General features: G+C 42.6%; 3 pseudogenes; 2 read left to right on the top strand and 1 right to left on the bottom strand.

Annotated features, from left to right (window-relative positions):
• The first annotated feature begins 543 nt into the window (after positions 1-543).
• LOC135533648 (sulfotransferase 2B1-like) lies at positions 544-4,975 on the top strand (annotated as a pseudogene).
• A 21,425-nt stretch (positions 4,976-26,400) lies between these two features.
• On the top strand, positions 26,401-33,498 carry LOC135533649 (dipeptidase 1-like; annotated as a pseudogene).
• Positions 33,499-34,043: 545 nt separating this feature from the next.
• Positions 34,044-57,799, bottom strand: LOC135533647 (putative solute carrier family 22 member 31; annotated as a pseudogene).
• Positions 57,800-60,280: the final 2,481 nt, after the last annotated feature.

Here is a 60,280-nt window from a genome sequence, read left to right as displayed (position 1 = left end):
CTCTGTCATTGCCAACAAAGGGTATATAACAAAGTATTGAGATAAACTTTTGTTATTGACCAAATACTTATTTTCCACCATAATTTGCATATAAATTCATAAAAAATCCTACAATGTGATTTTCTGGTTTTTTTCTCATTTTGTCTGTGATAGTTGAAGTGTACCCTATGATGAAAATTACAGGCCTCTCTCAACTTTTTAAATGTGAGAACTTGCACAATTGGTGGCTGACTAAATACTTTTGCCCCATCAGATATGATGCTCCACAGCTTAGCAGGCAATTAGTTTTGGGCTGTCTACAGGGATGACCTATGAACTTCTGAGAAGAGAACTGGTGAGTGCTTTAGCTGTAGAGTTAAAGGCCTCAAAATAAATGTTCAACTTTACTAAGGCTGGTGGTACGACAGGCCAACTATCATGACATACTGCTTGGCTATTTAAGGTCTGTAGGAAGCCAGATCATCTCATACTTCCCACCTCACAGAGAGTCAATCAGAAAACAGACAGAGAGAGACAGGCAGTTAGGTAGACAAGCAGATAGACATGGCCAGGGCTGGGCACATTCACACCCAGGACTCCTGAACTATGCCCTCCACTTCCAGTTTCAGGACAGGGACACTGTCATCGCCACCTACCCAAATCAGGTGAGACAGACAGCTCTGTCACACCACTGCTCGGGTGTCACAACACATTAGACATGCTGCAACACTCACAACTGCAGGACTTTTTTCCTCTTTCACACTTTGCAGTTGAAGCAAACGGTCAGTGTTTTATTAACTGTATATGCAGAGACTTCAGTAGGTTATTGTATTGTTACTGTTGGTTTAACTTGTCAATGATTAATTGCTTTCAAGATCCACTTCTCTCAGACCATCTGTCTTTATGGAAGTAGTGGTTTAGGGAGGATTCAATGAAGACAGAGGTATGAGGTGTACAGTTCTCTCTCTTAACTCTTCTTTCTTTCCCTCTGTGATCTCTGGTTAAAGGGACTAGCTGGATGCAGGAGATTGTCACTCTTTGTGAAAAACAGAGGGGACCACAACTCTCCAAAACTGTGCCCAACTGGGCAAGAGCCACCTGGCTGGGAACAGCATGGCAGTGCAAAGGTGCTGGAGGCCACTCAGGGGCACCGAATCATCACCACTCACCTGCCCTACAAAATGCTGGTTTCTGCACTCCAGGGCTCCAAAGCTAAGGTAGGATGTGGTTATGTTGAAGGACTATTCTCAAAGCTGTGAGACATTTCCTATTTTGTAAAGCAACTCTATGGAAATATTATATTGATAGTTAGTGACACTATCTCCACCCCATCTCTCAGGTCATCTATGTCGCCAGAAACCCCAAAGATGTTGCTGTGTCATATTACCACTTCCATAAAATGGCCAAGTTCCTCCCAGAACCCAATTCATTTGATGAGTTTCTGAAGTTTCCTGGAGGGATGAAGTGAGTTGACACTAATGATTTGTACCTCGAAATTCTGGGATTTAATCCTACTGTTAACAGTCAGATCTAATCCAACGTTTACCCTTTTTGCAGTGAGTTATGGGTCCTGGTTCGATCATGTGAAAGGCTGGACGAGTCAAGCAGGAGTCTTGGCAAATGTTCTTTATATCTCTTATGAGGACATGTGGCTGGTAGGATAACTCTTGTCTATCACTGTCTGCTATGTATTGTTGTTGTCATCAATTGCAAACATCCAATTTACATTCTCTCCTCCTCATTGCAGTTGAGTCACTCGCCCCATATTGTAGACGTGTCCATTTAAACGCATCAGAACACAACACTTGTATTACAGTCTCATGAGTCTCTGAGGTTGTGTAACTACAGAAATAGGCTATCCTTCAGACATGAAAATATTAGTCATAGATTATAAATAGACCTTTGTGAGATGCTAGTTTAAGTGACATTATGAAATACTACGTGAACATAGCTTTAGAAAAATAAATGCTTGCGTTGTAGAGATTCACAGATTTTTTATTTTTGTTTATTTGTTTTTACTTCACCTTTATTTATCCAGGTCGGCCAGTTGAGAACAAGTTCTCATTTACAACTCCGACCTGGCCAAGATAAAGTAAGGCAGTGTGACACAACAACAACACATTTACACATGGAATAAACAAACGTGCAGCCAATTTCACATTAGAAAAGTCTATATGCAGTGTGTGCAAATGGTGTGAGGAGGTAAGGCAATAAATGGCCATAGTAGTGAAGTAATACAATTTAGCAAATTAACACTGGAGTGATAGATGTGCAGATGATGATGTGGAAGTAGAACTACTGGTACAAAAGAGCAAAGTAAATAAAAACAATATGGTGATGAGGTAGGTAGATTAGATGGGCTATTTACAGCTGCAGCGATCGGTAAGCTGCTCAGATAGCTGATGCTTAAAGTTAGTGAGGGCGATATAAGTCTCAACTTCAGCAATTTCTGCTATTCGTTCCAGTCATTGGCAGCAGAGAACTGGAAGGAAAGGCGGCCAAAGGAGATGTTGGCTTTCGGGATGACCAGTGATATATACCTGCTGGAGCGTGCTACGGGTGGGTGTTGCTATGGTGACCAGTGAGCTGAGATAAGGCGGAGCTTTACCTAGCAAAGACTTATAGATGACCTGGAGCCAGTGGGTCTGGCGACCCAATATCTAGAGGGCCAGCCGACGAGCATACAGGTCGCGGTAGTGGGTGGTATATTGGGCTTTGGTGACAAAACAGATGGCACTGTGATAGACTGCATCCAGTTTGCTGAGTAGAGTTTTGGAGGCTATTTTGTAAATGACATCACCGAAGTCGAGGATCGGTAGGATAGTCAGTTTTACGAGGGTATGTTTGGCAGCATGAGTGAAGGAGGCTTTGTTGCAAAATAGGAAGCCGACTCTCGATTTAATTTTGGATTGGAGATGTTTAATATGAGTCTGGAAGGAGAGTTTACAGTCTAGCCAGACCCTAGAATATCTGGACAACTGTAAATACCTAGTCAGAACCGTCCAGAGTAGTGATGCTCGTTGGACAGCGGGTGCGGGGCTGCGATTGGTTGAAAATCATGCATTTAGATTTACTAGTGATTTAAGAGCAGTTGGAGGAGGGAGGAGGCTTCTGATGTTAACACGCTTGAAACATAGGCTTTTGCAGGTTACTGAAATCATCAAATGAGAGCGCATGGGGACACGCAGAGCCTGGGTTAACCTCCACATCACCCGAGGAACAAAGGAGGATTAGGATACGGCTAAAGGCTATCAAAACTGGTCGTCTAGTGCGTTGGGGACAGAGAATAAAAGGAGCAGATTTCTGGGCATGGTAGGATAGATTCAGGGCAGACAGGTATGGTAGGGTGAGGGTACAGTGGAGATAAACCTAGGCATTGAGTGACGATAAGAGAGGTTGCATCTCTGGACGCACTAGTTATGCTGGTTTGAGGTCACTGCATGTGTGGATGGTGGGGCCAGGAAACAGTTATCTGAGGCATGTTGAGTGGGACTGGGGGCTTCGCAGTGTACTACAGCAATAAAAATATCCTAAACAGTATACAAGGCATATTGACATTAGAAAGAGACCTAAAGCGAGGCATAAAGCAATCACAGGTGTTTATTGGGAGAGCTAGCAAAGACAACAACGGGTAAGACAACAGCTAATCAGCTAAGACAACAACAACAGGTAAAAAGTAGATAAATGGGCAGAGAGGGTCAGTTAACTGCACACAGGTCCTGAGTTCGAGTCTGGGCTGACAGATAAACAAAATGGAGTACCGTGATTAATAAAACAGTCCAGCAGGCATCAGCTATGTAGCCAAGTGATCATAGGGTTCACTTAACAGCAATAGATGAAATAGGGAAGCTTCGCTAGTGTCGTTACTACACAGTGTTGAAAAAATAAATAATACTTGAATAAAGTTATCAGGCCAGGGCTAGTAGAAGCGTCTCCTCCGACATCCGGCAAAGGTCAGTTGGGGGCACAGCGGATGGAATGCGTCGGCAGACCAGTCATGAAGGAACGGCGGGGTTCCATGTTGACAAAGAGTCCAGGCCAGTTGGCAAATGGGTATTGTCACTGGAGTAATTTTGTTTGCTAGCCGGGAGATCGCCTGGCTCTCGGCTAACTGATGCTTGCTTCATGACAAGGGCGTTAGCCATTATAGCCACCGGTAGCAGCTATATAGCAGCGATGATCCGATGCAAAGGCCGAGGGCTAATGGCTGGAATCCGGTAGTGTAGTGAATTCAGTCGTGTTAGTGAAGAGTCTGGGAGGCATCAGCTGTGTGGCCAAGTAATCATAGGGTCCACTGAGCAGGCCGGGGATGGGCCTGGCTCAAGGCTGGCTCCGGGCTGGGCTTACTCGGTGGCAGCTAGCTTGCTGCGATGATCTGGAGTAATGGTCCAGGTGGAGGAAAAACGTCCGATTTGCTCAAAATTGATAACGCGCTGTGCAGGCTGGAAATGGTGTTAAAAAGGCTAAAGAGTCTGGTGTCTGTGCTAAAAAGTAAAGGCCGCTTGCAGTAGCTAACAATGACTAAATTGCTAATTAGCTGTTTAGCTGCTGATTGAGGTTCTGGCTATAAGGTCTAAAAATAGCAGATCTGTATCACATTGGGTGAGGCGGGTTGCCGGAAGATAAATTGAATTTTAAAAAATGGAAAAAGATGTTGAAAATATTTGGAAATATATACAAAAAATGCCCAAAATAAAATATGTACACAGGAGAACGACAAACAACGTCTGCATTGCTACGCATCTTGGAGTTCCACCAACCAACTGTATCCAACCTAATGAGCGTTTGGTCTTAGTATGCCACAAATGTTGTTGATAGACTAGAAATAGAGGATCAATTCAGCCTTTTGTGAAAACCACCCTTTGTCCACATCTATAATAAGAGCATTGACTTTCCTCAGGACCTGCAAGGCTCGATGGAGAGGATCAGCTGATCAGGTGATGGGAAAAATGTGGAGAACGTTGAACAATATTATGGGTAGGAATTCAAACATCTCTGTCCCTTTTGTTGAATCAGAGGGTATATTTATTACAAAACCTACATTGTTGAATCAGAGGGTATATTTATTACAAAACCACATGACATCTCAAACTACTTTAATCTCATATTCTAATCAGAGGGTATATTTATTACAAAGACATCTCAAACTACTTTAATTCATATTCTACAGGCAAAGTGGACAAGTTGAGGAATGCTATGATTCCAACTGATGGCTCCATGTCATATACCCTAATAAAAGATTGTATCATGAAGGAGAGGCAATGCAGGTTCAAATTTCATCAAGTAGAAAGAGAAGAGAGGTAAAGATGTTGTTGTCTCTTTTGGATGACAAGTCACCTGGTACAGATATGATCTCTCATATTTTTAATAAGTGCTTGATGTATGGGGTGCGCCCAGAAGTCTGGAAAGAGTCAAAGGTTATTCCACTACCTAAGGATAAAAAATCTGCATTCACTGGTCCTAAAAGTTGTCCTATAAGCTTGCTGCCTGTGTTAAGTAAATTATTTCAAAAAATTGTATCTGTACAAATCAAGGATTATTTCTCATGTAATGATTTGATAACGGGTTCCCAGCATGCATACAAAGGGAATTCTACGACTATGGCTTTAGCACAAATTACAGATTGGTTAAAGAGTATAGATGATAGGAAGTTAGTTGGTGCAGTGTTGCTAGATTTCAGTGCTGCTTTTGAAGTAATTGATCATGAACTGTTACTCGGAAAACTCAAATGTTATGGTTTTAAGGATGCAGCTATCTATCCAGGAGAAGGAAAACGTGTTCATTAATGGTAGCTTTTCAAATAGTAAAGATATACATTGTGGTGTTCCTTAAGGAAGATGCCTAGCCCCGCTGCTCTACTCTATCTTTACCAATGATTTACCTTCAGTAATGAACAAAGCAAGAGTGGTCATGTATGTTGATGACTCTACAATGTATAGTGCAGCATCAGAATGTAATGAGCTAACAGATGTACTGAGTGGTGAACTAAGAATGGTGTCTGAGTGGCTTGATATGAACAAATTGGTGTTGAACATTTCTAAAACTAAAAGTATTGTATTTGGTTCAAGATATATGCTTGCTGATGACACCCAATTGAATTTGTCGATGAATAGAATACATGTAGAGCAAGTGAAAAAAACAAAACTACGAGGCGTGATGTTGGGCGCAGCTTTATCATGGTCAGAACACATAGATAATATTGTTATTAAGATGAGTAAGGGAATTTCTGTTACAAGAAAATGTAACATCTAGCGCTCTGAATCAGGTCATTCAATCCCTGGTCCTATCACACTTAGAGTAATGTCCAGTTATATGGTCAATCCATGGTCCTATCACACTTAGAGTAATGTCCAGTTATATGGTCAATCCATGGTCCTATCATACTTAGAGAAATGTCCAGTTTTATGGTCAATCCCTGGTCCTATCACAAAACACAGTACTTTTCTGTCCAATTAGTACATACTAGCAACAGACATAACCACCAAATCAGACAGACAAATTCAGCGCGGTAAAACAAATCAAGCCATGTACAAATCGCCTTAAATCTACAGTCTTATAGAGAGCTATAGCTGAATGAAACATTTACCAATCCATATTTCTTAGGCAAAAAGTAAATCCACTTTCAAGAAAAAAATAAAAGAACATCTAATGCGATAGACCATATGACTGGACAGCAAATAGAAAGTATCAACTGAATGTTAAATGTGTTTCCTGTCAGGTATTTTAATTATCTGTATTGTCTACTTGTTGAATGTTTGAAGTCTTGATTGTGGTTGTTTGTAATGTCTTGTTAATAGCTGTTGGACCCCAGGAAGATTAGCTAGCGTTATGGCCTTAGCTAATGGGAAATCCTAATAAAAATGACAGAGCTGTGGAGAGATTGGCCATAATAATGGAGGACTTGTTCTGTTTACAGGTATAATCGGTGACTGGAGAAACACTTTCACAGAGGAGCAGATTGGTCTTTTCGACACCATCTACAGCTACCAGATGAAAGACTGTCCCTTGACCTTCATGTGGGAGGGTCCTCCTGAGTCCTGTGGGGGAGGAGGAGGAGGACAGGCCTCTGGGAATCAGGATAGGGCCCTTACCCTCCACCACGCCGGAGATTGATGGATACCCTTCATACAAGTCCTGGAATTCTCTCACTTTTTGTGAATGTACATATAATGTACACAACCCAATATAGTAAAACTATATAATAAAATTTATATGCTAATATAACAAAAATATTGTGTGACCTATTTGTTGTAGTTGGGTTTTTCCACCTCTAAAAAAATCTAAATGTTACAGTTAACTCCCTGACTTGACACATTGGAAAACCTTCCAGTTTGTGGCAGTGCATCAACCAGAAGGGATGATATATTAACTCCAGAAAGGCTGACGTGTACATAAAAAGTTGTTTTTACATCAGTCACATAGCTTGACTCCGAACAACCTGGATTTCCCATATATAGCTCATCTACTTACTGTATGTCCATCAGTAAGATTCACAGCCCTGAGTTGTTAGGAAACTATGTGAATGATGCTAACATATGGGCATATATCATCATTAGACCTATCTAATCCCAAATGTGCTGCTCAACTAAAATAATGTGAAAGATGGTGAGTTGTGTTATGAAAGCGTTCAAGACAGTACTGTCTCACCGACCAGAGATTGCGGTCAAGTGTCTTTATCATAGCGCTCCGGTTGTCTCATTGATGCTGCTAAAATAGACAACCACATACAGTATGTCCACCTAATGCGTGTCATGTTATTCAGTCTGGGTTGGTTGTTGAAGTTGTCTTTGTGGGGGCTTGTGCGTCGTGGGTCTTGTGGTCAGTGATGTCAGGATTCACCACTGGATTCCATTACGAAGGCGTGTGCCAGAGCTGTTGCTGGGGGTCAGCATGAACTCTGTCCCCAAGTGACATGCATCAGCAACACAAGTATAAGAAGTGGTTTAGTCAAAGAGGAAGTGGTCTATTATTTCACTAGTGGTGAGTTCCAAGTCACATGTGTCCCAATCACTCTTGGGCCTGTCAAGCTGTCAGCTCATGGGAACATGATGAGGAAGTTATACGAACACTAACAAAGGTCAGATTCCAAGAACACAGGATGAGATGTTATCCTTTGTGCAAGCACTTCCAAGAGTTAATGAACAGTGAGCGTGGTGAAATTTGGGGAGCGCATCGTCAGTAGTGTACCTTTGGTTCCTAGGGTGTTTCGGCCTTTCACACTATACACCCTCCCCAAAGGCGGCCAGCGACAGGGTGATCAATCCTACGCTTGCGTCCCATTCCCAATTAGTCATAGGAGTTGCCTTGTTGTTGATAGCCAACATCCCATGGGACTATGCATGGCAGGGGCGTCCTCCTCCCTGAGTCAAGCATTGTTGACCGCATACCTCCTGGCCCTCTCACTTCGGGGCCCAGCTGGGGTCTTTCCTCTTCATCCAGAGCCACTGACTGCTGCCTTCTGCCGCCTCTGATACAGCTTTGATTGCCGAACGCTGGCTCTGGCCCTTAATTCCCAGGTCTCTAAGCAGTCTGGTTGTAGATGTTGCCACAAAACCTCTGCAGCCCACCTCCACTGGTCGGACTTCTGTGTTCCAGCCATGATGCCGTGCTTCGGCAGCTAGATCAGCATAGCGCAGATGTTTTCGCTCATAAGCCTCATCTACTGAGTTTTCCCAGGGTACTGTGAGCTCAATGATGAAGACCTTATTGAGTGAACGGGACCAGAGCACCATGTCAGGTCTTAGGGTGGTGGTTGCGATCTCCGGAGGAAACACAAGTTGCCGGCCAATGTCAGCTAGCATTTTCCAGTCGCGGGCCAAGCGCAGCTGGTCTCGCTCTAATGGTGTAGAGCCGCTCTTCGGTGGTTTAACCCCTTCGCGGACAAAGTTTGTCCGTAAGAAGTGTGATGCTGCTGTGGGTGGTAGGGAGTTGGTGGCAGCTCGCTTGTCCTCCAGGGCGGATGCAAGGTTTTTAAGGACTTGGTTGTGACGCCAAGTGTAGCGTCCTTGGGTGAGGCTTGTTTTACACCTGTGAGAATGTGCCTGAGGTTGGCTGGCATGGAACAGAGGGCACAGTCCGGATCTTCACCATACCATTGGTGAAGATTAACTGGTGTTGGAAGGACGTCATATGTTGCTCTGATTGAAAAGCTCAACCGCCTCGCTTCCATGGCCCACAGATCCTTCCAGCTGATCTTCCTCTTCTCCACACTGTCCCATCGAGTCCACTGTCCCTGTTTGGCAAGAGAGACTGCCTTGGCCCTCCTTGCAGCCTCCTCCTGATGGCGTACTTCCTGCACTACCATCTTCCGCCGCTCTGGTGCAGTGGCCTTACTCCAAGCAGCACGGCTAGTTAGCCCAAGGCCTCCTCTCCCTTGCTGAACATGACCCACAATGTCAGCATGTCTGAGGGCTGCTGTTGCCTCCTGGACTGCTTTTCCTGGCCTCCATTTGCGCCCAGTTGCCAAGGTCGGCGCGTTGTTGCTCACCACTGGGTCTCGAGATTCATTCAATGTCATCTGGAGCCTGGTTTTTGCACACTTGAATTCCTCTGTTAGACTGGTGAGGGGCAGCTTGAGGACACCATCTCCATAGAGGCCTATGGTGGTAAGGCATCGTGGAACTCCGAGCCACTTCTTTAAGTAGCCTGTGACTCCTCTTTCCATCTTCTCCACTGTTGAGATTGGAACCTCATACAGTGCTAAGGGCCACAACACCCGGGGTAGGAGACCAAACTGCAGACACCAGGCCTTTAACTTTCCAGGTAGCTGGGTGTTGTCGATGGACTGTAGGCTACTACTGATGTCTTTGCGCAGCTGTTGCACCTGGTCTTTGTCCTTCAGGCTTGCATCATACCACCTTCCAAGGCTTTTTACCGGCTGCTCAGACACTGTTGGGATTTGGTCATCTCCGATGAAGAATTTCAGGTCAGAGAGTACTCCCTTCACAATCGAGATGCTGCGTGACTTGGATGGTTTAATCTTCATACGGGCCCAGCTGATGTTCTCCTCGAGTTTTCTGAGCAGTCTCCTGGTGCATGGGACAGTGGTGGTCAATGTTGTAATGTCGTCCATGTAGGCTCTGAGTGGAGGGAGGCGGAAACCAGAGTCGACTCGCTGTCCACCAGCAACCCATTTTGAGGATCTGATGATAACCTCCATTGCCATTGTGAATGCCAACTTGGAGAAATGGTACATCCCGCCATTATACCTACATTCAGGCACTGCCATGAGGTGGTGAACTCTGAGGTGGTGAAGCAGAACTGCAGATCCTGGAAGTATGACTTCACCAGGTTTGTGATGGTGTCCGGTATGTGGAAAAATCTGAAGGCAGACCACAGGAGTTCATGGGGCACAGAGCCAAATGCATTGGCGAGGTCGAGGAAGACTACATGGAGGTCCCTTTTCTCCACCTTGGCCATTTGGATCTGGTGCCAGATCATGCTGGAATGTTCCAAGCAGCCAGAGAACCCTGATATTCCTGCCTTCTGTACAGATGTATCGCGATGTACGCATTCCTTTGCAGGTACTCGGCCATCCTCTGGGCAATGACCCTAAAGAAGATTTTACCCTCGACATTCAGTAAGGAGATTGGGCGGAATGGCTGATGTTCACTGCATCCTTCTCCTTAGGGATCAGGACCCCGCCTGCCCTACGCCACACTTTGGGTATTATCTTCTTCTGCCAAGCTGTTCTCATAAGCCTCCAGAGGAACCTCAGGACGTCTGGTGCGTTCTTATACACTTTGTACGGGGACTCCATTTGGCCCCGGGGCTGATGCTGTTCTTGCCCGTCGAACTGTGTTTTCCACCTCCTTCCATGTCGGAGGGCTGATCTCAATATGATGTTCCGGGGTTCAATGGGTGGGATATCTGATGGGATGGCCAGATGTTCATGTCGCTTTGAGTCAAAGTTTGTTGTTCTCAGGTGCTCCTCTAGGTCTTTCTTTGTTGTTTTTAGAGCTCCACTTTTTCCTTTGTGAAGAGAGACTTAAGGAACTTGAAGGATCTTTGTAGAATCGAGTTCTAGTTTGTTCTTTCTTCCTTCTGCGTTTCCGTAGGTTCTCTGCTCTACGGAGGGATGCCAACCGGGTTTTGATGTCAGCCTGAAGTGCCTCTATGCCCTCCTTTTCCACTTCCGAGGCCTTCTTCCACTGTTTCTTAAGCTGCCGCCTTTCTTGAACGAGGCGCTTGATTTCTTGTTGCCTCCTGGAAACTGGTGGGGTTGGAACCTTTCTCCCGCCTTTGCCTCTTCCACTCCAAATCTTTCTGTCCCGTACTCATAGATGATGTCCCCATCCTCTCCAACTTCTTCTCCACTGTGCCTCGAAGTCTCTCGAGGGTCAAAGTAAGGTCAGTATTCACTGTTTCCCACAACTTCTTGTCACTGGCGCCAGGCCACTTCACATACGGTCTGTGCCCTGGTAGTCTCCTCTCGACTGCAGGTCTGGGAGGCTGGGTGAGTTCCACTCCTGTTGTTGGTTCCCACCTCAGTTGCTACTTCGGTGCTTGAGTTTATGTCCTCCATGACAGTGGTACTGATGCACTGCAAACTATGGTTTGCGTCCAGTTGCTGTGCTTCATTCGACTGATTTGATCGCTTTCGCGAAAGTAATCAATGCGAGTTCTCTGTCTCTCTTTACCCAAACACCCCTTTTTCCCCTGGTGGATCCTCAGCCCATGGTGTGATGTAACTTTCCTCCAACCACAGACACATACCTGCATCTGTTTGTGCCCACTGTTGCAGCAGAACTTGTGACAGTTGCTGTGGTGTTCTCTTGTGCTGTGCTCTCATTACTCGTAGTCGTTTCCAGTCCAGTCGTTACCATGTTGTCAGCCAATGAGTCATCTTCCGCCCCCACTCGCAGACTCTAGGGGTATTCTCGTATGTTGACTTTCTGTAGCTAAAGCGGTGTTTCCAACATACTGCGAAGCATGGGAAACTACAGAAATGGGAAGCTACCCCATGACTGTCCCAGTGGGGTCTATTCCCTCCTGTCAGCCGTCTCTCCGTGCCGCCACAAGGACTTTCCCCTGTTGTCAGCTGATCTTTCCAACAGTCACTGGACAAGTCCAGATATTCAGATTCCAAGAACACAGGATGAGATGTTACTATCCTTTGTGCAAGCACTTCCAAGAGTTAATGAACAGTGAGCGTGGTGAAATTTGGGAGCGCATGCGTCAGTAGTGTACCTTTGGTTCCTAGGGTCTTTGACCTTTCACACTATACACCCTCCCAAAGGCGCAGCGACAGGGTGATCAATCCTAAGCTAAGGGCCCCATTCCCAATTAGTCATAGGAGCTGGGCCTTGTTGTTGATAGCCAACATCCCATGGGACTATGCATGGTGTAAGTCCTCCTCCCTGAGTCAAGCATTGTTGACGATACCTCCTGGCCCTCTCACTTCAAGCCCAGCTGGGGTCTTTTCCTCTTCATCCAGAGCCACTGACTGCTGCCTTCTGGGCCGCCTGATACAGCTTTGATTGCCGAACGCTGGCTCTGGCCCTTAATTCCCAGGTCTCTAAGCATAATAATCCTCCCGTAATCACAGTTTATATCAATGAGTGGCAGTGTGTCAAGCTGATCCAATGAGTGGCAGTGTGTCAAGCTGATCCAATGAGTGGCAGTGTGTCAAGCTGATCCAATGAGTGGCAGTGTGTCAAGCTGATCCAATGAGTGGCAGTGTGTCAATCTGATCCAATGAGTGTCCCCTCAGCAACTAATGACATCAATCTTCATCTGTTGCTCTCTCTAGACTGCTGCTTGATTAGTACTTACACGGTAAGACAAGTAGTGCTTCAGAGAGTACATACCTGGCAGGAATGTGTTTATCAGGGGAAGGGGCCAGAGCTAGAGCACTGCACCTGGCCACCCAAAGGGTGGCACGTGGTTGTGTTGCCAGACTGACTTCACTGTGGAAACCTGCTGCCACCGTCATACACCATCCAAATACAACTCTGAATCTATAGTTCAGAATAGATGGGTCTTTGGATGTATATACACTACACGTGGACTCCTGCTCAAACATTTTATTCCAAAATCATGGGCATTAATGTTGAGTTGGTCCCCCCTTTGCTGAAATAACAGCCTCCACTCTTCTGGGAAGGCTTTCCACTAGATATTGGAACATTGCTGCGGGGACTTGCATCCATTCAGCCACAAGAGCATTAGTGAGGTCAGGCACTGATGTTGGGCAATTAAGCCTGGTTCGCAGTCGGTGTTTGATGGGGTTGAGGTCAGGGCTCTGTGCGGGCCAGTCAAGTTCTTCCAACCTGATCTCGACAAACCATTTCTGTATGGACCTCACTTTGTGAACCAGAGCATTATCATGCAGAAAAATGAAAGGACCTTTCCCAAATCTGCTGCAACAAAGTTGCAAGCACAGAATAATCTAGAATTACATTACTGTATGCTTTAACGCTAAGATTTTCCTTCACTAGAATTAAGGGGCCCAGCCCAACCATGAAAAACAGTCCTAGACCATTATTCCTCCACCAAACTTACAGTTGACACTGCATTGGGGCAGGTAGCGTTTCCTCCTGGAATCCGCCAAATCCAGATTCGGCTCTGTCAGATCACAGATGTGGAAGCAGGATTCAGTTCTCCAGAGAACATGTTTCCACTGCCCAGAGTCCATGGTGATCTTAGGCTTGTGTGTGGCTGCTTGGCCATGGAAACCCATTTCAAGAAGCTCCCGACAAAACCGTTATTGTGCTGAAGTTGCTTCCAGAGGCAGTTTGGAACTCGGTAGAGAGTGTTACAACCGAGGACAGACGATTTTTACGCGCAATACGATTCAGCACTCGGTGGTCCCATTCTGTGAGCTTGTGTGGCCTACCACTTCGCGGCTGAGCCGTTGTTGCTCCCACTTCACAATAACAGCACTTACAGTTGACAGGGGAAGGTTTTGTTGTTGGAAAGGTGGCATCCTGGCGACAGTGCCACGTTAAAAGTAACTGAGCTTTTCATTAAAGCCATTCTACTGCCATGGATGTGTGCTCGATTTTATACACCTGTCAGCAACGGGTGTAGCTGAAATATCCGAATCCATCAATTCAAAGGTGTCCCCATACTTTTGTATATATATTGTATGTTGAATTTTCATTTACATAGATATATCTATAATGTTTTGGATCAATGAATGTAAAGACATTTAGCTATTCTTAATCTAAACACTACTCATATTTCAAATAACACCAAGACTGACTTTATAGCATCTACAGACTCATCATTGTAGTGTCACAAATTTCCCAATTTTAATCAATTATTTCTCATGAATAATTTTGGATTTAGACTTCAAAAGGTATTCAAAACATCCTTCCCCAAAGGGCCTTCATATGGTTTTATTTCAGGAAGATCCAAAACAACAAATATATTTGGTCCAACCTGTCATGGAATTGCACCCCAGCAAACAGGTAGAACTGAGTGAGGAGTAGGGGCAGCAAAGGGCTAAAATCATCACAATAGCCATCCTCACATTCACTTCATAGAAGTACCATAGCTATGCTAATGCACACTGTGCAGTGCATGTGTTATTCTAACAACTGTTAATTAAGTTATGCAGTGAAACAATGAATGGAAACAGGCTAAGAGGAGAAAAACTCTGTTGTGATAAGATGCTCTGGGAGTCCTCCTGTTGTCCAGAGAACACCTCAGTTTTACTAGGCTCCGACTGAGACACACACAGCGCTTTAGGGATCCTCTTCACACCCTCCATCTGTACACTGGGCTAAGAGGAGAGAGAATTGTCACTGCAAATATCTGTCCCAACCTTTGGTGAATATAGGTACTGGTCTGCTCTGAACTTTTACAGCTTTCACTGTATGAGACTCCACTGAGTCACTTTCTTCTTGATTAAGTAACAGAGAAATTGTTGTGTGGGAGTGAAGTCAGACAAATCTCAGCAGACCTTCAGATGTAAAAACATTTCAATGTGTAGCATGACAATAGTCTCTAGACAGATGGGTTGCATCCCACAATGTACTAATTTTCCTGCATACGCGTCTGTAGAAGTTCCAAGCGCGAGTTGTGACATGGAGGACAAGTTGAAATGGGATGCTCCACACCGGTGACGTCACTGCCATATCTGCTTGTTGCCCTAGCTAAACATGAGAACCACTCCCCGCCCACATTTTAAGACCTGCCTTAGCAAACCTCACGATTTGTTGGGAGAGTTGTCTGTCTGAAGAGGACTCTCCCAGAACCCTCCTTAGTTTAGCATGACTGATGGTTGTGTGACCAAAGTGTTTAGTCACTGTGCACTATACTGTTTATGCAATCCATTATAATTATTCATCATGGCTGAATCAAGAGCATATTTCTCACATCCAAGAGCCCTATATGCCCTACTGAGGTCCACATGTCACCCATGTCGTTATAGACCAGACCTGGCTCCAGCCATCTTAATATTGTCACGCCTGACCTTAGAGATCCTTTCATGTCTCTATTTTGGTTTGGTCAGGGTGTGAGTTGGGGTGGGCATTCTATGTTGTGTGTTCTATGTTTTCTATTTCTGTGTGTTTGAGCGGGTGTGGTTCTCAATCAGAGGCAGCTGTCTATCGTTGTTTCTGATTGAGAAACCATACTTAGGTAGCCTATTCCTCACCTGTGTTTTGTGGGTAGTTGTTTTCTGTTTTGTGTTTCTGCATCTGACAGGACTGTTTTGTTTTGAGTCATTCTCTTTTTAGTTTGTTTTGTGTTCAGTTTAAATAAAAATAACATGAGCACTTACCACGCTGCGCTTTGTCCACACCTTCTTCATACGACAACCGTTACAAATATCTACATGTTTTCACATGGATTCATGTCAGGGGAACTGTGTGACATGCTCTGGGGTGTTTAGGCAACATAATACCCACCCTCAACGTCCCCACTGTTCCCTGGGTGATGACCCTGCGTGTGTCAGAGACAGGAAGAGACTATCAAGAAAACTGTCACAAGCAAGAAATGTAATGTTGTATATCAAGCAAAGGAGAGAGCAATATATGACAGAAAATGAGTATGGAACAACATGAGAGACAAACAGAGAGCTCCCCCTCTACCCCTCTACCCCGGTCCAGCTGCCTCTCCTGTAAATAAGGCTGGGTGAGGACAAGAGAGAAGGCCATCGCAGGCTGCTGCCTAAAACGGGTGTGACAGACATTTAATTCCTGTCCCCTCTCATTTAGACCATCGTAATGCTCCATCATGTCAGAACATGGAAAGGCACTTAGCCACTGAGGGAACTGTGAAGAAAAGAAGCCAGGCCCAGTGCCTATAACCCACCAACCACCCACAAAGACAGAATACAGTCAATCCTGCTCAGAGACAGGCACAGGCTCCACAGATATAGACTAGAACTTATAGTATATTTACAACATACAGTACAAGACTAAATGCCAGCACACTATATGCAAGTGTAACAGTAAAACTTTAGACCGTCCCCGCACCCATACCGGGCGCGAACCAGGGACCCTCTGTACACATCAACAACAGTCACCCACGAAGCATCATTACGCATCGCTCCACAAAAGCCGCGGCCCTTGCAGTGCAAGGGGAACCACTACTTCAAGGTCTCAGAGCAAGTGAAGTCACCGATTAAAATGCTCTTTAGCGCGCACCACTGCTAACTAGCTAGCTGTTTCACATCCGTTACGCAAGCACACGACACAATACATGCACACTATACTCATGTGACGGTGTTGGGTACATAGTCTCAATGCTGATGACCCACAGACAGACAGACAGACACACATGCACAGTGTTTCTGTCCGGCTCACCCTGGTTGTAATGGGGCAGCTGTGTAGAGCCTGGCCTGGGCAGTAATGAGCGTTTCATTCATGAGTGGAGGGGGTGTCTTGGAAGAGCCACTGAGACAGCCAGGCTTCCTGTGCCATCTGGGACCAACGTCCCCAGTTCTTAAAGTTCCAAACCAGGCCTGCCTGTCTGTATCCCTGTCTGTTTGTCTGTTTGTCCAAATTATTATCATCATCATCACTCGGTTCTCACACATCAGAGCTTTTAGCCAGAGAAACATGTTTACATAAAATGACTATGCAACTTTTGAAAGCTTTCCATGGGGAACTCAATATGGAAAATATATAATTTACAATTGATTAAAAAACAGACCAGAAGTTCCTGTAAATTGCATCAAATTATTGAAAATGTTCCGGAAGAGGTAAGATGGAATATTTGAAAAATGTGAATTAGGTGAATTATGCATTTGAATCACTACAACATATCAGGAATAGTGATGAAGGGGAGACCATCAAACCACTCCCAACAGCAGCAGAATCATTAGTATTTTGATCTTCCCTAAAACGTCAACCTCATTGGCTATGCTACTCACTTCAGCATAGAAAGGGACTAGAGGTAAGTGTCGCGTATAAGTTGCCTTTCCTCTCTGTGCCTCTATCCAAATTGGTCCCAATTACAACATAATCTCATCCACTTCAGGAAGTTAAGCCTTGGCCTTTTTGTTCAATCAAACTCTGTCAGCCAGAACCTTGTTAAATCGGGAATGCATTACCAATTGACATCAAAGCCAATGAGCACTGCCTCTCAGACCCAAGAAGAAAAAATAAGAATAGCAGTTGAGTTTGTGCACAGTGGCTGCTGCTCAGTTGAAACAGAACCACAACGCTTCCTGCAAGAGATTCAGACCATCAAAAACATAATTTCATGCCTGATCTTCTCAGCCAATTGGCTTCAATATCGTATTTGAACTTCCCTCTTTTCTTATTATCTTCAGACCTTGTCTGGGCAGCATGTTGACATACAGGAACTAAGAAGACGTGAACTAAGTAACAACACTGAAATGCCGTCTACTGAGTCAATAATTAATCATGTCCTTCATCTGAATGTAAAATAGTTTCTCAAACATAATCAAGGGGCTGTATGCTGGTGTCCAACAGAGACAGCATCATTGCAGTCATACTGTTGTAAAGGTCTCAAATGCTACACTGAACCTCATAGTGCTTGTAATGTCAGTAGTCAGACAGAATTACACTTGGTGCAGTCAAAGGGTGAGATATGCCAATCTAGGGTCAGAAGGGAAAATCATTTGTATTCTGTTAATAATAGCTGAAGGATGTGCTAGTCCTTATTATATTATTCCGACAGGTACAGAGAAAACTAATAGCGAATTCTTGTTATTATTTGACGTGATTTGATTGTAATTCTTTTGCTGCTTAAATCTACCTTATCTATGTTTTGATCATGTAATGTTATATAACCTAATCTGCAAACTCAATCCGAATCTATGACAAAGGCAGAGAAACCACAGAAGGACAGATGAAACATGTCACACATACACGGTGCTGTCTGCAACACTGAATAGTAATCTATTTAAATCCAGTAACTTTCAGAGTGAAGGTTTGTTCAGCCCTTATGCACAGGCCAGGATATAAGCAAATCATATCATCTGCTTTTGGAGATAGTGATAACGCCCTGTCTCTATTAGTGACTTCATTCAATTATCCCCACTGTATGTGTGATATAAAACACTACATTCAACGGGAGGGGATTGAGGTTGCAGGGGGTTCGGACACATGGAAGAATTGTCAAAAAGGTGCAATATTTTCCGTTTTTTATTTAATTTTCACCAGTTAGAGTTTTCTGATGCCCTGTATGATAAAGTATTATCTTACATCATATCTCTCAGTGACTTGATCTCTGCATGCTGGTGTCTCTGGCATCCTGTCATACAATCCTCTCCATATAAAGCTCACTTTTCTACTTTCTTTATTCTGTCCACTGGGAAAACATTACCCCTCAGCTCCCACCTGAGTGAGGGGCTGTCATTCATACAACACCATTTAGTCTAGTAGTTTAGTCATGGGAGAGTTGGCCACAGTCAACACAACCAGTCAGAACTGTCCCAGCTTCTCAGGTGTGGATGGAGGACAATAACCATTGAAGGGCTTGAAGGGTTCGATAAGTCATTATGATTCCACATAACACCATTACCCTTACCAAAGAACACTCGACAAACACTCTTTACGTGTGTACTAGCGTTATCAAATGCGTGTTTGTATACCAGCCATATCTATAACAATTAAATATCGGACTAGTTCAATATGAATTTTCTGTGGAAGACGGGGTCGCTCTGGTAGAGTTCACAGGCTTCTGTGGATATACAGTATCTCTGATATTGTTGCATGTTGAAAAGGCACGTGTGGTCGGGCACTGTAAATATGTCAGCTGTGAATGTTTCCTGGTTGGCTTGGCAGATATTAGTTTCTCAGATACAGTTGAGGACATGAGACAAAGCCAAACAGCTGTTTGCACAGTGTCCTCTCCACAACGTCAGAGCGATTGAGAACAGATATTATTAATGGATTTTACTCTGAATGGCTGTTTGATTTTTATTTGTCAGTTCAACAACATGAAAGGCTTTCCGATAAGGCTCCTCCTAAAGCCACATTCTACTTGTCTAATAATGGTATGATAACTCAGGCCCTATGGGAAATAAAATATATTTTACTCACATACATGTTCTCAGAAACACACACACACAAACACGCACACAGAAACTCCTGGGGATGCAGATGAGAAGGGAAACAGGAAGACAGGAAATTAAAGTCAGCCTCCCAATCAGACCAAAGAACACATTGTGATCAACCAATATCAACATAAAAGTACAAAGCGCCTCACGTTTCAGAAACACGAGACAAATGTCTGGGGAATGAGCCCACCCCCCCTCCCTCCCTCCCTCCCTCCCTCCCTCCCTCCCTCCCTCCGTCTGTCTCTCAATTCAATTCAATTCAAGGGGCTTTATCGGCATGGGAAACGTGTTAACATTGCCAAAGTGAGTGAGGCAAGTGAGGTAGATATTATACAAAAGTGAAATAGACAATAAAATGAACAGTAAATGTTACACATACAGAAATGTCAAAACATTACAAATGTCATATTGTACATATATATACATTGGGGCAAAAAGTATTTAGTCAGTCACCAATTGTGCAAGTTCTCCCACTTAAAAATGAGAGACGCCTGTATTTTTCATCATAGGTACACTTCAAATATGACAGACAAAATGAGAGAAAAAAATCCAGAAAATCACATTGTAGGATTTTAATTAATTTATTTGCAAATTATGGTGTAAAATAAGTATTTGGTCAATAACAAAAGTTTATCTCAATACTTTGTTAAATACCCTTTGTTGGCAATGACAGAGGTCAAACGTTTTCTGTAAGTCTTCACAAGGTTTTCACACACTGTTGCTGGTATTTTGGCCCATTCCTCCATGCAGATCTCCTCTAGAGCAGTGATGTTTTGGGGCTGTTGCTGGGCAACACGGACTTTCAACTCCCTCCAGAGATTTTCTATGGTGTTGAGATCTGGAGACTGGCTAGGCCACTCCAGGACCTTGAAATGCTTCTTACGAAGCCACTCCTTCGTTGCCCGGTGGTGTGTTTGGGATCATTGTCATGCTGAAAGACCCAGCCACGTTTCATCTTCAATGCCCTTGCTGATGGAAGAAGGTTTTCACTCAAAATCTCACGATACATGGCCCCATTCATTCTTTCCTGTACACAGATCAGTCGTCCTGGTCCCTTTGCAGAAAAACAGCCCCAAAGCATGATGTTTCCACCCCCATGCTTCACAGTAGGTATGGTGTTCTTTGGATGCAACTCAGCATTCTTTGTCCTCCAAACGCGACGAGTTGAGTTTTCACCAAAAAGTTATATTTTGGTTTCATCTGACCATATGACATTCTCCCAATCTTCTTCTGGATTATCCAAATGCTCTCTAGCAAACTTCAGATGGGCCTGGACATGTATTGGCTTAAGCAGGAGGACACGTCTGGCACTGCAGGATTTGAGTCCCTGGTGACGTAGTGTGTTACTGATGGTAGGCTTTGTTACTTGGGTCCCAGCTCTCTGCAGGTAATTCACTAGGTCCCCCCGTGTGGTTCTGGGATTTTTGCTCACCGTTCTTGTGATCATTTTGACCCCACGGGGTGAAATCTTGCGTGGAGCCCCAGATCGAGGGAGATTATCAGTGGTCTTGTATGTCTTCCATTTCCTAATAATTGCTCCCACAGTTGATTTCTTCAAACCAAGCTGCTTACCTATTGCAGATTCAGTCTTCCCAGCCTGGTGCAGGTCTACAATTTTGTTTCTGGTGTCCTTTGACAGCTCTTTGGTCTTGGCCATAGTGGAGTTCGGAGTGTGACTGTTTGAGGTTGTAGACAGGTGTCTTTTATACCGCTAACAAGTTCAAACAGGTGCCATTAATACAGGTAACGAAGAGAAGAGGTTACAGGTCTGTGAGAGCCAGAAATCTTGCTTGTTTGTAGGTGACCAAATACTTATTTTCCACCACAATTTGCAAATAAATTCATAAAAAAATCCTACAATGTGATTTTCTGGATTTTCTTTCATTTTGTCTGTCATAGTTGAGGTGTACCTATGATGAAAATTACAGGCCTCTCTCATCTTTTTAAGTGGGAGAACTTGCAGAATTGGTGGCTGACTAAATACTTTTTGCCCCACTGTATACAGTGTTGTAACAATGTACAAATGGTTAAAGAACACAAGGGAAAATAAATACGCATAAATATGGGTTGTATTTACAATGGTGTTTGTTCTTCACTGGTTGCCCTTTTCTTGTGTCAACAGGTCACAAATCTTGCTGCTGTGATGGCACACTGTGGAATTTCCCCAGTAGATATGGGAGTTTATCAAAATTTGATTTGTTTTCGAATTCTTTGTGGATCTGTGTAATCTGAGAGAAATATGTATCTCTTATATGGTCATACGTTGGACAGGAGGTTAGAAAGTGCAGCTCAGTTTCCACCTCATTTTGTGGGCAGTGTGCACATAGCCTGTCTTCTCTTGAGAGCCAGGCCTGTCTATGACGGCCTTTCTCAATAGCAAGGCTATGCTCACTACGTCTGTACATAGTCAAAGCTTTCCTTAAGTTTGGGTCAGTCACAGTGGACAGGTAGCCAAATAGCATTCTAGTTTGCTCTGTTTTTTTTGTTCATTCTTTCCAATGTGTCAAGTAATTCTCTTTTTGTTTTCTCATGATTTGGTTGGGTCTAATTGTGCTGCTGTCCTGGGGCTCTGTGGGGTGTGTTTGTGTTTGTGAACAGAGCCCCAGGACCAGCTTGCTTAGGGGACTCTTCTCCAGGTTCATCTCTCTGTAGGTGATGGCTTTGTTATGGAAGGTTTGGGAATCGCTTCCTTTTAGGTGGTTGTAGAATTTAACAGCTCTTTTCTGGATTTTGATAATTAGTGGGTATCGGCCTAATTCTGCTCTGCATGCATTATTTGGTGTTTTACGTGGTACACAGAGGATATTTTTGCAGAATTCTGTATGCAGAGTCACAATTTGGTGTTTGTCCCAATTTGTGAAGTCTTGGTTAGTGAGCGGACCCCAGACCTCACAACCGTAAAGGGCAATGGGCCCTATGACTGACAAGTATTTTTAGCCAGATCCTAATTGGTATGTTGAAATTTATGTTCCTTTTGATGGCATAGAATGCCCTTCTTGCCTTGTCTCTCAGATCGTTCACAGCCTTGTGTGAAGTTACCTGTGGCGCTGATGTTTAGGCCAAGGTATGTATAGTTTTTTGTGTGCTCTAGGGCAACAGTGTCTAGATAGAATTTGTATTTGTAGTCCTGGCGACTGGACCTTTTTTGGAACACCATTATTTTGGTCTTACTGAGATTTACTGTCAGGGCCCAGGTCTGACAGAATCTGTGCAGAAGGTCTAGGTGCTGCTGTAGGTCCTCCTTGGTTGGTGACAGAAGCACCAGATCATCAGCAAACAGTAGACATTTGACTTCAGATTCTAGCAGGGTGAGGCCGGGTGCTGCAGACTTTTCTAGTGCCCGCACCAATTCGTTGATATATATGTTGAAGAGGGTGGGGTTAAAGCTGCATCCCTGTCTCACCCCACGACCCCGTGTGAAGAAATTTGTGTTTTTTGCCAATTTGAACCGCACACTTGTTGTTTGTGTACATGGATTTTATAATGTCGTATGTTTTACCCCCAACACCACTTTCCATCAATTTGTATAGCAGATCCTCATGCCAAATTGAGTCGAAGGCTTTTTTTTGAAATCAACAAAGCATGAGAAGACTTTGCCTTTGTTTTCGTTTGTTTGGTTGTCAATTAGGGTGTGCAGGGTGAATACATGGTCTGTTGTACGGTAATTTGGTAAAAGCCAATTTGACATTTGCTCAGTACATTGTTTTCGTTGAGGAAATGTACGAGTCTGCTGTTAATGATAATGCAGAGGATTTTCCCAAGGTTACTATTGACGCATATTCCACGGTAGTTATTGGGGTCAAATTTGTCTCCACTTTTGTGGTTTGGGGTGATCAGTCCTTGGTTCCAAATACTGAGGAAGATGCCAGAGCTAAGGATGATGTTAAAGAGTTTTAGTATAGCCAATTGGAATGTGTTGTCTGTATATTTGATCCTTTCATTAAGGATACCATCAACACCACAGGCCTTTTTGGGTTGGAGGGTTTTTATTTTGTCCTGTAACTTGTTCAAGGTAATTGGAGAATCCAGTGGGTTCTGGTAGTCTTTAATAGTTGATTCTAAATTTGTAATTGATCATGTATATGTTTTTGCTCTTTATTCTTTGCTATAGAGCCAAAAAGATTGGGGAAGTCTCTGTCTCTGTCTCGGTCTGTCTGTCTGTCTGACTGGGCAGAAAGTGTTAGCGATGGCTTTCTTAATTCAGAGTGGGGCTCCAGAAACATGGACATACACAGACCACTCTGCTCAACACGTAAGTGGGCCACAATCATCTGTGAACACAAGTGGTCTAGATGAGCACTTATACAGCCAAGGTTCCACAAGGAACTTGTTATTGGGTACAGATAAAGGATCTTAATTTGACCAGTTTCACAGTAGGAAAACAATCCTACAACAACAGGAAATGTGAATTATTGAATGGATTATAATTAATGGACATTTATGTAGGGGTTGATAAAGTTTTTGTTAGGACAAATCAAGTCTGACATTTTTCAGTGGAAATTACAAACTTTATAAGCCTTTTTCACCTCGAATACAGTAGAAGTTTGCATTTCCTTCTGTGCTGGACATTTCCTGCAAAAACAGGGTGGTTAAATTAAGATCCTACAGCTGTAGGGAGCTATAGTCAAATCCAGTGGCGATTTTTGTAAATCTTGTTGGGACAAACAAAAAATGTTGGGGAATGCATGCCAGCAAATCCACTACACAACACAACACAAAACTAAACAATATCAACATCAATAATGACATAATTCAACAAGAAGCCATTTGACAGGAAGAACATGATATTTACCTCTTAATGGAAAAAGAAGCCTTATCATATAAGATAAAAAAGAGCCTATAGACTGACTACAAGGGTTATGTACTAGCGTTCAGATATCCCACTGCTATATTGATATACAGAGACCAGATTCACTGCCTGTCATTTGAGAAAAGGATTAACGCTGAAAGCCAAATCATTTGATTTATTGAAAATTACAATTCAAAGCAGAACACATACAATTTGAGTTATGTACATTGCACCTAGTTAATTATCTAGGAGCTGTATGAATGAATTATCTTTCTCATCAAAGGTTAGAGAGCTACCATGAAGCAGAAGCTGTGCAGAGACAGCATAGCAAAGCAGCATAGTCTGGTTAAATTGTGGCCTAAGAGGGATAAAAGCAATAATGGCAAGAATGTTCCTCTATAATTATAATTTTCACTGAGGGTGCAGAGTTTAACCTTGTGTGAATTGAAGAATTGTGTGTTTACTCATGATCATAAAAAAAACGTTTATATTTTTACTGATGTTTATTTTGTCTTTTTACATATTTTGTCCTTTGGCAGATGCTCTTATCCAGAGCAATTAGGGTTAAGTGCCTTGCTAAACTGCACATTGACAAATGTTTCACCTAGTTGGCTCAGGGATTCAAACCAGCAACCTTTCTTTTACTGGCCCAACACTTAACCACTAGGCTACTGTACCTGTTGTCCTGTGTTGTAGAAATTCATCCTGAGAGAGTCTTTGTCATTTCTTCAAACTATCATCTTTATTTAACATTGATTCATTATTGCAATAATGAGACTAGTGAACCCAACAGTCTTGTCTTTTGGGCCCAGTAGCCTAACCTTTACAGACAATGCAGTTTCTATATATAATAGTTGGCACTAAAGATGCGTATCTGCCTCTGGTGTTGTTTCTCAGATGCAATAATGAATAGACACAATGAGGGTTTTGTTCTATACAATAGAATAGAATAAAACTTTATTGTCCATCCAGGATGGACATTTTTCTTTGGCATCACCTTCATTAAAAGAATCAAATACACACATTAATTCTCACACATTTAAACCAGTCAGTCCATCATGTTGCATGCACTAACAACATAGAGGACATTAATACATTCACTCGCAAACGACCACTGTCCCAACTGCACTAGACAGATAAGTACATATACCGATACAATTTACTTTGCATTTAGTTGTCCAACAGCACAAAGAACGAATTAATGTTTGAACCCGTTGTTCTGTTATTCTGAAGCACCGTTCAGAGGGAAGTCTCTCGACTGAGGGTGTAGAGGGTGGGAGGGGTCACCAACGACAGCCAGTGTCTTCTTTTTTGGTTGCCTTGTGGAACAGAATGTTCAAATATGCCTGTGGTCGACCAATTACTTTGCTGGCTGTGTTTACTATTCTGGTCAGTTTGCAATTGCTCCTCTACGCTCAGATTTCCATACCAGACTGTCATATTGAACACGAGGATGCTCTCCACCAAGCTGCTGTACACCCTCTCCAGAACATCCTGGCTGACCCCAAACCCCTTTAAGTTCCTGATTCAGAACAGGCGTTGGCTTGCTTTTACATTTTTTCAATTCCTATTCCTCCAGGCTCTCTTTATCTCAGTTACGCCCACCACATCTTATCTATGGAATGGTAGCTGTAGGTTGTTAGGCTCCTTTCCATTCACACAGACATTTCATAGAACAGAAATGTCTTACTATTGGTTAAGTATATAATCGTTAACTATTAATATCAAACAAATCAGGTAAATATGTCATTTTTCTATCATGCCTGTCATATGCAGGTATTGTGACTCAAATATAGATGCATTTCTATTTGTGGACATATAACAGTGACTCCACTCCGAGTAGAGAAGATGATTAACTCATCTTATTAAACTTGCACTGACTGACCCCTGATAAACTCCGACCCTCAGCACATATTGTTGATGAGGTGCTATCTACATATATTTAGAACACATGTTTAGAACATTTCTTATTTGAGTGGTCATGCCATCATCGGGCACTTTCCAACGTTAATTCACATCTATATCATTACTGGGGTTGTCTTGCTTATGGATTTCAAACTTAAGGGAGTTGTGCTGAATGTTACACATTAACCAATATGCTCAACTTCATGTGTTGACTTTACAACCAAAGAGATAATGACAGAGTAGGCATAATAAACTCTCTCAAACTCTCTCTGACCCTGGCCCACAAAGAGACACTTTGGGGACAGAGGAAGAGTTCAGAGGGAACACAGTGAACTGTGAAATCTGAAGAAGCACCAGACAGACCAAAGTCAAACTAACTTAGTGTAGGCTGAGAAATGTCAAAATACACTTTTTTGAGTTAGTAACAAACAGGGTTAGAGAGAAAACCATAGTGGCTGTAGTGAACCAGAGGCTGTTGGAGAGGACAAGTCCAGGTCAGGCTGGATCAGATTGTGTGTTAGCTAGGGTGTAGTTTGACAGAGTAAGAGATGTTGTCTGGAGGTAGTGTATGGGGGACTCTGCTGATACTGTCCTGTGCTCTCAAGCTCTCCTTGACACAGGATGAACACATGAACAACGCACTGAGGCTTATGTCAGAGACACCACTGATTGATGGGTAAGTGACTAACACATTTTTCTCTCCTCACAAGACCCTAGAATGGGTGATTTTGAATGTTTAAACCAAAATGAATCGTTTATGATACATGACATCGACATATTTGATTCACACTGTAATGTTAATGACACAGAAGACGTGCCAATGTAAGGTGTGTATTGTATGTGTAAAGACTGACGCTGGAGATGAGAAGCAGGTACGGGAGTTGAACATTTAATGAGGAACAGACAGGTAACAGGACTGGAACGGCGTCAGCACACGGGTAAACAAGGACGTATGACAATCAATGCAGAAGCGGGGAACAGAACAGGGGAACCAGACAGATATAGGGGAGGTAATGACAGAGGGGATTGAGTCCAGGTGATCGCTGATGTGTGTGACGGGGGAGGCAGGTATGCGTAATGATGGAGTGCGTCGTGCTCTGGAGCGAGCGGGAGCAGGCGTGACAGTATATGCTTCGCTAAGATTTTGGAGGCTGTTTTTTAACGTTTCAAGATGGTTCTGTCCTAATGTACAGTTAAATCATGGCTGTGTGTTAGCAGCACTGATTGCCCTGTATGAATAGTATCATGCGTTGATCTCTCTGACTCCACAGCCATAATGATCTGCCCTGGCAGTTGAGGATGAAGTTTAACAACCAGCTGAACAAAGTGGATCTGTACACCCTCAACAACACACACCAACATCCCCAAGATCAGGGAGGGACGACTGGCAGCACAGGTACACACACGCATGCACCCACACAAACTGACAAGGACGTACAAAAAGGTGTATGTGAGGGTGGTTGATAATAATACATGTATTAAATCAGGGACCCTAGCTTCAGCCGCGGGTCAATTTTTCTTCTTGAGTGGATGGTCGGGGGGCCAGAACAAAATTACAAATCATTTGTAGACTGCAAATTGACCACAAGAAGGCCGCCAGTTGGAGAACTCTGTATTACGTAATAAACTGATAAAACATTCTGTCCACTTGCAGTTCTGGGCAGCATATGTACCATGTGACACTCAGTACAAAGATGCAGCCAGACAAACTCTGGAGCAGATTGACGTCATCCACAGAATGTGCATGAAATACCCAGAAGCCTTCATGTTTGCTTCCAGCAGCAAAGGTGAGAGTCATCTACAAAAAAAGTGTAATCAAAAGTTATACAGTAAGGGCTTTACTCAATATGTAAAGTGAAAGTGTCATAGATTCCACAATGTACATCTAAAGGTCATTTCCAATTGAGCCAACATATGCAGCATTTAGCGTGAATGCAGTCTCCGCCAACACGGGAACATTGCCTTTAAATTTCAATCACACTGTAGAGCTGAACATCCGTGATACGGATTGAATGGAGCCATACATTTGGTTACGAGAATGAAACCCCTTTGGAACACTCAACTGTGAAATACCATAGATAACAGTTGCATTCACCCACCTGTATCATCAAGTATTTATTTTACCACAGATATCGTGGATGCCTTTAGTCAGAACAGGACAGCCAGTCTGATCGGGGTGGAAGGAGGACACTCTTTGGACAGCAGCCTGGGAACTCTGCGTACCATGTACCACCTGGGGTGCGCTACCTCACCCTCACCCACAGCTGCAACACACCATGGTGAGTAGGCTCTGCTACCCTGCTGACGACAGGGCCACCCTGGTCTGGGGACTAGGTGCCATAGATTATACTTAGTAAGTGACATGGTGCTCAACATTGTTTTTGTCGTACTTCATAGTTGAGATTCCTAAGCATATCAACCCTTTACACACCATATGATGCTCTCTCAAAGAGCACATACAGCTAAGATAGAAATGACACGAATGTAAATGAATGAGACACAACAGGTAACAGCTGAAACTGCTTATTAATAGACAACAAATAAAATACTATTTCACTAAATTCTGTGGTGGGGAAAATACGGGATTCCTGTCGCCACCTGTTTCAGAGGTGTCATATTCTGGGGGGGAGGGGGGGGGGCGTCTAAACAGATGGGCCTGCTAATCAAACCATGGCCATGGACAGACTGCAGAGCCTAGTGAATCCCTCAGCCCCTCACTGATTCATACAATGTTAGCAGGATATAGGAGAGTGGAAGGGAAAGATCACTTCCAGAAGCTGGCCTGGTGTTTTACTGTGGTTGTGTGTGTGTTTTCCCCCTCAGGGCAGATAATTGGCTCGTGGATTCGGGAGCCGAGCCATCGCAGCACAATGGACTGTCTGAGTTTGGCAAGGTTGGTCTATCACACTGAGCCACACACTGAGCCACACACACACACACACACACACACACACACTGAGCCACACACACACACACACACACACTGGAATTACCCCACTCATAACAAAGGTCAAATCTATGATACTATTTGGTGCGGCTTTTAATACTTCTGCTTCTGTCAAAAACATAGGCAATATTCCAAGTAAATATTTTTGTCAAATGAGCAGTTCCTCAAAAACTATTGGGTTACCGACAAATACTCATTTTCCTCTAGTTTGCCTTTAGATGTTCATTTATGTTATAGCAGTATGATATCACTTGTATAAAACACACTGGATGAAAACAAGTTCATTCTCTTGATCCTAGCTGCAAACCATATCATTAGGTTTGATAGGCTGAATGAATCACATAGAATTGTCTCTATAACACCAGTAGGGTGACACAGTAAGAGGGTCATTTCCCCCAGTCCTGGCAGAAACATTCATTTTTTTTCTCCACCCGACAGCAACTGATATTTGAGATGAACCGCATTGGGATGTTGATTGACTTGGCCCACGTGTCAGAGAACGTGATGAACCAGGTTCTAGACCTGTCCAAAGCCCCAGTCATCTTCAGTCACTCCTCTGCCTACGCTGTGTGCCCACACAAGAGGAACGTGCCTGACGACGTCCTGAAGAAGGTGGTGAGTGAAGGGGGAGAGGGGCAAGGGGATAGTGGATTACAGAATATATATGAGGGACTTGGTCATTCCTTCTCCTTCGACCTCATCCCTTCCCCGAGGAGGGTGGTGAGTCAGGGGACAAGGGTGAGAGATGAGGGGATAGAGTATTGGGAGTCGGGTAGTGAGAGGAGAAGGACTAGGAGAGCAGGTAGAGTGATGGGATTGGAGGGTGAGGTGTATAAAGGAATTGGACCTGAGATTGAGTGGTGAGTGGACTTGATCGGATGAGGGGTATGTGACGGGGGATAAGGGGAAGAACATGGATTGAGGAAACAGACAGGGAACTGAAAAGGGGTTTAAGAGTGAAAAGGAGGTGTCTGGGAATATAGGCAGAGGGGAGGATGAGAAAGGGCTTAGAGGAAGGTTGAGGCAAAGACGAGTAAGCAATAAGACTGAACAAAAAAACGTGGTAATGTCTACAGTGATATTAAAACTACAAAGATATCAAAAGGAAGTTAGAAAAGCCATCAGATCTTTCCAATATCTTGGAAAACAGACACAAACTAAAAAGTTTTATTACACTATTAAACCCAGCTCACGTCAGAAGCATTTATTGTGAAATACCTCATGCTGACAATAGCTTACAAACAAGTACGGGAAACGTTTGAGCTATTCAGTGGTAAGGGCCCATAAAACTACAGATGAAGGAACATTGTATTTCTATATAGCACCATAAAATGTTAACAACAGAACATAAAAGCCCAACTGACTACACCAACATGGTAGCCCAGTTCTTCATTGTAATGGTTAGTGACTTGAGTTTATAGTTCTGACTTATTATACAGTTTATATGTCTGTGTCCTTTTTTCTCACCAGCAAGACAAAAGAGGAATTGTCATGGTGAACTTTTACAACGACTATGTCACATGCAGCAATACAGCCAACCTATCACAGGTGGCAGGTGAGTAGCTGAGTCAGGGTCATCATATTTATCATTACTTTTTACTCTCCACCAATCACTCACTCACTCACCCAACCTTGTCTCTCAAATTTTTATTATACAGTTTCTTCAGAAAGTATTCATACCCCTTGACCTATTCCTCATTTTGTGTTAGTCTGAATTCAAAAAATTATAATTCTCACCCATCTACACACCATACCTCATAACGACGAAGTGAAAACATGTTTTTATACATTTTTGCAAATGTATAAAAAAATACACTGAAATATCACATTTACATAAATATTCAGACACTTCACTCAGTACTTTGTTGAAGCACCTTTGGCAGCGATTACAGCCTTGAGTCTTGACGCTACAAGCTTGGGACAGCTTGGGGAGTTTCTCACATTCTTCTCTGCAGATCCTCTCAAGCTCTGTGCGTCACTGCACAGCTATTTTTAGGTCTCTCCAGAGATGTTCGATCGGGTTCAAGTCTGGGCTCTGGCTGAGCCATTCAAGGACATTGAGACTTGTGGTGAGACTCCTGCGTTGTCTTGCCTGTGTGCTTAGGGTTGTTGTCCTGTTGGAAGGTGAACCTTCGCCCCTGTCTGAGGTCCTGAGCGCTCTGGAGCAGATTTTCATCAAGGATCTCTCTGTACTTTGCTCCGTTCATCTTTGACTCGATCTTGACTAGTCTCCCAGTCCCTGCCGCTGAAAAACATCTCCACAGCATGATGCTGCTACCCCCATGCTTCACCGTAGGGATGGTACCAGGTTTCCTCCAGATGTGACACTTGGAATTCATGCCAAAGAGTTCAATCTTGGTTTCATCTGACCAGAGAATCTTGTTTTTCATGGTCTGAATCTTTAGGTGCCTTTTGGCAAATTCCAAGTGGGCTTTCGTGTGGCCACTCTACCATAAAGACCTGATTGGTGGAGTGCTGCAGAGATGGTTCTTTTTCTGGTATGGTTCTCCCATCTTCACAGAGGAACTCTGGAGCTCTGTCAGAGTGACCATCAGGTTCTTGGCCACCTCCCTGACCAAGGCCCTTCTCCCCCAATTGTTCAGTTTGGCCAGCTCTAGAAAGAGTCTTTGTGGTTCCAAACTTCTTTCAGTTAAGAATGTTGGAGGCCACTCTATTCTTGGGGACCTTCATAGCTGCATAAATGTTTTGGTACCCTTCGCCAGATCTGTGCCTCAACACAATCCTGTCTCGGAGCACTACGGACAATTCCTTTGACCTTATGGCTTGGTTTTTACTCTGACATGCACTGTCAAATAGACAGGTGTGTGCCCTTCCAAATGATGTCCAATCAATTGAATTTACTACAGGTGGACTCCAATCCAGTTGTAGAAACATCTCAAGGATGATCAATGGAAACAGGATGCACATGAGCTCAATTTTGAGTCTGACAGCAAAGAGTCTGAATCAGTTTTAGAATAAGGCTGTAACGTAAAAAGAAATTGGAAAAAGGGAAGGGGTCTGAATACTTTCCGACTGCCCTGCATATTCACCTTTCTTTTCATGTTCAATCTAGATCACTTTGACCACATAAAGAATGTGGCTGGACACAGTATCATTGGTTTTGGTGGGGATTATGATGGAGTGGGCAGGTGAGTCGAGTGAATTGACCTAGGAGTTATTCACCTAGTTACAATAAAACACCAATGAACTTGATTGAGCAAAGTGTATTATCTTAAAGGTGCTAATTGTAATATACCAGTAAAAAAGTGTAAAGTCATGTCTGAGTAGATATAGTAGTATTAATGAAAAAATATATCAAAAGTCATGTCTGAGTAGTAGTAGTAAAATATTTTATAAACTCATTCTGCTGGGGGAGGAGTTCAGAAGAATTGCATAATATTGGCTTCAGTTTGACACACACACCCCTCTCTACCTGTGCTGTCTGTCAGGGTACCGGGGGCTGGAGGACGTGTCTAAGTACCCTGCTCTGGTGGCAGAGCTGCTGAGGAGAGGATGGACAGATGCTGAGGTGAAAGCTGCTCTGGGAGACAACCTGCTCAGAGTGTTCAGAGAGGTGGAGCGTGTGAGTACGACAGTAAAAGTTACACACTGACCTCTACAGCTCAGCACCACTCACAACACCACTGTTTCCACAAGATTGACATCAACACACAAGCCTCCATAGATCTATTTAAAAAAAGGGCTGATGCAATACAGAATACACTGCATACACAGAGATTACAGGCATATTTCATGCACTATTTGGTCCAGTGCTTTGTTACCCTCCCTGACTCTGAACTCCTATCTTCCAGGTACGAGACAGCCTGAAGGGTACGGCCCCAGATGATCTGCCCATCCCTTATGAAGAAGTGAAAAACGACTGCAGGACCAGCTACGGCTACCCTGTCCCCAACCCAGACAGTGCTGGAACGATTCTCTCCCTCAGCCCTCTGGCCCTGGTACTAACACTGACTCTGAGTAGCCTGCTCTCCTGGTCTCTATAAGCCCCCTCTACATAGACCATGCTGGGTGTGATGTTATGTCTATGGCAGTAGGCTGCCCAAGGCATAGCTGGACCTTACCAATTGAGTTCTGTGGTCACTTCATCTTTCACAAGTTCTATTGGTGATGTCGTCCATGAACTGTGTTTGAAGGATTTGTACAATGAAATGTTAACATTAGTAAACCAGTAAATTCTTCTGAAACGGTGTTATACACATCACTGTTGCCCTTATACCAAGTAAATCCATGACCAGGCAACTTTACATTTTAGAGTTGAAATTGAACGGTTAAATGTGGCCCTCAATAAACAAATAATCAGGAAAATTGTGGAAGCACAAGTATTTTCGGGGGATATTAATAAACATCTAATAACTCGACCATGCTGTCGTACACCTTACATTTACATTACATTTAAGTCATTTGGCAGACGCTCTTATCCAGAGCGACTTACAAATTGGTGAATTCACCTTATGACATCCAGTGGAACAGCCACTTTACAATAGTGCATCTAAATCATTTAAGGGGGGGGGGAGAAGGATTACTTACACCTTCCACTGCATCACTGCCTTTTTTCACTTCAGTGTTGTACCATTGAGCCATGTGACACAGGAAATACTAAACGGACTTTCAGAGGGGAGTTTATGGTTGAGAGACAACAGTGAGCATCCCAAATAATTGATAGGCTGTTCCAGATGTCATGTTCTGAAGCCCTGACTGAGACAACTGCTGTACCTCTGTCTCCCTTTCCCTGTTCTCATACAGCCCTAGGGTCACGGAACACTGTCCATTGAGCTTCATTTTGACTTCATTTTGACATTCACAAAACAAACTCAAGGGCAGGTTAGAACAGTGTTTCACTCAACAAAACAGTGTCTATGATCCCTTCTGGCTCCATCATTTTGAGAACGCTGTACAAACAGACATTGTGAACTTGGTAATGGTGTGTTTGGACTTACTCCAAGCCATCTTGTTTTATTTACACTGAAATACGTTTCCAATTCTTCAAAATACAAAAATCTGACTTTGTTGATAAAAACACGACACAAAGTTGAAAGACAAGTGGTGGATTTTGTACATTCAATACATTTATAAGAGAACAGCACCATCTTGTGGTAAGCATTGTATCAGACATATGAAGCACAGGGCAGCACTCAAAACATTTTCAGTTTCCGGCCATTTAAACATACTGTTTAACAGATTTCATTTTTGAAAAGTGAGGCGAGCAAGCAAATAAAAGTTAAAAATAGAAGTGGATCAGCTTCAGAAAAATACTATAGCAACCTTAGTTCAACACCCAGTGACCTCGTTAAGATCCCATTGATGTCAAAAGCAGAATAGCCTTGTTGAAAATGTCCTGACCGGGTCTGTTCATTTACCATAATCTGAAAGGAAGTTATGCATCTCTTTACTTGATGCTCGAGGTGAGTGTTATTCTATTTGATTTTCTATGAGACATGTGAAGAGGGGCAAACAGTAGATCAACATTGTATGGCCTCAGCTTCCAGATAATTCAATTTGAACTTTCAAGAGTCAGTCAAGTTATTCATAGCTGAAAATAATATAATACTTTGTACATGTAATTTAATATAAGTATTTTTTAGAAGGACAGAATAGTATCCGCTGTGGGGAAAAGTTGAGCAGCTGCATTTACATTTTTCCTCAGAAACTTACTGTACAAGGGGCTATGTTCCCAAGTAAGCAAAAGAGAGGGGGATGAAAAAGGAAGAGCGAATGAGTGTAAACATCCTATCCAACAATAACGTAAAACAGTTCCACAGCCAGGCCAAGAAGGGCAACACCTCAAACCACAGTCAAATACCAAAAAGAGCAGTGAAATGTGGTTTAATAGTTGATAAAAATGTATTTAATTAAATTACTTATAGAATGTTAAGTATCATGTCCTAGCAACTGCCTTCTTTGAACAGGAAAGTTCAACGTTTAAGCTAGAGAAATGGACGTGATACAACTAAGCACAATGAGGTAAAGTCCCATTTGAAAGGTTATAATGAATCAGAGTAGAGGTCACATTTCAATAATTTTAACAACTTTGTTTCTGGTGCAAATCATCATGTGACAACATCTCATGTTATTAAAACATGTCCAACAAGTGGACAGGATGAAATGACCTTTCATAGCTTAGGTCATATTATCAGTGACTGATACTTCATTGAGTCCCCCCCCCCCCCAAAAAAAATCTAACAATTGGCTACAATACATTCCAGTTTGAGCCAAACTGACTTCTATCTGTGAGGTCCCCTCGTTGAGTCACCAATGAGTCAGATTAAGTAACAGTCAGGACCCTGCTCTTTCTATTTGCAGTCACAGGCACAAGACAGCAGTACTGAAAAGCATGAGTCACCAGTTAAGTGGACAAGCAACGCTTCTCAAGTGGGCCTTAGTGGTTAATAAAGCCATAGCTCCCATGCTGCACAGCCTGGAGAAGAGAGGGCGTTAACACAGTCTTAGCAACAGCAGATCTCAATCAGTACAAAAACAAAGGACTAGCACAGTCTTTCAGCAGAGTCTGTGCAAGCACACACACAGATCGTTTTTGTTGTATTGTTTGAAACACTTGGCACAACAACAAAAAAGACGGACACAGTAAATACACACATCTTCAACTCTCCTCCCCTTCAAAATATCTAAGAAAACCCGTCGTTCAGAGCGATACGTGTATGGATCAGTCTGGTGAAAGGGAACCAGGCAGCTAGCCCAGGATGATACCAGGGAGAGATATCCAGAGGGTTTGAGGTGAGGTCTCTCTGTGGGAGAGGAGGATGGGTGATGGTAGTTAGAGGCTGCTAAGATAAGTCCTCTCTTAGTACCTCTTCCTCCAGTATTCAGTGCACCTCGCTGTTGGAAGGCAGCAGTGGGGACTGGGAGGGCACAACGATCTTATAGGGTAAATTGTCTTTGATGAGCATCTTCCTGGTGGCGGTGACCAGGCGGGAGTAGTTATCAGGGTTGTACTCGGAGGCTCCACACCAGGTATAGAGCAGGGGCAGGTTGTCTTCACGGGACAGGAAGAGAGGGGGCCGTCGCTGGCCCTCTCCATCCTTCAGGGAGTCGGGTAGCGACTTGCGCTTGCTCTCCGGCAGCAGCATGATAGACAGCACCGAGAGGACGGCGAAGGAGGCGAAGACGACGTGGTGGAGGAAGAAACCCCTGTTGTTCTGGAGCTCCATCATAGAGGAGGCAGCCATCCCCATACAGCCAGACGCAAGTACCAGCCCCAGACAACCACCACTGAGGCAGAGGGAGAGAGAGGGTCAGGAGAGATATAGAGCTCACTAACATTGTCAAGGGCACCTGACCCAGCATTCTGAGAGGAGACATAATACTCACCGGACTACGGTGGGCATGACCTCACTGGCGAAGAATGCACTGAGCATGGCCAGGGCCTGGGAGAAGAGGAGCCCCAGCACAGACAGCACCAACACCAGCACTCCACAAAGATCTAGAGAAGGACAAGGATGTGTCTTTCTGATGACTCACTAAAACTAGGCAAACTAGGAAACAGGCAATTTAAAAGAAAATTGACCTGAAATAACCGGAAAAAAATCTAATGGCCAATCAGAATCATAACAGTGACATCGTTATGAATGAGGTCATTGTGGAAAACCTATGGCTACTGTACGAGGATAAGAGTTACTAATGAACCATGTACAGGGGAGAGAAGACCGTATGAGACCCTGTATTGATGCACTTAAAGAAAAAGCGTGTATAGAAAGAGTAAAGCAACGTAGTATCGTCATCACAGCACAGAAATAAAGCAGGTTAAACCTACACTGTGTGAGGGCCAGTAGCAGCAGCGAGGACAGGCCGGTGATAATGGCAGACAGAAGCAGGATACCACGGCGACCAAAGAGGTTGACGGACAGGCAGAGGAAGATACAGCCCAGAGCTCCAGTCAGCACACGCAGGAAGTAACTAAAGTAGAAGTTGTGGGAGTAGCTGCGAAGGTTCCTGATGAAACAGTACTGGATGCCTGTGCCTATGAACCTGGAGGAGAGTTCGGAAAGGTGAGGTCCTTGGCCCAAAACATGAAACTTACTCTGTCCAAACTGTACTGTTAAAAGCAGCTGCGGTAAATGGTAACATTACCATTCCTCGTGGCTGTATTGTTCAGTGGGGAGTAATATAGAAGGTCATACAAGCTGTGTTAGCTCCTAACTCACATAGTATAGCTAAGAATGAGGCAGTTCCTCCAGATCACTCGGGTGGAATGCAACTCCAGGACTGAGTGGTAGCAAGGCTGGGTATCATCTGGGTACTCCGCATCGATCTCTACCGAGAAGAAAAGGAGAGGGAGGGAGAGAAGGAGAGATATGAGCCTGCATTCACACTGCCAATACCAAAGCCAAAGGGCACTTGACCCAAACGTTGTTCACTTGGTACAAACATATAACCCACATTCCAGAGGGAATCTCCCTCCTAAGAACCAGTGCCTACGATTAAATCACACTAAATGGAACCATTCAGTCGGACTAAAAGTTAAGAGCGTTGGGCCAGTAACCGAAAGGTCTCTGGTTCGAATCCCTGTGCCGACTAGTTGGAAAATTTGCCGGTGTGTCCTTGAGCAAGGCACTTAACCCTGATTGCTCCTGTAAGTCACTCTGGATAAGAGCATCTGATAAATTACCAAAATATAAAATGTCATGGGTCTTGATTTGGACTAAGGTAATTCCAGTTTGCGATTGAGTACACTACGGTCACATTGAAATGTCCAACAAACAAAGAGATCTTATCGTGACTACCACAGGAGAGCACAGGTGTTGGATGCTCTCACTCATTAAGTGACTGGCCGCCTGTGAAAGGCTGGGCCTGTGAAAGGCTGGGCCTGTGAAAGGCTGGGCCTGTGAAAGGCTGGGCCTGTGAAAGAGCTCAGTTGTCTAGCTGGCACAGGTAACCAGGCACACTTCTGAACCATCTCAGAAACGTCCAATGCTACGCGTACCTCAAACAAAGTTCACTAATATTGGATATGAGGGGATGCTGTGAGTGGACTGGATGGGTTGTCTGTAAGGTGTTGCTGTGCTGAATGTGGATAAGTGAAAACCAATAACCTAACATATGGGGAAACCTGGGCGTTTGGATGTATCGCCCAAAGCATTAGTTTACCTCTCGAACAATGCAGTTACAAGGTTAAGATAAAGATTTTTGGTTTGGGTGCCAGGCAGTTATTAACTCTTCTGAAAGGAAGAGAATAGGATAGAGAAAGTACAGCTACCACACACACACACACACACACACACACACACACAGAAGTGGCTGCCTAGAGTGTAGCCTGTTTGCCAGGTATCCTCTCTCCCACTGGCACACCACAGGGGTAACCCAACCAATAATACCTCACACAATAATAAGGATTGGAGCGACTCATAGGTAACTGACTATAGAGAACCCAGTCATCAACAAATTATTTGCAGTACTCTGTGTTAGTTCCCAGAATGAAGAGTGAATGGGTGTATGAAATTGTGTGGGTGTAGACAAAACAAAAAAAAAGTACCTAAGTCTTTAAGGACAGAAAACCATAGGAACCAATATAAATCTAGTTCAATCAATAATCCCATATAATAAAAAATCTCAAATGCACACTCTGTTGAACACCACTGTCACAAATATTTCCTGAAAGCAATAATAGGCCAGCAGTACTGAATATACCATGGCGTGCAGCGCAACAAAAATAAATAAATCAGCTCCAGTGTGAAGCACTGGAGTGAGAGAGGGCTATGTCTTAGCTATAAACTCCAGGCTTTCAGTTGCACTCGTCTGCCAGTCTGGTTTGTTGGTTTATTTGTCAACGCTTCGCAAACAATACTGCTACTAATCCATGCGATCAATGACAAGAGCGGTCCCAACAGATTCAAAACACGACATTGAGCGGTAACACCGGCGATCGATTTAAACACTTTACGAACTAAGCACGCTGAAAATAAATAAGACTTCTGCAAAGAGATACACACAGTCAAAACTACTGCGTCAACCGACAGCGCTCACAGAGCGGAAGAGTCCATTTCATTTCCTCCTTCCTGACTGCTGATGCGCTCTTAAAAGTGGCAACACACGGTCAAGGCTCCGTGCAGGATTTCGCCGCAACCGATTACACTACCAAAGGCAGCAGACATTATTCATTGACACAGACCAGCTAAAAGGATCAGGATCGGGTGGGGGATGATGATACCTGAGAGCAGGTTCTCAGCAGGGTAGATGTCCTCCCTGAGATAGACTCTGTTTCTGGTGGAGAAGATCTGGAGACACCTCTTAGCCTGGTGGATTTGACCTGTGGCCAGAAGCCAGCGGGGAGACTCGGGAAACACTGATGGACAACTGAGGGGGATATGAGAAAACAGGAATATAAAAACACACGTCTCTTTCTCCATCCATGACACTCTCTCTACTTCCTGTCCTTCCACAAAAATGCATAATAATTATAACACACATCCCTCTTTCTCTATCCATGCCCTTATACGTTCTGTCCCATGACATGAATAATATACACTATACCAGGGGTGGGCAAACTTTTTGGTTCGAGGGCCACACCGGGATTTCGAAAATGAACAGAGGGCCACATTTTTTGGGGGGACCAATTGTTTGTTCAAGTCAATTTGCGGGGCCTCCATAGTTGCGCAGCGGTCTAAGGGACTGCATCACAGTGCTTGAGGCGTCATTAAAGACCCGGGTTCTATCCCAGGCTGTGTCACAGCTTGCCGTGACTGGGAGACCCATGAGGCGGTGCACAATTGGCCCGTCCTGGTTAGGAGGGGGTCTGGTAGGCCAAGATTTCCGCTCTAGTGACTCCTGTGGCGGGCTGGGCAAATGCACGCTGACACGGTCGCCAGGTGTACGGTGTTTACTCCGACACATTGGTGCGGCTGGTTTCCGCGTTAAGTGGGCATTGTGTCAAGAAGCAGTGCTGCTTGGCTGGGTCGTGTTTTGGAGGACACACGGCTCTCGACTTTCGCCTCTTCCGAGTTGCAGCGATGGGACAAGACAAACTACCAATTGGATATCTGAGAGGTGAGAATTGTCTGTTAATTGAATGATTAGAATATTCCGCCCTGAAACATATAATTGTATGGAATTGATTATAATGTATGAAATCATAATCAATAAATGTGTAGTCCTAGTCAGAATTAGGTGAAACAATATGCCTTTATGGTATTCTAAACACAGACTGTCTGAGCTTGGTGCCGACCTGACTAGAGAGAGGAGTACGTCTCAAGGACAAAGTCACTATCTCTGTAGGCTGGGAAGTGAGACAGACAGTGTGTGCGTAGCAGGACATGTTTGTGTGTTTGTGTGTGTGCGTATGTTTCTGTGTATGTTTGTGTGTATGTGTGGGGGTGAGAAGTCAGTATAAAATGAATTGATTTGTATTCTTGACTTCAGAACATTCCCGTGAATAAACATTTAACTTTGGTAGACTGGGCCTCTGTCTGTTTCCTTTTCTATCAGTATCTTACAAATCCTTATATATCAGACTAAGGGTAACTTAATTGAATTGGTAAATGAACAGGAGTATAGAATTCTCCTGACAATATCACAAAATGTATCAGAAAAAAAACACAAAAAACAACAATTGTAAAAAAACAAACATTTTTTCGCGGGCTGGGATTGAAGTACCCGATGGACCGTACTTTGCCCCCCCTTGCACTATACCGTGTTTACACAAAAAAAAATGCTTATGACAGACTCACCACCAATAGGAGAGCAACAGGAGCAGTGGTAAGGTTGCCACTGCTTGAAGAACTGGCCAATCACGACACATCACCGCCAGCCCTGGCAACAAGAGCTCTGCCACGACGGCAAAGAAACCACTGACCTTTTCAACCATGAGACGATGGGGAGGGTCACACAGCTCCAGTCCTGTAGAACACACAAAGGGAGATGTAGAGAGGATGAAGGAAGGAGATAGAGGAAAGAGAGAGAGAAGGAAAATGCAAATAGTAGCCTGACTGACCATAAAACTATTTGTGACCATTTGTGTGGTGTGAAATTCCTCTCTACTTTGACCTAAACTCCAATGCCCTAGTTCTCCTCCTTCAAAACCCCTCACAGAGAAAACAAAGGAAAAGAATACACCTTTTCTTCCACTATGTTCTGTCCTGCTATTTTGTTCCCCCACTCCCCCTTTGAAGAACTCTCTGGCAGTAGATCACTGAGAGGCAGTCCTCCAGAATACAGCCTAAAACCAAAATTTAACCAGTGACCTTAGAGGAATGTAAGAAGAGCAAATGTGTGTGTGGGTGTGTTAAAGACAGACTGCGGTAGGCCTCCCTCTAAAGGTGGTATCTAGCACCATTATTCCCACACACAGAAGGGTCTTAAAAACACATGGAGTACTGCTTGACCGCTTTCACTCAGCAAAGAATTGTCCACATAAAAACACACCAGTTCACACAATTAGCTCACAATCACAGGAAAGTTATAGCAAGAAAACCCCATACCCACTAACAAGGGAACAACGCTGGGAAGGGGACGTCTCTTGGTCTAGGGATGGCCTAGCCCAGAGAGCCTTAAGTTACCTCACACTCAAGCCATCTCTGATAGAGGGAGGGGGAGTAAAGGGGGAAGGAGAGAGTCAGTGAATAAGTAATGCTCAGCTTGGCTCCAGGCTGTGTGTTCCAACCAGTGCCCTTTGAACCCTAATAAGACAGCAGTGTAACAAGATGGCACCCGGTGACCCGGGTATGCGACCACCACCCCGACACACAGTCAACCCCTAACCTGTCACCCTCCCCTATCCCTTAAACATCCCCCAATCACGTTTCCCTCCAGTGATCCTTGATGTTTATTGGCAACAGAGGGAAACCCCCAAGTGAGAAATCCATAGGCCAGGGGTTGGTGTGGGATCATGGGACATAAGGTAAGGACTTTCTAACCCCCATAGCAGCAATAGAGGGCTATGGTCAACCTGGAAGTAATATAACATAAATCTGGGACATTCCAAATAGTATGGCACAATTCGTATAGTATTTATTCATTTGTGGCTATCCCATCATCCATTTTGTACGATAATTACAAATTGCAATTCGTACAATATGTTACGAATTCCAATTTGTTGTAGCTAATGTTAGCTAGGTGGCTAACTTTAGCTGGGTTTGGAGTTAAGGTTAGGAGTTAGGTTAAGGTTAGGGGAAGGGTGAGCTAACATGCTAAGTTGCAAAGTAGCTTAAAAATAGAAATTAGTAGAAAATGTTAAAATCAAAAGTTGTCAGTGATGAGATTCAAACACACAATCTTTGGGTTGCTAGATGTTAGGCGTTCGCGTTATATGCCCAGTCCACCCATCCACACTGCTTTTGTTTGCCTTCTGTAACCATACCAAACATAACATACTCATTTGAGTGTCTCCGATTTACTTATACTATGTTATGTTGAGTCTATGAGACCAGGTTGCTATGGGAAGTATGGGGGAATGCCACACAGCCTCTTTTCTTTTTTTTTACAATGTCAATATGCATTTGTTCTCAATGTATTGATGTGAAACTGGTAACAGTTGAGAAAAAAGTCAATAGTTTGAAGAGTTAATTGAAAAAAATGCCATTGTTGATTAGATACTTTTTCATCAGACTATTTTCTCTTTAACCATATGGACAATATTGACACACAAAAAATGTAAACTATATATGAATAGAGTTATCCAAGTATAAATGATCATAGTTACGATAGATTACCAAAATGACTGAAGATTCCCGTAACTTTGGTAAATTACCAGTGGCTTTGCAGTACTTTTAGAAGAGTGCAAATGACATGTAGTGGCAGCGAATTGTCTCAGTTCCATTGATTTCTATGCAATATTGACGTGATTGATTAATCTGTGTGCGCTATTGATTAAAGTAGAACAAGCTAATTAATTTCAGTCTGGAGTGCCCATTTGGTAACTGTTGATGGGTGAGCAGTTAAGGTACTAATTTAGCAAAATACAATGAACAAAAATATAAACGCAATCTCAAATATTTTACTGAGTTACAGTTAATATAAGGAAATCAGTCAAAAATCATAATAATTAGGCCCTATTCTATGGATTTCACATGGGAATACAGCATCTTTTGGTTACAGATACCGAAGAAAAAATAAATAAAAGTAGGGGCATGGATCAATATCTGGTGTGACCATCATTTGTCTCATGCAACGCAACATCTCCTGTGCATGGAGTTGATCAGGCTGTTGATTGTGGCCTGTGGAATGTTGTCCCACTCCTCTTCAATGGCTCTGTGAAGTTGCTGGATATTGGCAGGAACTGGAACAAGCGCTCTCACATGTTGATCTAGAGCATTCCAAACATGCTCAACATGTGACATGTCTGGTGAGTATGCAAGCCATGTGGAACATTTTCAGCTTCCAGGCATTGTGTACAGATTCTTGCGACATGGGGCCATGCATTATCATGCTGAAACGGCAGGTGAATGTCACGACAATGGGCCTCAAAATCTCGTCACAGTACCTCTGCGCATTCAAATTGCCATCGATAAAATGCATTTAAAAAAATCTATTGTCTTCAACATCAGAACTTATTTCAGCATATTGATATGAATTTGGACATTTAAAACTGGTGTTTTGACACCATGACAACAGGAAGCAGCAACAGTATTTTTCTCAACTTATGTTTTAGTAATATAAACTCAGCAAAAAAAAGAAACGTCCTCTCACTGCCAACTGTTTATTTTCAGCAAACTTAACGTGTAAATATTTGTATGAACATAAGATTCAACAACTGAGACATAAACTGAACAAGTTACACAGCCATGTGACTAACATAAATGGAATTGTGTCCCTGAATAAAGGGGGGGTCAAAATCAAAAGTAACAATCAGCATCTGCATTAAGTACTGCAGTGTATCTCCTCCTCATGGACTGCACCAGATTTGCCAGTTCTTGCTGTGAGATGTTACCCCACTCTTACACTAAGGCACCTGCAAGTTCCTGGACATTTCTGGGGGGGGGAATGGCCCTAGCCCTCACCCTCCGATCCAACAGGTCCCAGACGTGCTCAATGGGATTGAGATCCGGGCTTCTCGCTGGCCATGGCAGAACACTGACATTCCTGTCTTGCAGGAAATCACGCACAGAACGAGCAGTATGGCTGGTGGCATTGTCATGCTGGAGGGTCATGTCAGGATGTGCCTGCAGGAAGGGTACCACATGAGAGAGGAGGATGTCTTCCCTGTTACGCACAGCGTTGAGATTTCCTGCAATGACAACAAGCTCATTTCTATGATGCTGTGAATACACCACCCCAGACAATGACTGATGGTCAAATCGATCCCGCTCCAGAGTACAGGTCTCGGTGTAACGCTCATTCCTTAGACGATAAAAGCGAATCCAACCATCACCCCTGGTGAGACAAAACTGCGACTCTTCAGTGAAGAGCACTTTTTGCCAGTCCTGTCTGGTCCAGCGACGGTAGGTTTGTGCCCATAGGCGACGTTGTTGCCGGGTGATGTCTGGTGAGGACCTGCCTTACAACAGGCCTACAAGCCCTAAGTCCAGCCTCTCTCAGCCTATTGCAGACAGTCTGAGTACTGATGGAGGGATTGTACGTTCCTGGTGTTAATCGGGTAGTTGTTGTTGCCATCCGTTACCTTATTTTATTATTATTTATTTCACCTTTATTTAACCAGGTAGGCTAGTTGAGAACAAGTTCTCATTTACATCTGCGACCTGGCCAAGATAAAGTACAGCAGTTTGACACATACAACAACACAGAGTTACACATGGAATATATACAAACATACAGTCAATAATACTGTATATAGACTTAGATGTTTTCTACTGTAAGTGCAAATGAGGTAAGGGAGGTAAGGCAATAAATAGGCCATGGTGGTGATGTAATTACAACATAGCAATTAAACACTGGAATGGTAGATGTGCAAAAGATGAATGTGCAAGTAGAGATAATGGGGTGCAAAGGAGCAAGATAAATAAATAAATACAGTATAGGGATGGGGTAGTTGAATTTGCTGTTTACAGATGGGCTATGTACAGGTGCAGTGATCTGTGAGCTGCTCTTACAGCTGGTGAGGGAGACATGACTCTCCAGCTTCAGTGATTTTTGCAGTTCGTTCCAGTCATTGGTAGCAGAGAATGGGGCCTGTCCCGCAGGTGTGATGTTCGGATGTACCGATCCTGTGCAGGTGGTCTGCCACTGTGAGGATGATCAGCTGTCCGTCCTGTCACCCTGTAGGGCTGTCTTAGGAATCTCACAGTACGGACATTGCAATTTATTGCCCTGGCCACATCTGCAGTCCTCATGCCTCCTTGCAGCATGCCTATGGCACGTTCATGCAGATGAGCAGGGACCCTGGGCATCTTTCTTTTGGTGGTTGTCAGAGTCCTTTTTAGTGTCCTAAGTTTTCATAACAGTGACCTTAATTGCCTATCGCCTGTAAGCTGTTAGTGTCTTAACGACCGTTCCACAGGTGCATGTTCATTAATTGTTTATGGTTCATTGAACAAACATGGGAAACAGTGTTTAAACCCTACAATGAAGATCTGTAAAGTTATTTGGATATTAATAATTATTTTTGAAAGACATGGTCCTGAAAAAGGAACCTTTCTTTTTTGCCGAGTTCACATGGTACTTATCATTTTTTAACATGTTTCTACTTCAAAAACTACCGAATGAACCCAAAAATGTGCTAGGATTGATTGATTTGGATGATATTAGTGAAATTGGGAGAATGAGTTCGTCCCTGGCTTCCCTACATAACGCTAAGGGAAGCACTTTGTGAGGGAGCTTTTGATATATGGGTTTGGTCTATACTTATCCAACAGATGTTAGCCACTGACACACTTCTGAGTGAGAAGTAATAAAAACTGCTATTAAATATATTTAAAATATATTTAGCCGACTGCTTTAATTCAGCTAAACAAAGTCTGATGTAGAACTCCCACCTGAACTGTCCAGAATACAGAAATCTACAATATGCTCCACATGACCATTTCACAAATGATATTACATTTTGAAGAGGAAACGTGATTACATTTCACAGAAATACACTGCGCTGAAGTAAGAACAATACCAGTAACTGCCCTAGGCTTGGGCGGTATACCGTATACAGGGGTATTTAGAAATAGCCACAGGAGGCTACAGGAGGCTATTATTCATCTCATATGTATACGTATATACTGTACTCTATATCATCTACTGCATCTTTATGTAATACATGTATCACTAGCCACTTTAACTATGCCACTTTGTTTACATACTCATCTCATATGTATATACTGTACTCGATACCATCTACTGTATCTTGCTTATGCCGCTCTGTACCATCACTCATTCATATATCTTTATGTACATATTCTTTATCCCCCTACACTTGTGTGTATAAGACAGTAGTTTTGGAATGGTTAGTTAGATTACATGTTGGTTATTACTGCATTGTCGGAACTAGAAGCACAAGCATTTCGCTACACTCGCATTAACATCTGCTAACCATGTGTATGTGACAAATAAAATTTGATTTGATTTAATACCGTCAATACCGAAGTTTTTCAATAAATTTACATTTGTAGCTTCTTAAGTAAATACCTGCAGTCAACTCTTGCAATACTTTAGGAAATAAAGCAGACCGCGTTCTTCATTTCACCTTTCACATTACGAAGCTTACCGCAGTTCCCCAGAACAGTTGAGCCAGTTAAGTGTTTGTTTGTAAATTGCGCAGCGGGAAAAGCAGGAGCAGTTGAGTTTAGCTGTGAATTGACAGGGGTCGTGTTTCATATTTAAAGTCAACAGTTTTTTTGCTTCAATAGTGATCAGGGCCGTGCAACTACTAACTAAACCACTACTATTTTCCTTCACAGAAAATACATTTGTGCAACACATTCAGAAAGTGCGCAACGCTATTTGGCTGGCAGCCACACAAGTGAATGAGCTTACAACGAAAAGCAAGGATATTTTTTTTGCTTGAAGTTTTTGCTTGAAGTTAATATTGCATTTTACCAGAGAAAAGTAGACGACTACACCGAGAAAAGTACAGGAGAAAAGTAGCTACACATCAGTCAGAGCACTGGCTGCTGATAGAATGCCCATTGGTGAATTCCCAGAGTGGAAAAATGCAACTGAAGCACAAAATGTGTCTGATACAGAGCAGAAATTACAATAAGAAGCATTTTAGATCTGCGTTCACAAAAAACGCAGCAAGATATTTCTTATGCGTTTTATATTTATTTTCTGGGTGAAAAACGTTTGCATTTTGCATTAACGCAACCCTCAAATTTACACTTGCTAGTTATCTACGTAAGTGGCTTAATTAATAAGGAGACGGGGCATCATATAGCGTTAGCTTTCTTCTGTGTTTGGAAAGTCAAAGTCCTTTGGATGACTTATCTGTACAGCTTCCCTGCCATCATGGACAGTTGCTGCTTTGCGTGATGCATTATTGTCTCTACCTTCTTGCCCTTTGTGCTGTTGTCTGTGCCCAATAATGTTTGTACCCATGTTTTGTGATGCTACAATGTTGTGCTGCTACCATGCGGTGTTGTCTTAGGTATCTTTTTATGCAGTGTTGTCTCTTGTCATGTGTGTTTTGTCTGATATTTTTATTTTATTTAAACTGACCCATTAAGTGTGTACTCAGGAGTGAGCGGTATTAGTAGGGTGAGTCAAGTGTACTTACTGGCGAGGTAAGAGGAGAGGAAGACCCCAGCCAACATGGCGCCCTGAGACAGGCGTAGCAGCAGAAACACTACAGGGCTGTTGGACAGACACACAGCTACTCCTAACAGACCGGACACAGACAGCAGGAAGCCCTGTCGACGACCCAACCTGAACAGAGAAAAGACAGAGACACATAGCTTCCCATGCACACATATTAAACATTCATAACAGCCTAATACCATCAATAACATAAACATTAAATATGTATGGTGAAATTAATACAATTGTAGTTTACAATTATACAAAAATACAACAGAAACATCACGCACACACACACAAAATGCAGAAGTGTAGCTACCAGTCACACACTGTGCCCAGGAGGACATATCCCACAATCCACCATGTCATGAAGCAGATGTGCTGCAGAGGAATCTTCCAGTAGTCAACACACACTAGGTTCCACTGTGGAGCAGAGAGAGAGAGAGAGAGAGAGAGAGAGAGAGAGAGAGCAAGAAAGATGGTGAGTCATTCCACCTCAAAAAGAACAATAAAGAGGATTGACACCCACCATCTCAGATTGTTCTGAAATAGTTTCTGTAGTTAGAAAAAGATAAGATAGTGGCCTCCTAAGTGGGAGGCCACAATCCGGGTTAGATCCCGGGCTGTGTTGCAGCCGGCCACAACCGGGAGACCCATGATGCGGCGCACAATTGGCTTAGCGTCGTTCGGGTTAGGGGAGGGTTTGGACGGCTGGAATGTCCTTGGCCCATCACGCTCTAGTGACTCCTTGTGCTGTACGGTGTTGGTACAGATGGTTTCCGGGTTAAGCGAGCAGTGTCAAGAAGCAGTGCGGCTTGGCAGGGTCGTGTTTCGGAGGAAGCATGGCTCTCGACCTTCGCCTCGCCCGAGTCTGTACGGGAGTTGCGGCGATGGGACAAGACTAACTACCAATTGGATAACACGAAATTGGGGAGAAAAAAAAGGGGTAAAAATGTAAAAAAATAAAAATAATAATAATAGATTAGCATTCCTGAAACATTATTTGTTGAAATATAATTGATTTGACCCAAATTGGCCATTTTAAATGTACAGGATTCATATAGTAACTATTTAGTTGCAATCAATTAGCTTAATTTCTCAGAGATAAAATTATCTTCAACAAAATAATGTTTCAGGAAGGCTAATCTTATCTGTTCCTAACTACAGAAACGATTTCAGAACAATCTGAGATGGCGGGTGTCATGGCTTTCTGAAATAACATGGACAACATGGAATGACCCTTTTGCCACATAGTTAGGAATGAGGTAAAAGAGCCAAGTCAATGGAGCCACTGAAATAATGACATAATGGGTGGCCTATTTCTTCGTCCAGGGAAACATGCGTGAGAAAATACACCACGTCAGGACTACTGTCTGCCTTGTTGAATTCCTGTACAGCCGTCACACACACTCTCTCTCACACACACGCCAGTATTTGCCTTGTGTCTGAACATTTGAGTAACTGCTGATACTTCTGTTTACCAAAATCCCGTTCCAGTATTTGCAGTGGGATTGGTCTGCCCCTTTTTTGATATTATAATGGGCTGGTGAGGTTTGTCCAGGTGCAATAAGTCAACATTTAGTTAACTTTCCCAAGACGCAAAACAGGACAGCGTTAGAGAGGCATTGCCTGTGCTAGTCTGAAATGAGAATATAGGTCTAGTAGTAAAACATATGAAAAGGGTTCCATACATACATCCAAGGGTCCGTACAGAAAGAGGAATGCTCATCCTAGACTGACCCCTCTCGTCTGCTCTGTTGAGGACACATCTTCCCAGGAACTCCATCAGGGTGGAAGAACACGGTTGTCCCTGCATTTCCTGTTGTGCTGCTATCATCACATAATCACCCATATTTCATGGCTCTGCACAGCAGTTTCGTTATGTAATTAACACACTAATGTGATCTGATAAATAGTGCTAATAGGATTTTTTGTTGTTGAAATCTGGTAATCAAATTCAGCACATAACCAAAACACAATGTATCCTAGAGTTACAAACTCTAAAGCATGTTAACCAACAGCAGACTTGAGCAATGAGTAGGACTAACAGGGCATGTGCCGTCTCATCTATTGACGTTATCTAGTAGGCCTATTGATGACCAACTCTAGCCCCAGCAGTCTGTCTGGGACAAGCTCAATTAACACAAATGCGAATTAAAAAGTTGCAAACCCCGAAGTAATAGGCTAAACCCAAATGTACTTTGAGTAGCCGACTTTGAATGGATGAATAACATTCGACAGGGCTTGGCAAAGATATTTACACATTAGCCTGAAAAGGCGGCTACTTGTAAACCAAATCAGGTAAGGTAAATGCGTCGTCATAAAAACATCAATAGCACACGAATGATTGCTAATCTGGCAAAAGCACAAACTCTCCTAAAATAACCACAAACCATCGAATCCAAGTATATATTTGTTTACCTCTGTCACGTAGTTGCTCTGAAGCGCGCAGCTTGGTCGTACTCCCATCCTCTCGTACATGGCACTATCTCCTTTGGAATGCTGTATATGAAGTTGGAGACGTTTCTAGGGTACTTATAAAGTTTACAGTGACTCAGTCCAGAACCATTCACCCACGGTATGGCAAAATTGAGATACCCTTGTCTGGAATAATTGCTGAAAAGAAAACCCGAAGGTAAAGGGTCGGGTCGGGTTTACAGTGGTACGACCCGGGAATCAGGGTGTAAAAAACGTCGCAAAAAGATTCAGCTTCACAGCAAAATTGAAACCAGCTGAATATGGACATAACTCTGTTATATCGTCCATATCCACCGATTTTGGTATAAATCTTCGTTTCAAAGTCCATTGTCAGAGACAATGCCGAGACAGCTGTTAGTCAGTAGTGTTGTAAGTCGCTCTGGATAAGAGCGTCTGCTAAATGACTTTAATGTAATGTAATGTAGTGTTGGACATCCACACACACCGCTGGGCATGGCAGGATAGGTTAGATGAGATAGCACTACTCCAGCCAAGTGGGCAGGTCGGTGAGTAACCGAAGTGTTATTGGTGGGATTTCTATCTGCTCGTAGATCAGTGTTTGTACGCACTGTGGCCTAGGCCTATTTCGCATTGACAGATCGACATATTTCTTAACTTTATTTTGAGGATGATTTCAAATGGTTACCCTCTTCATATCTGGCTCATAAGTAACCTACTATAAATACTTCTGTCTCAACAAATATAATGGCATCTACTGATCATATTGCATGGCAAAAAATAGGCCTGTTATACCCACAGGTCTTTAAGTTTTTCTCAAAAGTCAAAACCACTCATGATCATAGATCTAAATATCAGCCAAAACAAACACTTTTCCAGGCGTCCTCCTGCTGGCCAAGCAAAAGATAAGAGCCAGTGTTTCCGCTACCTCTGTATAGACAGTTTTCTAATTGGTTTCAGTTGACCACTGGTGCCACAGAAGCCTGGATGTTGCCTTGAGGGCCTTTGGGACAAACCAGGGATTAAATATAGGGATGAAATTAAAATGTAAATTAAATCTGGTGCAACACATCCCTTCTCATACTCACACTGATAATTTGTTGAACATTGTCCCTGCCAAATAAAGTATACATAGGTGTAAAGTGTTACACATGTGTACACTGATTGGTATTCTATCAACTTAACTTGCCTGTGATAAATGTGCTAACCAATCTTAATTAATACAAATTAACTGTTGTTAAAGTTCCTCATTTGGCTCAGAAACTGTGTGCGCGTGTTGGCATGGTGCTAAAATAGATGTGCCCATCTCCCGAATCACACAAGGCATATTTAAGGGTATGAATGAGGACAAAGTAAAAGCAGAAAACAGGAAATATTTCAAAAGTTTATTTACGAACATAATCTCTGAGGAACAACAGCAGTTCTCGCGCTCTCTGTACATGCAACTGTAGAAAATAACAATTTAGAATTTCTTATCAGTTTAGTCTTTTTAATTTTCTCGCCTTTGTTTTTGCAGGAAATCAACACAGCTAGAGGTGAAAGTACTGGATCTTTTACAGCACTGACGATAGCATCAACAAACCCCTTCCCCCATAGCTGCTCCAACAATATGTACACAATTCAACTACATTGTACAAATAAAAAAAGTGACGTTGTTACATCCCCTGCAGCGAGCGCACCGTCTCGTTGCAGTTAGAACCCCACATTCTACGCAAGTTTAGACTAGTACAAAGAGGAGGGTGCAAAACGTCCTGGGATATTTATTTACAATTATGTACAATGTCTCCAACGCATTACAGGAGGAAAATTTACACAGCGGAGACCTTTAACTGAAACATACCACAGGTGTCAGAAAGATAATAAATAGGTTATTTGTCACCATTTAAAGAGTAGTTCTCCATGCTTTATTAGTCATTTCCCATTCTAATGAATCAGCTACTGTCTTGTTCAATAAAGGAAACTAGAAAAAGGCTTGAAATTGTGATTCTATTATGTAAAATAACAGTATGTCCAGTTAAATATTAAATGAACACTCAGATGGACACAGTAGAGGTAACTTGTTGCAGACTGATGAGGTCACGGGGTAATCTAGGGCATGGCCAAGTGGTTAACAGTAGGGGGGGAGAAGGGAATGAGACCGGTGTACATTTCCTAATATAAATGATTCTTCACTGGTGTGGCTTGGAAATAATATTTGGATGTGTGTATGAGACACCAGTGTCTCGACAAAAATTACAGGGGATGTTGTCTTGATCAACCAAATGTAGAATTTTTTTGAATTAAAAATAATTTGAATGGTTAAAACTATTGCTCTGTATGTTTTGAATTCCAAGGTTAGATTTGACACTAATTAGCCATCACAATTTCAAGCCTTTGTGGTTCAATAAATGATGAAATAAAGAAATCAAGGCAGGGCTCAAACCGTTAAGGTGAGAGAGACGAAACCGAAACACACTTGATGTCTTGTAAACAATATTGAGGGAGTGGGGGTGTAGTAACGGTATACATTCTGCTCATAAGAAGTGATTGACATGCCACTGGTGTTTTATGCTTCGTACAGAAGAAAAACCCAAGACAAAAAGACAACACAACACACTGATCTAAAACACAAGAGGATTCTATTGACAAAACTCCCTCTCCCTGCAGAAAAGCACTAAAAAAACTAAATAAAATAAAATTGAGGGCTTAAATCAAACTGCTGAAGTCCACATGACGCTGACTACCTGTGCTATGACATTTATTTATGCATTTACTGCCTTATGACTAGATTTTCCTCTTTCAAAATGTCCAGGACGACAACTAGTCAACTGCTCGTACACTGGAGTAGCAACATCCATTGCACTTGAATAGACACCTCATACACAGCTATGTTGAAAGTGTGTACATAACGTCACAAAATGTCACTTGATATTGCCATTAGGATGAATGTGCAGATCACAGACTCAATCTTTTTTTTTAAATCAGGACCAACCAAAAAATAAGGAAACAATCAATTCTCACAAGTCAATATTCCAATTGGATAAAAAACATTTTTTTCTTAACTATCACTTTTGCACCATTCTTCCCCCCTTTGTGTACGAGTTAACTTAGTCTGTTTTTTGGTTCATAATTGTCTAGGCCTTACTCTTAGCATGGTAAACAACACAATAGAGCAAAGTATGATGGCCTACTGAATATGAATCAAACGGAACATTAAAACTTCCTGATACCACTGACAAATACCTACACTTGGTACACTTGAGAAGCTAAAGTGAAACAAACTACCTGCCTGTTAATATCACCATCCACCAAATCGTTATGAATAAACTATGATGAAATTTGCTTTTAGAGTGATTAGTCATAAAAAGGATTATTGACTAACAAAAAAGGAATTTGATTAAAAGGCTAATTAAAAAAATATCATTCATGGGCATGTAAGTCAAACCTAGTTCTTTTAAAATCAAAGAAACAATTGACCACAGAGGAGTATGATCTTTACTTTGGCTCCACCCTTTGAGTATTCGAAGAGCAGCACCTTATACTGTAAACTTATCTCCACTACTGTACAAAACTAGATAAATAGAGAGGGGTCCATACTTGTGAACATTAGAAAAAGTTTGAGTTTAAACTTTCTCTGTCTCGAAATATGCATCAGCCAATTCAAATCGCTGACATAGTTGTATTTGACAAGGCTACGTTAGCTGTTGCACATTACATAACCTGGCACATTTAGCCCTATGCTAGCCTGACCAGTTGGCAGTGATTATTACCTGTAACAAATTCCACATCAGCCAATCAAAGATCTCAGACTTCACATCCACCAACCAATGGCCACCAGAGGAATATTTTAAGCTTCCAAATTCAAGGTTTACATTTGTTCAACTTGGTCTGTAAAGTATAGCGTCCCAATATTGCATGACACATCCTTGACTATGCTGCTACTAGCTACTAACGTTGGACAAAATTCAAAAGGCATGTTTTCGCATATATGACAAAATCACAAGTTTATGCTTATCCGTGTCACACACATCCATGTGCTTTTAGGGGAAAAAAATAAATATAAAAAGGGTCATTTAAGTCTATCGTATATTGGCCCAAAAAAGTCAGACCATTATGGTCTTGTCAAATAGCCGTCATGTACCCCTACTACCATCGCAGCGAGGAGTCATATGCTGCTAAGGCAATTAGAGGCCCCTTCATGTCAAGCTTTTTGTTGAAGATCCAATGGCAACATTTTTCTCTCAATATCTGTGTATCAATTAAGTACCCTACTGTGATTGTCAAAAATAAATAGCTTCTCCAGCAAGAACTTTGATAGGACTGTCTGGGAGTGGTCAGAGGGCCTAATTGGAGGAACCTAATGGGAGGGATGCGCCACCTGAAAACAAAATGATTGGCAGAGAGGAGGCAAACTCTGTTATTGGTCTATTACACTTACATTCACCAGGCAGACTAAAAAAAAACACCCAGCCAAACCAGCTGACATTTCAAACAGCTCTTACACTAAAAGTGCATTATAATTTTGATCATATCTGTATTCCAACCTCAGTGTGGAAATATATATAAAGCAATGGAAAACAACTTTACTCGTGGTCCTCAAAGCTCAATTCAAATAACTAATATGTGATGTGGATGCATATAAAATATAAAAATGTTGTAGCCTAAATAAGAAAATAAGTGGTGATTTTGGTCTAACAGTAAAGTTATACTATGATATTATATTTGGTATGTTAGGCCTATGTAGAATACTAATGAATCATTAAGTGATCTTGCGAGACATTGATTCAGCTTTGATCTAAACTTTATTCAAAGTCTATTGACGTACCTGTGCAACAAATCTAATTAACCTAAAAAAAATCCCAATAACAATCTGTCTATTTAAGCGAGAGATATGTTGTTTTGTATGGGATGCATCTCAATCCACCACATCCACCCATGTCGGCCTTCCGTTTCTGCTGTGGAAAGTGGCAGAGCCGTTTGTCAGACCAAGAGACATTTTGAAAATCAGTCTTCTCACAAAAATGTCTGTAACGGTTGTCCAAACGTCCAAACGGTTGGCCTACCAACTAATATGACCACACTATGGGAAGATGAGACTATTAAGAACACAATGGGGTTTTAGTTTTGCTCTACAACCCCCACAACTGTCACGGGACCCAGTATCGGTAATTCAAATTTAAGTAGAATTATGGAGGTAGTTTTGTGCCAAAAAAGGGGTTAAATATGTGTCACCCCAAAAAATACACACTTTTCCTGATCTCCCAGATATAGGACAGATACTTCAAAACCTTAATCCTTATGATTTACCTTTTTTTTTACATTGTCTGTTTTTCCATTTACGAATCAGTTATTCAATTAGTTTCTATAGCATAGTAGTAAAGCCCAAATTCAATATTTTATCATACCTTGTGGGGTCCTAAAATTCTAAATCAAATAGCTAAATAATCCACGGTATGACCATCTTGAAACAATTCCATATGTTAAACTCCCCTCACCTCCAAAGGCTTTGAGGTCTAACAAGCACCATTCTGATAAATGGCAGACTGTTGCAAATTACCAGGAGCCAGGCTCACTACATTGCGCTATTGGTCCAGTTGAAACTTCATGTGTGTTTTTTAAAACTTTGATTCGCAGATGGTACCGGTTGACATCTGTTAAGGATGCTCTCATGGAAAAGGGTTCTAATTGCATCCAAGTCAAGATTTGAAATTGGCTGATGCAGAATTTGTAACCTGACATAATCACTGCCTTCGGGTCAGGTTAGCATAGGGCTAAATGTGTCGGGTTATGTAATGGGAACAGCTAACATGGAGCATTTTATCACATGCAACTACGTCAAAGATTTGAATTGGCAGAAGTGCATTTTGAGACAAACATTTTTTACTAACAAAAATACATCTTATGTTCTCAAGTATGGACCCAGGGAGTTTGGAAGTTAACACATCCCATAATTAAAGCAAGAATTCATTTTTAAAACCAATATGGAATGTGGCCTGTATCTTGTGGATAAACAGCTTTGCTAAAAAAGATTCTAAACATTTCTTTAGTTAAGTAGTTTTAGGTGGTATACGGTAGAGATCAGGAACAACAATGCCAACCTGATGTGGCCTGAAAAACGGTTAACCTGTAAATGATGCCTATGACAGTGACATTCAAAAAGGGAAGTTTAAGGATTTCAAATATTGAGTTGGCTGTCAGATCCCAAGTCTTGTGGCCTGAAAATTCTCCAACGTCATGATGAATATTATTCCTAAAGACCCAAACATACAATTAAAGTCCAATTAAATGGGTAAATGAAATTTAAAAAAATTAAGACAAAAAGAAAATCCCATCCAGAATGAGAAAATAATGTGATGGTTTTGCTTGTTAGTGGCATTTCTTTCTTGACCAATCCAGATGTACCCTTGTTTGACTTGCCCAACACTGAGTAAATAAAAATATTCACTGTAAAAAGGCATTTTCTTGGTTTAGATTTTTTTCAGATATAATTGTGTAATAAAGCAATGACTAATATAACTATTCTATTCTTTAAATAATTTTATAACCATTTTGCTACATCTGAGGACTATAGTTGTGGCCCTTAGTTTGGGCATTGTTCAATACAGTGGGGTTTTGTACTACCTATGTACGTTGTGGTGATAACACAGGTAACTCATTTTGACCAGCCCTGGACAAAACCTATCGATGGGAACGTTACAACGGTGCACTGAGTCTTTAAAATACTGACAACGGTGCACATTTTGGCCCATGGTTATGAGGGGGAAAGTGCTGCCCGAAAGTGAACTGTACATACAAAGATCATTTTTATTCATTTATTTTTTTTACACTTAACTGAGTGATGTTACAGTACATACGTTATTTACAACTGTGCAGTAATGTGTGGCAAAATAAATTATCTAGAAGGCAGCAAGAATACATTGGTTAACGAATATAAAAACTGTACATCATTTACGGAATACAATTTTTTTTCAGTTTTCTTTTTTCCCATTAAACTAATATTGGCTCTGTAGTGTTTCAAGTCACTTCCTCAGAAACAATTAAATGCCCAAGTAAAGAAAGACAAAAAGAAGAATATTCTCCTCTAAACCACCATCTGTTTAGTCTTGAATCGCAACATTCTTGTATTATTCTTTATCCTGTTTTTCCATTTGCAGTCATAGTTGCAGGTGAACAGGTATGTGTGTTCTACCTATCTTGGCAGAGGTCAGAGGCTGGTTCTTCCTGCATGCAGAACCAGGTGACCAGACTCTAGTGGGGATGCTCCGGTTCATCCCATTCTCTGCCTCACTCCTCTTCCCAGGCCATGAGGCGGAAGATGCCCCTCTTCCTCCGACATTAACCCCAGACACACTATGGACCCTTGGCTGTACTCTGCCCGGGGCAGGATGCTGGTTCTACCGGGTGTGGTGGTGGGCTGTGGACAGAGGGGACTGAAGCTCTCTGACTGAGTGTGGCCTTATGGTCCCGACCAGAGAGACAGCGTCCACACAGACCCTCCTGTCCTTTCATCAGGAAGAGGCTGAGGTCCCACAGATATTACTTGTTGCACCACCATCGCGCATGCATGCCCTTCTGGCCATGTGCTGCGTTCTCCTCCTCAAGGCTCACCTGGAGCTCTGTGTCCACTGTGGTGCCTCATTCTCATCCACCATGAGATGATCCAGAATGGTGGGAGGGCTCCTCTCCAGTGTTCCTTTGTTGTTTGATTTTACGGGGACCAAAAAATTCAGAAAAATATTTCTATATCTTATCCCCTATTCTCTGTCCAAACATCACCTAAAAGGGAGGTGGTGTTGGGTGCTTCAAAGCAAAGCCGTTTTGCTTTTTATATTCTGAACAAAAGCATAAAAACTTGAGGGATGAAAGTGCAAGTTGTGTTTTTCCCCAGTAAAAAGATGCATCTTCCTCTCATGGAAGGGAATCATTAGCAAGTTTTTTTTTCTTTGAATTTTTCTATATAATATATAGGTTTTATTCCTCTTCAAAACCGGGCATAGCCCTTACCATACGTTCTGTTTGATGTCTCTTTGAAAAGTGATGATATTTGACCTCTAACTCTGTGAACGAGTGCATTTTTCTGTCACGCGGGCAACAGCACAAAGTCACCGTGACGTCAACCATTGGCACGTAGAAGGAGGGGACCTCGTTGACGCACAGAGACTTGTGTACAGCAGGGTCCAGCTCCTGCACCTTCAGTTGCCACTCCATCCTCTGCACTGCGTTCAGGGCAGCTGCCTCATGCTGCTGCCGCATTAACAGACACGTCTGAGAAGAGAGAGAGGCCATTATGAACCAGCAGAAATACAACTGTCATACACAGATAGCCCGCATTTCAACCACATAGCAAATGTGCCGTAAAAAGATGAAGTACAGTCATATCGTTACCTTCATGCGGTCATATTTGTCATCCACGTCTTGGATCCAGGAAATGAACTGGCGAATAGGCGATCTCACTGACTTGTTCTCATCACTGAGTTAAAGATGACAAGAATGTCAGATTTGATTTTTTAATATGTACACTACCGTTTCAAAAGTTCGGGTCACTTAGAAACGGTTTTGTTTTTCAAAGAAAAGCACATTGCTGTCCATTAAAATAGCATCAAATTGATCAGAAATATGGTGTGTAGACATTGTTAAATGCACCATTGTACAGCATGGAAACGACATATTTCGAATGGAATATCTACATAGGCCCTTTATCAGCAAACTACCACTCCTGTGTTCCATTGGCACATTGAGTCAACTAACCCAAGTTGATCCTTTTAAAAATGATAGATCATTAGAAAACACTTTTGCAATTATGTTAGCTTTGCTGAAAACTGTTGTTCTGATTAAAGAAGCAATAAAACGGGCCTTCTTTAGGCTATTTAGTATCTGGAGAAATCAGCATTTTGGGTTCGATTTACAGGCTCAAAAATGTCTAGAAACAAAAGGCCTTTCTTCTGAAAATCGCCAGTCTATTACTGTTCTGAGAATGAAGGCTATTTCATGCAAAAAGCTTCCATGAAACTTAAGATCTTGTACAGCACTGTGTCCCTTCACAGAACAGCGAAACTGGCTCTAACCAGAATAGAAAAGAGGAGTGGATGACCTGGGTGCACAACTGAGCAAGAGGACAAGTACATTAGTGTCTAGTTTGAGAAAGACGCCTCAAGTCCTCAACTGGCAGCTTCATTAAATCATACCCGCAAAACCCCAGTCTTAACGTCAACAGTGAAGAGGCGACTCCGGGATGCTGGCCTTCTAAGCAGAGTTGCAAAGAAAAAGCCATATCTCAGACTGGCCAATAAAAAGAAAATATTAAGATGGGCAAAAGAACACAGACAATAGGAACTCTGCTAGGAAGGCCAGCATCCCGGAGTCACCTCTTCACATGGAATAGCCTTCATTTCTCAGAACAAGAATAGACGGACAAGTTTCAGAAAAAAGGACTTTGTTTCTGACCATTTTGAGCCTGTAATCGAACCCACAAATGCTGATGCTCCAGATACTAAACTAGTCTAAGGCCAGTTTTATTGCTTCTTTAATCAGAACAACAGTTTCAGTTGTGCTAATACAATTGCAAAAGGGTTTTCTAATGATTAATTAACCTTTTAAATTGATAAACTTGGATTAGCTAACACAACGTGCCATTGGCACAGGAGTGATGGTTGCTGACAATGATGTAGATATTCCATTAAAAATCAGCCATTTCCAGCTACAAGTCATTTACAACATTAACAATGTCTACACTGTATTTCTGATCAATTTGATGTTATTTCAGACAAAAATTAGCTTTTTTTTTCAAAAACAAGGGCATTTCTAAGTGACCCCGAACTTGAGTGGTAGTGTATATAAAATATTAGGAGTAATTGGAAGAGATGACAAAACAAATCCCACGTGAATGGCCCTGTCTGTCAACTTTTTGCCCACCTTTTTAACCACCCACAGACGCACCTGACTCTCTGTTGGCATGTTGTACACCTCAGAGTCCAGTAACATTGTGCAGGCACTGAATGGGACGGCCTGATTGGCTATCGTCCTTGCCGCTCTGCAATGGACCCGCAGTACTTCTTGCTCACATGAGACAATAAGCTTTTCCTGGAAGGAGATATATAGAAAGTCAATACAATAAGACTGG

Source organism: Oncorhynchus masou, unplaced genomic scaffold (assembly GCF_036934945.1).
Source record: "Oncorhynchus masou masou isolate Uvic2021 unplaced genomic scaffold, UVic_Omas_1.1 unplaced_scaffold_2555, whole genome shotgun sequence".
NCBI lineage: Eukaryota > Metazoa > Chordata > Actinopteri > Salmoniformes > Salmonidae > Oncorhynchus > Oncorhynchus masou.
This window is presented reverse-complemented; position numbering and strand designations above follow the sequence as displayed.